The 72,089-nt window shown below is 38.3% G+C and overlaps 2 protein-coding genes across 5 annotated transcripts; one reads left to right on the plus strand and one right to left on the minus strand.

Moving 5' to 3' along the window:
* Positions 1 to 14,031: 14,031 nt before the first annotated feature.
* Positions 14,032 to 33,080, plus strand: GUF1 (GTP binding elongation factor GUF1). Of its 2 annotated transcripts, XM_027717698.2 has the most exons (17): positions 14,032 to 14,258; positions 14,892 to 15,003; positions 16,546 to 16,694; positions 16,930 to 17,010; positions 18,569 to 18,646; positions 19,477 to 19,560; positions 20,044 to 20,108; positions 21,254 to 21,457; positions 22,898 to 23,037; positions 24,142 to 24,265; positions 24,639 to 24,771; positions 25,495 to 25,638; positions 26,653 to 26,786; positions 28,558 to 28,659; positions 30,722 to 30,841; positions 31,755 to 31,791; positions 32,739 to 33,080. In XM_027717698.2, exons 1-17 carry the CDS (start codon positions 14,130 to 14,132, stop codon positions 32,874 to 32,876), a joined length of 1,974 nt encoding a protein of 657 aa, XP_027573499.1. In that variant the 5' UTR covers positions 14,032 to 14,129; the 3' UTR covers positions 32,877 to 33,080. The 2 variants fall into 2 exon arrangements, with proteins under 2 accessions (XP_027573499.1, XP_027573500.2); XM_027717699.2 differs by lacking the exons at positions 14,032 to 14,258; positions 14,892 to 15,003; positions 16,546 to 16,694; ... (3 more) ...; positions 20,044 to 20,108; positions 21,254 to 21,457 and adding an exon at positions 21,920 to 22,045.
* Positions 33,081 to 34,121: 1,041 nt separating this feature from the next.
* On the minus strand, positions 34,122 to 41,728 carry GNPDA2 (glucosamine-6-phosphate deaminase 2). Of its 3 annotated transcripts, none has more exons than XM_027717702.2 (6): positions 41,611 to 41,728; positions 40,063 to 40,226; positions 39,653 to 39,754; positions 39,015 to 39,197; positions 38,243 to 38,695; positions 34,122 to 35,156 (listed from the first exon to the last, which is right to left on the minus strand). In XM_027717702.2, exons 2-6 carry the CDS (start codon positions 40,184 to 40,186, stop codon positions 35,098 to 35,100), a joined length of 921 nt encoding a protein of 306 aa, XP_027573503.1. In that variant the 5' UTR covers positions 40,187 to 40,226; positions 41,611 to 41,728; the 3' UTR covers positions 34,122 to 35,097. The 3 variants fall into 3 exon arrangements, with proteins under 3 accessions (XP_027573503.1, XP_039240845.1, XP_027573502.1); XM_039384911.1 differs by lacking the exon at positions 41,611 to 41,728 and adding an exon at positions 41,273 to 41,602; XM_027717701.2 differs by lacking the exon at positions 41,611 to 41,728 and having other exon boundaries at positions 34,184 to 35,156; positions 38,243 to 38,417; positions 38,511 to 38,695; positions 40,063 to 41,602.
* Positions 41,729 to 72,089: the final 30,361 nt, after the last annotated feature.

Raw genomic sequence — 72,089 nt, forward strand, 5'->3', positions numbered from 1 at the left:
TGATTATTCCAAAATTGAACTGGGAACAGGAGATGCAGCAACATTTCAGAAAATATAGTTTTATTCTGTGTGATGGTCAAAAAGTTCCTGAGAACAAACTGTAATTATTTCTTTAGAACAAGCACATACAGGCTCTGTAAATTACAAAGGTTTCAAAAGAGCAGTTACAGCACTTTGTGTCAATAATCTATGGATCACAAGTTGCCTAAAGGGAATGTTAACTCCAGAAAGCGAGTTTTACTTTTTTTGGAAAAACACGTAAATGAATTTAGCATCCGTCAAGAGCTTCTCAAGCAAAATTTCAACTTCCTTACTGTGCCCTTAGTAATTAAGTACAGAGCATTGTAAACAGGCTTGAAGCCAGAAAAAGAGCAGAAAAGTGGTGTTTGTGACTTGCAAAACATAAAGTAGATCTCTGGAAATATTTGCTACTTTGCTTGTATGATTTTACATATATGGGGGTCTCATGGGAGAGAAATATTAAATTAAGAGAAAAGTATACAGTAAAAACCTTTGTTGGTTGTTGCTATTTCACTCTGACAGAATGGGAGGAAAGGGAAGAGTAAATAAATCCAAATCTTGGAAGTAGATCTAAACCACCAGAGAAAACATTTACTAATAAATAAACTGGGCCTCCTAATGAATTTCTATTTAGCTGAATAAATCTTGATGTTGCCAAATGTCAGACAGATGTCAGACATATCCCACCAGTTACTAATAGGAAGGAAGGGGACAGAGGCACAAGGTCTATTACCTTGAACAGCAACGTCTGCTGTTGCAGGAGAGGCCTTCCTGGGCCCAGCCTAACTGGAATGGGAAAAAGATATGTGAGCCACATCTGTCTAGAAGCAAATTCCACACACTGAAGGAATGCTGGATGCCAAAACGGAGCAACACGGATCTGTGAATCCAGGATTCATCCCAGCCAAGGTCATCCAGGGTGCAGGCTTGTTGTGACACAGAGTATATGTTCGGTTGTAATCCAAGCAATGGATTAGTGCCACAGTCCATGCTGTGATTAAAAACCTTATATAAAGAACTCGTTGCTTACAAATTTGAAAAGTCTTAAGTATTTGGGCTGAGATTCTCAATGCCTTTTATGTTCAAGGTTATGAAAATTCAGTGAAAAACATTCTTGCTGTTTTCTGAGAATCATTTTAGGAAAAAAAGATACAGTTTATAAAAAAAAAAGTATTTGATCAAGAAAGAAAATGAATGAGCAATATAATTCAAATCAAAGGATCTCACTCCCAATGTTTTCAAACTTTTCAGACTTCATAATTAGCATTTCCTTAGCTAGGTTTTATGTGTTGTTACTTTATATCACAGTAGGCATTATAAGCGATGGATACAGAAACAAGAAGAAATTTACAGGCTAAAAGCCAAGAAACAATGAGCCAAGGTTTTTTGGTTTTTTTCTCTCAACATAGAAAAGAAAAATAAAATATGTCAGAAAAATAAAAATGTCCGTAAAATAAATTAAAGAAAGTAAATACTACAACTATAGGTATAGAAATATCAGAGTCAAAATTCTAATAGGCAAATTGTTTTTGGAAATGCTTATTAAAATGATCACTGTTCACTGTTAAGGTTTTATCATTAGGCTAAGTAAAGAGAAAAAAATTTAAAACAATTTTGCTGGGATAACTAAGAAAGGAAAAAAATGTAAAGGTTTTCTGATGTTTTACTAGTGCTTGCTGTATACCAGTTTACTCCTTTTAAAACTCCTTTCTGAAAGATAAAAAAAAAAAACAAACAAAAAACCTGTCATGTAATGCACTATTAAGCAGTTCTTATTTATTGATACAGAATGAAGAAGTACCCAGAAATACATAATGTAATTTTCAAACAGAGACATTAATTTATCTGGCTAGACAAATCATACAACACAGATATTGCCAGCCCATAGGAAACTTACATAGACCAAAAAGTTAAGCACGATGGCACAGAAGTTGTGTATCCTTCTATTATAATTGAAAATAAAAAGCAGGGACACAACTATTATTCACATGATACTATGTTTTCAAAATCAAATCGTCAAAGCTATCCTTTCGAAATACCTTTAATACATATGTCCAGTGTGAACAATCCTTTCTCTTCTGCTCAGAAACATTTCCTATACTTGCAACTCTTTTTAGGCAATAACCATCAAAAAGATTTTATTGTCCCTTCTCCACAGCTGGATGGAGCTAGCTTTCTAACACAGTCAATTTAATGAGGAAGAAAAGCAATTAAAATTGGGATTAATGACCTTGGTCTGATCTATGTCTGAAGGGAACTGAATAATAGCAAGGAACGTGGATTCTGTTCCTCCAGACATGGTTCACATGCCCAGAGGAATACTTTTTTCATCCTCAGGACTGTCCCATATATTGGGACCTCATGTTCATACCATCATCATCATGGCTAGGCTTCGCAAACGAAGATTTGGGAAGGGCTCTACCCACGTTTGTTGCAATCATGTTCAAACAATAAAGTGCTAAATTGTCTTTTCTGCTTCCAAAGCTAAGACCCTAAGATGAGATGGTGAGCCAGTGGAGTTAAAGAGGATATAACCAATGTCAAGAAAAATTATGAAAGGGGTGGAGGCTGGAATTTCTCATGCTGGAGAAAAGGAAAGGGGAGACATGACTAAGGGCAAGGGAATGCACTGGAAGCCTTGGACAAGTCTTATGCTCCCAGTAAGTAGCACTCCTGCTACTGCTGCTGAAAGAAAAATACTCTTCTGGGCAAACCATTCATCTCACCCAATAAGGTGTTTCTTATGTTCTTACTGCTTTCAACTATACTTGTAAGTTATCCTAAATTATACATTTAATCAATGGAAAGATAGAGGTGAGTCAGGTCTATTGAGTTTTGTAAGGTTTTGTTCTCTAATATGCACGTGGAAGTGAGGCTATTTCTTTATAATAATTAAATTAGCCATATTAAGCTGTATATATCCTTATGATTTTCTCAACTTTTAGAAACACTAGTGTTCCCATCAATCTCCAGCTTCCTGCTACCGCTGTACATTGTATTGCAAAGTATGCATTGGTCTGCAAGATGCAACCAATGCTTTCTTGAGAGAAAAGCCTAGCAGCTCCCAGTTCACTAAAGTGTTGAGAAATGTCATATGGTTGTGAGGGCAGTTGAGATGGTGGGATGTTGTTGATGAAACAGATTTGCAGTACCCAAGCCCAGGAGATATGGGATCTGCATGGGCAACTGCATTGCTAAGTGCACAGGCCATGCAGTCAGAGGTTGGCTAGAAAACTAAAACTAGAAAACTTTCTTTTTATATTTTGGAAAACTTATTTTCTAAATCTCTTAGTTTTGTGGTTCCTATACTCTGGAGTTCCTACATTTAGTCAGAAACTTTTTGAAGATGGCTGCATCAAATCAAACACTAGTTTTAAGAAAATGTTATGTTTCTTTGCTAAGCCTGTCATGGGAGTCACGAGCCCCTGAGATATCCATACTAAGGGAAGCAGAATGACTGCAGTATCTCATTCCCACAAATATTCCTGGTTAATGCAATTGCGACTCTGGTTTTGTAACTACCAAAAGTGAAGAAATGGTTAACCTCAGGTAGTAGATGAGCAGGAGAATGGAATGGATCCAACCACAGAAGAGGAAAGACCTTAGATGGGGGAGAAATGGGAATGTCACAATATGACAAAGATGATGTTGTTACAGCACACAGTCAAGGAACCCCTGAAATGGGGACAGATAGCAGACATGTGTCTTGGAAGGAAGTCCAATGGACTACCAGTTGCAGCAGAGAGTGACTGACTTATTTACAACGACAACAAAGGAAATACCTATTTCCCCGAGGAGCTTAGTGACAGGATTTGCTTAGACTTCAAATGCAAATAGGGCCAAAAGGCCGATGTCTTAGAGAAAATTAAAAGATACCAAATGCTCAACAGGCTGGAGTTGTTCAGAAACTGTCTTTTGAAGGTGGAGCTGGATTAGGAGCACTTCACAGGATGGCTGTTGATCTTAACTATAAATACACAAGCTCAGGGAAGTTTCCCTGAGTAAGCTCCCCACCTGCTTTCAAACTTTATCTTGGGAATCGCTACTTTTGATAATGCAGCTGAAGCTTCTTATAAGAAGCTGGGATTGTCAAAAACCTTGATGAAGTTGAAAGTGAACTGCATCCTTTGATTTCTTTCTCCTATATTTATCAGGTCAAGTAGCCTGTGAAAAAATAACTTTCTGACTTGACATAATTTTTACCATTAATCCCTCTGTTTTTTCTTAATTTTATAGACATTATAAATGAAATAGGTAGCACTAATGTTTTCTAACTATCAAAATTAACGATTATTATGCTGCCTTCTCTCTGTTAGGTCTATCCTTCTCTAAGAAGGTTGTCTGTCTTCCATGATATCTCAAAGACAAACAATAGTGCAAATGAACTATCTTCTCTGCAGACTCACCCTTCATAACCTCATTATTTTAGTGCCATGGAAAAGGAGTTACAGGAATAGGTAAAAGGGATTGATCAACACATCAATGAGTAGACCTCTGGCATCCTAAAAATGCATCTCCAGGCCTTGCATATTACAGACATGGCATACAGCATAACAGTTTAGCGGCAATGTTTATTTTCACTAAAACAGAAGTAAGTAAAATTACCACATGTACAGAGGCACTTACAATTTTATATCAAAGGCAAACTTGGGACACATGCACCCGCCCCACACACACCCACCCTCCAGTTTTAACATGAAATAAAACAAAAACATGGAAATAATTATCACTTTGATGTTGCAGATGCTGTCCTATTCAAAACATCTATAACTAACAGGTCATTCTCACCTACTGCTGGTAGCTGAAAGATACTCCTGCTTCAGTGATTATCCACTCCATCTGACTGAGGCAGTATTTTTTAACAAAATTCTTTACTTATCTTTTCATACATAGAGCATTGTTTTGTTTGTTTGCTTAAACAATTCTCTCTTTTGCTGCTTTCTATTAATCATTGAATCACTTGATTTCCAGGCAACAATTGTGATGATATAAATGTAAAATAGGTTTCCTACAAAGAACTGAATTTCGTCCAAAAGTCAGTTTACACTGACTTATGTTGTTTGAATGCCCCTATGAAAAAGCAGAATCAGAGCCAGTAATTTGGAAAAAGTCAGGTCAAATTATAAGTAGTCTAAAAAAGTCATATACTTTCTCCACCTTGTTGGAAGGCAAGCAAAATAAGTGAAGTATGAAAAAGATAGCATTTTTTATGTTAATGGGGTCCCATTCTTAAAAGAGGTTGTTATTATTTTTTAAAAAGTTTAAGAAATATATTTATTAAATGGTTAAAAGAAACAGTTGTGGCAGACCAAAGCACACTTTTTTGTTCTCCAAGATAGTTATACAAGCACAGAAAATCAATGTTCTATAGTAACAAGCCAATCTGTTGCCTTTCCTAAATCTGTTTACTGATACCTAATTACAGATTTTCTCTTACAGTATTCATTTTAAATAGTAACCCAGATAAATTACTGCTGAATTATAGAAGGAGTAAACATCCACTGAAAGAGAACAGATTTAAGAAAGAGAAAGAGCAAAAATGGTTCTATACTAAATAAGCTACAATATTTTGGTCAATATAATATAAAAGGTGGAAAATACAAGGAAAATAGTATTCAATTTATTGTTTTGTGATTTACATATTCAAGGTCTCCTAAACCATAACAATCCCAAAATTACTCATCTGCCTGCTAGGCTTTTTAACTAGTTTTCTTTCTTTCTAACTGCAGTAACTCAATGTTATAGGTTATAAATCTGAGAGAGGAATTTTTCTTTCCCTGCTTCCCTGTAAGAGAAACAGAGTTCGAGTGGGGAGGGGAGAAGGGAATCAATTAGCCTTACAAAAGGAATGGCTGGCCAGGCTGCATTCCATGCTAATGGCCCATTCAAAGGCTGGAGTGAGGAGGGGAAGGTTTTGGAGATTTTGGAGAGCTGGCTGCCCAGACAGAGGACAGGTCAGACTGCAGAGTTCTCTCGCCGGGACGGAGACAGGGACTGTATCCGGGCATTTCTGGAGGAAAAGCCTGGGAGCCAGTTTTTCTAATTCTTTCATCCTGGTGAGGCCTGACCACCGGCCCTGCGCCGCCACTGCCTCGTGACTCCCTCCGGGATCTACTGGTTGTTTTTCTTCTTTTCATCGGAGAGGTCTGTGCTTGCTGGGAGAGGAGAGGAGAGCCTTGGAACACCATTTTTTTTTTTTGGAAAACAAATAGTCTTTTATACCTTTATTAGAAAGGATGGGGAAGTGAATAAATACAGGGTAGCATCCTACAGCTGGGATTCTTCGGAAAGTGGCTAAAGCTGGGCTGCCTTGATATGGCAATTTCATAAACTTGATTTGGTTTTGAGAGAATAAGACTACTCTTTTATTTTTAAGAGGAGTTAGAGGCACAGTTCTTTACAAGTTGCTTTGTTTTAAAATTTAAAGGACAAAAGTACGGACCTAGGATACAGAGCTCCGACTGCAATCTAGAACACTGGCAATAGTTAGTGCCCAAAGAGCCACCAGGGCAGTCAACAAAGAGAGAGGCCACACTAGTTCAACAAACCATTAGTCTTAGAAATGAAGAAAAAGTATAAGAAAAAAAATCCAGAAATGAAAGAAGGAGTAAGGTAATAATAATTACTCTAAATAAGGAGATGGGAACTACAGATACTGGGTGAGTTCTTTAGCAAATTTAAAGATGAGTCAGTGCTGATTCTTTAATGATTTCAGGGAATGAAATCCGTTCCTCGGGAGAAAAAAACTCTAATCATATTTATTCATTTAGTGATTCACTTTTTAGATGAAACATAGTATTTATTATAAAGAGCAGTTAACTTCTGTCAAAATCCAATCCAGCAATCTTTATATAGGTATGTCACAAAATAACGAGGGTTAAATTCTTTACATTATAAAAGCAATACCTGAAAATGTTCCAACGTTCACTTTTAAAATAACTGTATCCAGATAATATGCATACAAAACTTTTTATAGTGCTGCCTGACAAGCTCTGTGCACCATTAACATGGTTTTCCAGCAACTCTTAAAACACTGTCAGTTCCAGAACAGTGACAGAGAGGAAACGTGTTTCAGCTTTTAAAGACGGCAATTATAGACCTGTCATCTGGATGTCAATCATACTCAAAATAGTGGAATGGATGCTACAGGACTATAATTAAGAATTAAAGGAGGATAACATAATTAATGCCAGTCAACCTAGATTTGTGAAAAATGCATCAAAGTAATTTGATTTCTTATTTAGAATAAGGTAACAAGGTAAGCTGACAAAGGTGGTAGATAACACTCTCAAAATAAACCATGTAGATTTCTATATGGCATATGACTTAAATAACATGCTGGTTTTTATTATAAAATTGCAGCAAAACAACTTTTACATTGCACATCAAATGCACTGGTGTATTTGTTATGTCTCTACGGTATAGTGAGAGGAAATGATCATCAAGAACTTATGTTTCTAGAGGAAGTCTAGCAGAATGCTTGTACACATTTTAAAAATTCTGTTTATCATCTCTGGGAAAATAATTTCTAACAGAATTTAAAATAACACAAAGATTGAGGATTATTTAGATAATAAGAAGGACAAGTTACTGATGCAAAGCAATCTGAATTGTATTGTAAGTTGGGCATAATCAAACCTGGTATTTGTGATGGGGCCAAATGTAGTTACCCATCTAGGAATAAAGAAAGTGGTTTCTGCTTATATGGCGGCAGCATCAGCTTCAGAAATTTTGTGGCAACATAATTACCCTTGAACACATAAGTAGGTCAATAATGAAAAAGGGAAGGCCATGCTACTGGCTTTTTCTCATGGAAAACTTATTAGTAGAGAGCGATGCAAATATGATAGGAAAATCAACTAACTGGGAAATAAAGGAAAACAATAAAAAACCGTAATTCCTTCAATCAAAACCTTAGGGAACTTAATCTAACTTACAAAGAAGAGTTTAACAGGGAATTACTGATCAGGTAAGAACTTATGGAGGAGAGAAACTTTCCTGATGGTCTTTTCAGTCCTGGCAACAGGCAATTGATAATAGAGTAATGCAGAATAGATATAATTCCACTTTTTAAAATATTTAAAATTAGGCAGCTGTTAGACTAAGCATCCCATGTGACAGAGGATTCTGCATCACTGACAGCCTTCTAAATCAAGACTCCTTGGTTTTTATTAATAACTGTTTTCTAGTGCAAAGAAGAATTAAATCCAGAAAATGTTAGAAATTTTAATATGTACAGGTGAAACATAAAGGATTTTTTTTGGTCTTTTATCCAGATGCATATGATACTTTTTGAGTATTTTGAAATGCCTAGACTGAACTTTAGATTAGTTCAATTTACGCCATTAAATTTATACTTTATACTTTATCTATATTATAATATAGATATATTATATGTATCTATAATATATTCCTTACAAAGTATCCTCTGAGATTAAGAAGATTCCCTATGTCATAGGTTTGCCTGTTGTAATGAAAAATAAACAAAAAAACAACAAACAAACAAACAAAACCAGCTGGGAATTTTTTCCCTGTACCAATGTGAAAGAAAGGTGTTGAACGAGGGAAGGGAAGGGAGTGGCTGGAGTGATTCACACACACAGAAGCGCTAGCTGACAAGCCCCACATCCCAAGCTAATTGGCTCAGAAGACTTTGGGGGGAGGTGAGTTTTTCTCCTGGGGAAACCGCAACCTTTTAACTTCACTTTTACCAGGACTCAGGGAGCGTGCAGGGTGGAGAAGCAAGCTCTGGGTTCAGGGTTTTTTTCTCCTCGGCGGGGCTGCCACTTCTTCGGGCCCTGAGGGAAGTCCCAGTTTCGCCTCCGACCCCTCGCGTCCTGCTTTGCCCGAGGCCTGTGTGCCCCCCTCGGAGCTGCCAAGGACCGGGGAGCTCCGGTTCGCTTTCCAGTAAGAGTCCCTGCGGAGCCGCCCCCCACCTCTGCTGTCACGGAAACTGCCAGCATCTTGTGACCTTTTTCCCTTTCTTCCTGGGTTGCCCCCCTCCTGGCTGGACAGACCGGCTGGACAGACCGGCTGGACAGACCGGCACCCCGGCACCGCGGGGCTCGAACCCCCGTCCGCCACGTGCGGCTCGTCTGCAGCGCCCCCTGCCGGTCCTGGTTAGAACTGCGCCGAAAGGCGAAAAGAACTGGTTTTGGGGGGGAATTTGGGTGCAGGATTGTTGTTTGGTTTTTGTTCTTTTGTTGTGCTATCTATACACATATATCCTTTATAAAGGGCTGCTGGTTTTTTTTTTTTCCTTCTTTCTCCATATTTCCTCGATTTGAGCCTCTTAATTTCGGATTCACAATTCCTTAGAGGGGGAAGCTTGGTCTTCCTCATAACTCGCCCTCCTTAGCAAACACTTCTGTCTCATTAAACTGAGACACCCTATAAAGCTAACTAGATAATACAAGGGTGAAGATACATTTTTAAAAGCTGCATTTCTATGAAGAAGCAATTTCTTTAGATATAAAAAGCATCTTTCTCAAGACCCAGTTTATCAAAATAATGGAATTGTAGAATAGTTTGAGTTGCAAGGGAACTTTTAAAAGTCATCTTCTCCAAACCTCCTGCAATAAGCAGGGGCATGTTCAACTAGTTCGAGTTGCTCAGAGTCCTGTCCAAATTGACCTTGAATGTTCCTAAGGATGAGGGCATCTACCACCTCTCTGGGCAACCTATTGCAGTGTTTTGCCATCCTCATTGTAAAAAACTTCTTCTTTATGTCTAATCTAAATTGACCCTCCTTCAATTTAATACAATTACCCTGCTAAAAGTCCCTATCTTTGTTATAGATCCCCTTCAAGTACTGAAAGGCTGCAATGAGGTCTCCCCGGAGCCTTCTCTTCTCCAGGCTGAACAGCCCCAGCTTTCCCAGCCTTTCCTCATCAGAGAAGCACTCCAACCCTGTGATCATCTTTGTGGCCTTTCTCTGGACCTGCTCCAACAGGTCTATATCCTTCCTGTGCTGGGGACCCCAGAGCTGAATGCAGCACTGCAGGTGGACTCTCACCAGAGTGGAGTAGAGGGGCAGAATCACCTCCTCTGCCCTGCTGGCCACGCTGCTTTTGATGCAGCCCAGGACATGGCTGGCTTCCTGGGCTGCAAGTGCACGTTGGCAGATCGTGTCCAGCCTCTCATCTGCCAGCACCCCCAAGTCCTTCTTGGCAGGCCTGATCTCAAACTGTTCATCTCCTATCTTGTAGAGACACCAGGGATGAACTTATTAAATATGTTCAAACTATTTTGTAAACACAAATCAAGCTAATAGGAACCCATCTAATATTCATTAAACCTTCTCAAAAAAATCTTAAAATAGGCAATTTTCCATTAGACTGGTAAATTCATGCAAAGCACCTCACTCTGTATATTAAGAACATAATATAGGGGATAGGAAGGGGAAGAAACATTTTTAATCACTGCTTATTAAAATATGTTGGAATTATGAGCACAAGGAAGTAAACAGAATATAGTTCTACAATATTGTCTTTCTAGTAAGTAAAATATAAAAGATGAATGTCTTAACTGAAAAAGGTTTCCGTTATAAAGAAAAATAGTAATTATGCTGTTAAGTTATGTATTTCACTACATACTTTGTTTCCTCTATAGGCTATGGCCTAGAAACATGCAGTTTGGCATTATCTATAGAAAAAAGGAAAAATTCATTTTTTCTTTTTATTAAAAAGACTTCAGTAATATCAGATATTTCCTTTCAGGGACACTGGATTATTATATTAATTCTTGGCTCGGACCAACTCAAATGTATGTGTGGGGGAAGGGACAGCTCAAATTTCACAACTCCATACTCCAGCCCCTTAGAGCCTCCTTGGGCCACTCTGGAGCAGTTGTCAGTGACTGGACACTGGGAGCACTACCCCACACCACAATGGAGTCCCTAACTCAGCCCCAGATGAGCCTGGGAGCAGGGGGATGTGGCCACAGGGGGGTCAAAGCAAATAAAAGCAGCAACATGTGGTCTCCATGTGTTTGGACCTTGCCAACTGGACATTTGGAAACTGGATTTTCACAGGATTCTGGGCGGTAGCTAGAATTCTCACTTTTTATCTTTCTTTCTTTACTTCTTCTCCTTCTAATCTAATTTCTTAAAATTTTGGGTAACTTGCAGCCAAATAGTTTGGATTTTGCTAAGTTGTATGGGTTAGCATGTGCCAAGCTCCTTATTTTCTAAAGTTTGCCAGTAAAAGTGTGTTATTTTTGAACTTCTGGGAAACGTGTGCAGTGTCTTCTCCTTTACGCTCTCTCAAGGTATTAAAAGCACTGAAGGCCCTTTTAATAAATTTGGTGGGGGAATTTTTGGAGCCTTGTATATTTTTAAAGTAAAACACCTTCAATGAGTTTGTAGCTCGAGGTCTGTGGTCTTATATAAGTGTCAAGAAAAGATTCCAAAATGGAAATTTGCCTCAAGAGGCAAAATATTAACTTCAGTCACTGCTGTCCCTTTGTCCATCATAACTTTTGTTAACAAAGGTCTAGAGCAGATACAATGACAAGTGTGGACATTGCACATGACATTTTTTGATGACAAAAGAAAGGAAGAGATGAAGGAAAAGGATTTGCTAGTTTTTGTCCTCCCAAAACAACAAGGACCTGTCAAACTGAAATAAATACCCTAAGGAATACTGGGTGACTAATCTGGTTAAAAAACTGGCTTCCCAGGTTAGTTAATTCAAGTGTCTGTCCAGGCACCTCACTCTGACAAACAGACATGGATTTAGAAGACAAGTGTTAGTGACCTGTCTGGTAATTGTTTAGTTTAGGACTTCCAAGGCTGAAATTCATTAGCCTTGGGTTTTTGTTTTTGTTTGTTTGTTGGTTTTGGTTTTGTTTGCTTGTTTGTTTTGTTTTGTTTTGTTCAGTTCTTTTGTGTTGGTCTAGTGGGTTTTTTTGGGTAAACTTTGCCCTTTCAATTCAGTTAATTAGTGTGCAATATAAAGTCTTTGAATTTGGCTTAGGAGAACAGATTTTACAGACAGAAGAAATTTCTGCCAACGTTATCTTTAAAGAAGTAATTCCCTTTTAGCACCTGCTGGCAAGGAAGTGACAAGAAAGGCTTTTGTCACGGCTATTTCATTTGCACAGTAACTACTTGTGGAGAATAGAAATCTGTGAGTTCATTTAGCCAGCTTCTGCTACAGAAATCCTAACCATTGAAATAAAGTACTCTTTCTCTTTTTGTTGTTGTTGTTTTTTTTTACTCCCTTCACTACTGCCAGGGAATAATGTTCTGTTTTTATTTCTACATTTCCACAGTCTCATGGTACTACCAAAGATTGCTTCCAAAGGAGGTGGACTGCTGAGTGAGTAGTAAGTGGTGCATTCTCTGCTGTGTTTCATAGATACCACTGATTACAGATCTGCTTGGCCTTCTGCATGCACATATATATATATACATGTATATATATAGTACTAAGAAATCTTAGTTGCATTTTATCAGCTCATATTTTACTATCAAAGAATGCTTCTTTACCTTTTGTATTATTCAATGCATTACAGCATTACAGTACACTATTTCATCCTGTGTGATTGTCACACTTATGGAAATTTAGTAGATGACTGATACCTCACCGGGTAAATACTTAATTTTGCGATTTTGTCGCTTTAGGGGAAAACATACAACTGTTAAAACTCAGGCTATCATACTGTGTCAGCTAGGGAATATATTTGTTTCTATTGAACACAATCCAGGAAATAACATGTAACACTGATTGATTTGCAATTATGACAATCACATTTTTTCTTCAACTTAAATAATTATTGGTAGGACATTTAACACTGCATTTGTGTGTAGCTGTAATAAGACACTTGGGAATCAGACAAGAAATTCATGCTTATATTTTGGTTTTGCCTCGTTAGTCATTAATCTGTTAATATTTGAATTTACCATTTATATGGCTGGCTTCAATGTTAGTCAATATAGCTAGAGACAGGTACATTTACTTTATCTTCATTAAAACTAATGGCTTTTGAAGTTCAGGAAAGGTGTACATCCATCCATCACATTTTTTACATATAAATGGATCACTTGAAAATTCATCTTTCTTCTACTGGCTTGCTGTCCCATATATAGTTTAATATTTATTATTCTGCTGAACTCTACATTTTTGCATAATAGTAGTATGTTCTACAGCTCTACAGAACTCAGAGCAAATTGATCAAAAATCTTAATATTCGCTTCATATATTATCCAAGCTGAAAAGTGAAGCTAAAGACAGATGAACGCAATTTTTGTGCTCTATCCTGGCTTCAATCTGAAGCCAGGATCTGACCATCAATCTGAACTTCAATCTGAACATCAATCTGACCATCAATCTGAACTTCAAGTTAACAGTACATGTAATAATTTTGTTCATATAACTAGGAGTCATTCTGGAAATGCAGTTCCATTCCTGCTTTTCTTCATTTATTTCAGAACTCTAAAATACATGCACCTGCAAATAGCTTTGCATTAGGAACTGCTCTTTCTCTGGATAGACCAGCACTCACTCTGTAAATGTTCACTCCATGCCAACAGGACAAGAACAAGTTCTGGCATGAAGATGCAGCACATGAGCTCATTCAGTAACTACTCCAACACAGCTCCTTGGATCCTGGCTTTATTCAGCCAGCTTAGTGGGCATGGAGTGCAAATACAAGTCTTGATTCTCTAAGGAGTAGATATGGAGTGCAAATACAACCTTTAGTCATGCTATTTGGTTCGAATTATGGTTTTTTGAGTATTTTTGTGACTATGCAATTTTGTGCGGACATTTTGTTACACATCGTGAACAACGTGTGCTGCCAGTGTGAATGTGCAATTTAGCTACCCCTGCAATTGTCGTGGAACAGCCACATGCTGCCAAAGTGGCAGACGCTCAACCAAACGAATCCCTCTGCAATGCCATTAAAGAAGTCCCGCCCTGCCCCGGACGTGCGTGGGGAGGTGTTGGAGCTCCGACCGCTTCCGCTCCCGCTCCCGCTGGGGGCGCTTCCGGCGCGTAGCGCTGCGGCCGCCTCTGTTGTGGCCGCCTCTGTTCCCGCCGCCCCGTCTGTGCCGCGGCGCGGTCCCGCCGTGGGGCTGTGAGGGGGCAAGCCCGGCCCCGAGCGCGATGGCCCTCGCCGGCAGGACAGCGGCGTGGTGGGCGCGGCTGCGGAGCCCCTGCCCCGCCGCCACCCCGTTCTGCCTTGCGGCCCGGCTGCCCGCGGCGGGCCGGCGGCGGTACAGCTCCCGCGGCAAGGTGCGTCCGCAGGGACGGAGGGGAGGAGGGAGAGATGGGTCGGGGACGCGGTTTCGCCTGCCCGAAGTTGTCCTGCGGAGGGCCTGCGTGTGGCAGGCGGCCTTTCCAGGCACGCCGTGTTGATGTCCAGGTGTTGTTAGTAGAATTGCCTTGTTGAGGTTTAGGGCTTGACATGCTTCAATGGTCTCAGACCTAGGGGCGAGTTTGCGGGCCACACGGACATTCGGCAGAACTCCCAAGATAAGGAAGAAGCTAATAAAGCCAACTCAGCAAGTGTGCTGGGTGAAAGATAATTCTGGTAAGGGGAGATCACGACCACAGAGTCGTGACCACCCACCCATGAAATCCACCAACTCTAGAAAAAGACTGCGCCTGGGGACTAACTAGCATAAGTGAGGGAATCAGATCCCTATGTACATGAGAACATGTACACGTGTTCTTTCGCACACTTTCTGATTATTCAAAGTGATAAATTCATTTGTATGACTGAAGCATTTTAAACAATGGTGACAAGTTTTTGTATCTCTATTCAACCTGTGCCTACTCTAGAGAAAAGAAGTTTTTTAAAGGCCAGGTCATATTGTACATAGAGACTGTAATCATGATTTATGAAAAGAAATTTCTGTTTTTCAGGAAAAATTAGATATGTCAATATATCCGGTTGAAAGCATTAGAAACTTCAGTATTATAGCTCACGTAGATCATGGCAAAAGTACACTAGCAGACAGATTGTTGGAAATTACAGGTAGGTGTTCTTATTTTATACTACCTTTTCTTGATATGGAAGGTGATGTCTAAGTTTCTATATCTTTGATAGTTACTAAAATTTCTAATATCTTTCTTCTAATGCCAGGTTACTTATGCTTTTAGGCTCTCAGTTGTGTAGTGTTACACATATGATGGACTTTGTGATTGAGATCTGCCTACATGCAGGGGTAAGGAAGTGTGTAATTCACTCAAGGAAGTACGTATTTTGGAAAGAGACTGAAAAGGAGTGTACTTCCTTGTTCAAGATTTTACTCCTGTCATCCATTAAATCAGTACACAGCAAGTTTGTCATGTTTACTGCCAGTGGTAGGGGTGGACTGTGAGGGACTTCAGCTGCTTATACTTAGATGAAAGTAATGATGTGTCCTGTTGTGAGCAAACCATTCTTAACTGCCTTCCATGCTGCTGGAGTTCACTGATACCGCAGCTGATATGATGCTGAATTGTAAGTTTTAGAAATCATAGAATCAGCTGGGTTGGAAAGGGCCTCCAAGATCACCAAGTCCAATACTTCATCCACTACCGCCGTGTTTACTAGACCATATGGTGATGCAGCCCTATGTTGATTTAGATTCAGTGCGTACAATAGCTGCCAGTAACTGAATGTAAATCCCGGGGATTCTCAGCTCATGCACAGACTTGCTTTTTTTGTTCACTCTGAGTGTCGGTGAATTTGTGTTACATTAATCTTCAGAGTCATTTATTTTTGACTTCACCAGAGTGCTTCTTGGACTTCAGTGGTTTTATTGCTATGTTGTTGTTGAGGATAAGGAAAATGCCCCGTTTAAAAGAAAAGTGAGGAAAGAAGTGCTAAGGGATCTTCACAACTGACTCTGAAACTAGACTTTCCTTGGAAGAGGTAGACAGAGGTTGCCTTAGAGGGTTCTCTAAAGTAGGCTGTAAAGCAATTGCTCTATCTCTGAAGAGGATACTAATTTCAGAGCAGAGCTTAAATTAGCTGCTCAGAAATACTCTGGAAGAGTCTTGCTTTTCTCATTTAAAGGGTGAACAAAATCTGGGAGAGAAGCTTTTGATCAAAGTTATTTTTTTGTTATTACCTCCTATTTTTACCTGATGCCTGTGATAGAATGGAATTTTGAATTCAGGTCTGTCAGTCTCTATGATAAAGCTGTTCTTGCACTTGAGATTGGTGCTGGTTGGAACTGTGGGCCATGGAGCTGCTCTTCAGTGATGGGAGGTCAAGTTTACTTAAATATAAAAATTATTTAGCACTGAATGGAATTTTTGCTTCCTAATCTCTGATTTAGACTTGGATAATCTTGTGTATCCTGCTTATTCAGCACAGTATTTTATATAACTTAATACATAAAATTTGTTTATCAAATGTAAGGAGTGAAGCATAGTTTTATTTTTGATTAAAAATCTTAGTTTAGCTTAATCACATGGAAAAGCTTCATTTGCAGCTGCAAGTCTTGAGTTTTCTTGGTTAATGGCGTTTATTTTGAGAGCTAATGTAGTAAATAAGGTAACAAAGCTTTTTTTTCTTTCATTTTTGTAGGAACAATTTCCAAAACTGACCATAATAAACAAGTGCTAGATAAACTGCAAGTGGAACGTGAAAGAGGAATTACAGTCAAAGCACAATCTGCATCTCTCTTCTACAATCATGAAGGCATAAACTACCTCTTAAATCTTATTGACACGCCAGTAAGTTAAATATAAAGAGTGTTGAAATCACACAAAGCTAAATGTCTTTATATTTAAAAGCAGGAGATTTCTGGCTTTTTGTGTTTATTCAGTTCCTCTTTTCTTTTTCCAAAATGTGAACGTATATATGAAAACATATACAAATGAAAACACATACAAATGAAAACACAGTACAGAAGGCTTTGCAAAAGACTCTAGAAATACCTGAAATTGTAAACATTTGTTTCCTCCACAGGGCCACGTAGATTTCAGCTATGAAGTATCACGGTCACTGTCTGCCTGTCAGGGTGTCATACTGGTAGTGGATGCAAATGAGGTAGAGTTCTTAATTCTTGTTTCTTATTTAGAATTTCAATATTTCCTTAAATAAGCTACAGAGAAGATTAGTCGTGTTTTTTTGGTTTTTTTTTTTAATTTTTTCACCACTGTTTTTGCCCTTCATTTATCTCCATAGAAGTATTATGTTGCAGAAGAAGAGCAGTGGGAGTTTAGAAAAAATCTAGAGACATACCACAGATCCATGACATAGCAGTAATAGCACAGGATTAGTGAAGAATACAGATCCTGTTTTGTGGAGAGTATGAACTCAGCAAATGGCAGTCTGGAGAACTTCTAGCTATTGTACTAACACCCATTTGAGTACCTTCAGTTAACAGACTAGATTATGAGGATTATGGAATTGTGATTTTAAATATGGGCACATTATCAATGAAATAGTTTGTGAGAATTTTCTCTGTGGTGTATTTATGATTGTATTGTACAAGGGTCAAATGAATGCTAGTGTTTCCCACGTTTTATGAAAAAATCCAAGCCCAACTACCTACCTACCTATCAATGATTATGAACACTTGCTCCTTCTTAGCTTGATGGGCAAGTGGACTCTTTAAGGAAGCTTCAGTAATAAATATGTTCCCTACATGTGTTGATGTTTTTATATTTAATTTTTTTAATGTCACATTTAAATATTATGTGATTATTTGGTGTTCTGTATTTGTCTTTCAGGCAGAATGCTTACAAACTCAACTTACTAATTACATTTTTTTAATAAGCATTCTTTATTGCTTCTTTATATTGCCTAAAAAGTTAGGCCCATATATCCATAATGAATATCCCTACATAAGTAATCTTCCATTTGATCTGTTCTGAACAAAGGAAAGACAACAAGTAGATATTTTTTAACTCCTTCTCTTCCCCCCATCCCCACTTCTGCCCTCTCTGATCCAGTTGTGATAATATTGCTTTATATTCTCATTCATTAGCATTTCTGTCTTTTTGTTTCCCTGGTCTGGTACTTGGATCTGGAAGGGATCCTTTTCTTCTAATCAGAGCTGTTTTGCTATCCTTATGAAAGAAATATGAGGTATAAACTCTATCATTTGTTTTCTTTTATGAAAGTAACTGTAAGGTAAGTTGAAGATATGTTCCTGATGCGTGGTGTAATTAGAGTCTTATCACAATGATAAACATCCCTTTTCCTTTGTCAGAGTCCATTTGTAAATAGTTTGTTGAGAACAAAAAATGTGTTCTTTGAGATACCTGTTATTTATTTCTGAATAGCCAAGATCATAACATACACAAAAATATGTGCATAATGTATGTTATGTTATCTATAATAATTCTGTGGAAGTGGTCACACATACGGTATTATTAGTTTGTCTACTTCTATTCAGATTATGAAAAATTATAATTAAGAAAGTTGTTTTTTTTTCTCAGCAATTGTGTATAATCAATCACCTTTTACTTATTTTCCATCTCAGAAATAAAAAAGTGGATAGAATAGTGAACTAATCCGAAATTGTTTAGTAGGCCAAAACAAACACTCACCAAAACTCAGGAAGTTTCCGTGTTAAACTTTTATAATGCTTATTTTCTAGGGTATTCAGGCTCAGACAGTGGCAAACTTCTATCTTGCTTTTGAAGCACAGCTTTCAATAATTCCTGTCATAAATAAGGTAATAAAGGTTTTAGACTTTCCTCTTAAATAGTTGGGTTGTTTGAGTGTCTAGAAGACTGATAAGAAATGTATCCCGAAATAGTATATAATGAAAGTATACAATTAAGTATATAATGAAAAAAATTGTTATAATATTTATAATATATATAATACTACTACAATGTAATAAGAATTTTCTGTATTTGTTGTCTGCTTAACATTTTACAGTAATTGCTTGGATGCTAAGTTTTAATTTCATAAAATACATGTAGGTATTTAAAAAACGTAGCACTTAAACACATGGCGTAGTGGCGGACTTGGCAGTGTCAGGTTTACTGTTGGAATTGATGGAGTTAAAAGTCCATTGATACTAAGGAGGCTAAATGAGCAGAAACTCCATGTTTAAAAAGTGAGTTGTAGTTTTAAATGAAATCCAGGAGTTATGTTTTATACAATTTTGAGGCCTGTATTATTGGAATCACAAGATTAGTTACTGCTCAGCTTATGTTAATTGCTTTTTGTAGATGTATGTTGTACTTAATGTTTGGCTCTGTAAACAGTGTAGATAGCACTTAATGATTTCAAATTACTTTGTAAACTAAAGATTTTTACCAACTCTTGGACAGCATGTTTTACCTAATGAAACAAGCCAAAAATAGACTAGTTACAGGGAGGATCCTTCCTAAAGTCAAGGAAGGCAGACTTTCTGAAATTAATCTTGGTCATTTCTTGAAGACAGACATTATTTACTCATAAATACATAAAAGTTTCTTGTTGTACTTCTGAAAAAAAGTGCTGGATCAGGTGAAAGAGTGATTGCTTATATATTTAGCAGTTTGGTTTTTTCAGATTGACTTGAAGAATGCAGACCCTGAAAGAGTTGAAAAACAAATTGAGAAGCTGTTTGATATCCCTACAGATGAATGCATAAGGGTAAAATCTCTTAAGTTTTATAACATGGCTGATGGTATAACAGTATCTGCTTTGTAGCTAGTGAAAGAACATGTACATGTAGTAAATCGAAAGGGTGCCATCTGTCTGCATGTCTTTTTCTGACAGATGAATTTATTTAAAGTTTGTCTCCTGTAAAAGGGTGGAGAAAATACTTTTCAGTTAAAAATTCTAGTATGTTTTGATGAATAGCATCAGAGATTTAAAACTTTCTCATTGTCAGTCTATAAATTGTTTTCATTTCTATCATAACAATAATTGCTATTCACAAGAGAAAACATTTAAGAGTATAATCTATGAGAAAAGAAATGTTTCATAGTAATAGCATTCTAAAGTGTCCTTCTGACTGCTTTTATGGGTAGTATTATCTATGGCCACTAAAACTGTCTAAGTAAACGTGACACTATTTAATAGATATTGAATGAGTGTAAGTTGTGTCTTACAAAACTGTTGGATTTGTTTTAGATTTCTGCTAAAAAAGGAACAAATGTTGAAAAAGTTCTTCAAAAGGTCATTGAGAAGATCCCACCGTAAGTCTCTATTTAATTGTATATCTAATTAACATTGTAAGGCTTATTAGGAAACCGTGATCTGCATTTGTATGGTATTGGTAGTAGTTTTATACTTAATATGCATCTGATTTAAAGAAAATACTTTATAGAGAAATGTGAGAGTAATCTAATGCTTGAGCTGGTTAAGTCAATTTCAAATTTCAAATGAGAAAAAGTGACATTTCAGATTTGAGATGCCTTTAAAAAAATGAATGTGTGAATATCAGCAGAGAAGAATTCTTTATTCTTAAGAAGTGGGATAGGAAAATTAATTCAGCCTGAAGTGAAAGATGAGAGATGAGCCACTAAAGGTGATACTTTTGTGACTTTTTATAGCTTCCATGAAGTGTTTGCAGGTATGTGCTGTTATCACTTTTGAACATTACATTGTTAAAATGATAAAGGTAATTTAAATCTGTTGTGTTTAGAGTTTCATATCCTGAACCCGACCTTTAAAATAGACTTGTGAGAACTTGATGATAAAGCTGCTAACAGTTTCAGTCAGCATATTGCTTTTCATTCGTTTTTTCCTGCTATTAAGTAATAATGGTAAGAGAGGGTCTACAGAAGGGCCACAAAGATGATCAAAGGACTGGGCAGCCAGCCCTGTGAGAAAAGGCTGTGAGAACTGGGCTTGTTCAGCCTTGAGAAAAGAAGGCTTAGGGGAGACCTTATTGCCATATTCTGGTATTTAAATGGTGGCTACAAAGAGGATGGAGACTCCGTTTTTACTAGGAGTCACATGGAAAAGATGAGGGTTAATGGGTATAAGTTAGTCCTGAGGAGATTTCAGTTGAACACAGGAGGAAAATGTTTCACAATCAGCCATTAGAATAATCTTCCCAGAAAAGTGAGGAAGATTCCCCAGTATTGAACATTCTCAAGATTCGTCTGGACAGGGTGCTGGGCCATCTTGTCTAGACCATGCTTTTACCAAGAAGGGTTGGACCAGGTGATCGTTGAGATCCCTTACAACCTGGTATACTATGATTCTATGGAAGTTTTGGGGGTGGGTGTGCTTGCTCACTCAGTATTGAATGAAAACACAATGCATAATATATTGGGGTTTTTTAAATTGTTTTTATTGTTGTTTGTTTGTTTTGTTTGTTTGTTTTTTGTGACAGACCCCAGTGTAATACTGCTGATCCATTGAAAGCCTTAGTGTTTGACTCCACCTTTGACCACTACCGAGGCGTCGTAGCTAATGTTGCGCTCTTTGGTGGGGAGATTGCAAAAGGGAATAAAATTGTGTCTGCACACACAAAGAAAAGATACGAAGTCAGCGAAGTCGGAATTCTGACTCCAGATGAACAGCCAACACATAAGCTGTAAGTAAAATCTTCTTACAGTGGAACAAATCACAAGTTGGTGTAAGCTACAAAATCCTTCATTTTCTGTTTGATTTTTGCGTTGAGTGATAAAAGCTGGGAGATGTTTAGGGGTTTTTTTTTTTTGTTCTTTGGTGGTATTTTTTTATAATTATTATTTGTAATTTAATGCTCAGTGTCAATCTTTTTCATTTTGGGCATGCTGAGGCAGAAGATTTTGGGGACTGCTTTTTGGGCACTACTGGGGGAGGAAGCCATTCTGTCATCCGTATTTTCTTTAAATCAGATGCATATTAAGTATAAAACTACTACAAATACCATACAAATGCAGATCACAGTTTCCTAATAAGCCTTACAATGTTAATTAGATATACATGGAACATCTGGACAGCTACTTTTTTTAAGACTAGCATTTGATATTCAGCTGTCCAATTTATTTCTAGGAACTGCCTTGCTTGAGAGTGGAAGGGAATGGGGCTTCATCTTAGTTATTGCTGCAGCATATGTTAAGGGTGGAAAACTTAAAATCCATGAATACAACAGCTTCCAGAAACTGGCTTCTCATGGCAGCAGTGGGAAGAAAACCAGGTACTTAGAATTAGTGGAGAAGTTTTACCAGTTTGCATCCAAATATGTGTTAATTGCAATTGGGGGATTCTCAGTGAGACTACATTACTGTGTCTGGCGGGTTGAGCCCAGCCAGCAACTACGCACCCAATCACCCATTTGCTTCTTTTTTATTGTGAAGCATGAGGTTATATGTCATGGAATATCTCTTTGACCAGTTTGGGTCTGCTGTCCTGGCTCTGTCACCTCCTAGTCTCTTTCCCACCCCATTTGCTTGGGGAGGGGCAAAGTGAGAAACATAGAGGGCCTTCATGCTGTGCAAGCAGTGTTCAGTAATAGTTCTTGTTATGTTATCAAGACTGTTTAGTCACAAATCCCAAACACATCATCATACAGGGCTGCTCTGAAGATAGTTACCTCCATCCTAGCCAAAACCACTATTTTACTGGGTATTTTACTTGGTATCTACCATGGGTTCCCCTCCAGTTAGCATTATGTGCTGATGGAAGGTGTTTGTCTTGTTTCTTCCTCTTGGTATATGAAACTTGCTGTGTTGACATCTGGGAACTGTTCTGGCTTCTGTGTCTTAGAAGGAGCTTCTCAAGGGTCTAGCTCCATCTTTTAAACTGGGAATAATACAGAATTCAAAATCCAGGACCATAAATGTACTGTTCAGCTGTAACAAAAATAGAAGTGCTTGAGGCAGTTCACAACTTTGAGGTGAAACAACTGAAATCTGGCTTCTGGACTATGGATATGGGCTTTTAGTGGGATGACTTATTTGAATTTCTGTCTGGGCTAAATCAAGTAGGAAAATATTGGAAATACTACTAATGCCAAGAAGCATGCCTATATAACACCAATTTTATTTAGATATGCAGGACAGGTGGGCTACCTGATTGCTGGAATGAAAGAAGTAACAGAAGCCCAAATAGGAGACACACTCTTTTTGTATAAACAGCCAGTGGAGCCTTTGCCTGGCTTTAAGTCAGCGAAGCCAATGGTTTTTGCAGGTGAGGAGTAAACCAGTATAAAGTGGAATTACTTTTCTTTCCCAATTACAAGAGTAAGAGAGCTGTTAGAGCTTTTAAAAGAATACGTGTGTATTAAGAGTTGTGAGGATTAGAATTTCAGCAGAGAAGTGTGTCATTTATGTAGCTTTGTGTAATTTTCCCTGTAACTTAACAGACAGGATTAATAATAGTTGCTGACTGGTTTTATATGAGTACAAGACTAACGTGTATTTTTTGCCATGATTATTGTTTCTAATTCCAGTAAACTCTTAATAGCTGGAAAAGAAGGATTGAGACCTAGAAGAATAAAAAAAAAGTAATTTGGGGGGAATTCTTCATATTGATAATCAGGTTTCCATAATTATTGTACTAATACAAATGCTACAGAAGGTGGCTTTAGAAGGAAATAAATTCTGTATATCATTTTTGAGACTTGTGAAGCAATGCGTAAAAACTCACTTGAACTGTCTCATTGAGATTAGGCAGTCAGTCAGTGAATGTAGAAAAGTGTAATCTTCTAAATAATGTTTTTGTGGGCACATGTGTTGCTTCTTGGTGTAGAGTAATCTACATTTTCTGAAGATACAGTGATGTGAAAAGTGATAAAGTAGAACCTATTTTATGCAGTAATTATACAAACAGCTGTTTTTATTTATTTCAAAAAATATAGAAACATTTGCAACTTTCAAATGACACGTTTTATTTTCCATTCAGTCTTACCTTTGAAGAAACATCTCAGTGAAATCTGTCCACTTTTTCATGCATGCTTAAGCTATATGTTTACACTGCAGCCCTGTAAAACAGTGGTTATACTCAATTGGGCATCTTCCACAACTGTGAAGGATTAGATGAGTACAGTGATCCTACCATTATGCTTTAAGTGTTAATTCTGAGGTAATCTAAAACTTTATTATTATGTTTTGATTAATTTTTATGAGGAAAAAGAATCCTTTTATTTTTTTTCATGTTTAAAAACAACTGGAACACAAACTAAGCTATTTCTGATTTTATTACTGTGTTCACTGTCAGAGGCATATTTGGAAGCTAAGTACACTCTAGATAAAGCTCTCTATCACATCGCTTCTATCTAATATATTTTGACAGGAATGTATCCTGTAGATCAAACAGAATATAATAATCTCAAAAGTGCTTTGGAAAGGCTGACATTGAATGACTCCAGTGTAACTGTTCATCGTGACAGTAGTCTTGCCTTAGGAGCTGGATGGAGGTGAGGCTTTTATATTGCTTTAATTTTTGGAACTGTTCATAAATTGAGAATGCAGGTTTAAGTCAATTGAAGACAATTAAAATGAATTCAAAATTAGGAGCTTTGATTCAAATTAATGATAGCTAAAGATAAAAAGCATTTAATTTTCTTACATCCTCTGTTTGCACAGAGTGAAATTTGTTGTGATTGATTTTTTTTTTTTCCTCCAAGACACACAGTATTCAACTTTAGGATTATTTTGGTCCTTTGGAGGTTGTTTGCGATGCTTGATATTGCCACACTATCAGTGTAAATATGTTGGAGGGTGAAAAAAATCCACTGAAATTCTAGGAGATATACAAATACTTTTACCAACAGGTTATTTATTTTCCAGATTGGGTTTCCTTGGTCTTCTACACATGGAGGTTTTTAATCAACGTTTGGAACAAGAGTATAATATGTCTGTTATTTTGACTGCACCAACAGTTCCATATAAAGCTGTTCTTTCCTCAGCAAAGTTGATAAAGGTATGTTAAATTCATTACAAATTTATATAAATAGCAGATGAGAAGCCTCCTATAATAAACACCTACAGTCTGTGTTTAAATGTAAACTAGCACTGTATTTCATAGGAAATATTAGAAACACCAGTATTTAACTTACAACTTTTTTAAATTTTTTTTTTTTAAGGATGTTAACTATTCCTCCTCCATCCACTTCAAGCACTCTTTTTATGTCTTACACTTGTCCCTGAAAATGGGAATATAGGACACATATCTTGCTGTATTCTTCTAAGTACATACTGAGTGGTCTGTATTAAAAACAGGTGAAATAATCTTCCAGGCTTTATCAGGCAAAAAACATGAATGTTTTTAGGAAGAGCTTGTAATGCTATTGTAGGGTGGCAGGGTCTTAGTAACTTAGAGGATAAGGATGAAGTAAGATCCTCACTTTATAGGTGAGAGAGAGATGTGGAAAGATGGATAGAAAGGCTTTTTGTATTTCATTTCCCAAGTAAAAAGTAAATCCTGTAATATTTCTGTATAATAATATTTAAAGATATGCTGATAAGGGATTTCTATATGTGATGTAGAAATCTCTTCTGAAATTGTTCTAGTTTTAAACTTGGGTTGCAGAATGCACAAACGTTTTCAAGCAATTGAAACATTTTTTAGCATTTTTTCAATGCTGTATTTGTCTCCTTTGCTACTTGTAAAATTATGCTATCTGGTTTACTTGTTTCTTTTTAGGAGTATGGAAGAGATGAGATTACTATTATCAACCCTGCTCAGTTTCCTGATAAACTTTCAGTATCAGAGTATTTGGAGCCAACTATTCTTGGTACTATCGTAACACCTCATGAATATATTGGGAAAATTATTGCTTTGTGTCAGGTTGGTACATAGTTTTAGTTTTGTCTTTTGCATTTTTAAGCTCTTTACCTCATACTTAAAGTGAAGATACTAGATAGTATGATAATAGATATTAGTACTTAAATAGTATCTTTGACAGTAGTTATTAATTACTTTTGAAAGAAAAAATTATTTCTAACCTATTGTTTGTAACATTCTGAACTACAGAATGCATATATTGAAAATTAGTGATGAAGCTCAGACAATACAGTGCTTGGTCTGTACTAGACTAACTCATATCTTGTTCTGTTTCCTGAAAGAATGGAATCTGCAGCAGGGGAATAAGATGTACTGTTTTTTTAGAAGTATATGGAAGAAAATACAACTTCTGTCAACACTTTACTGTGCACTCATGTATTTTTTTCAGTACTTCACTGAAGTAAATTTACAATAGTGATGGCCAAACACATTTCTCCAAGTATATTTGGAATATGTTTAATTGAAAATGTTTTAACTACCATGCATATTGTCTTTATATTATTTTTTCACAATATTTTTCTTAGCTTTTAACATTGCAGAATACGTAATACAAAACAGTACAATACTTGTATGTCAGTACAGTGAAGAATAAAATCTATTAAAAAGAATTCCTAAAGTAACTTTAAGAACACCCTCCTGGGAGGAAAAAAGATGAGCCTGCAAGCCCAACTGTGTAATACTCCAGTTTGTGTGAAAATCTAATTTCCGTGAGACTTTATGGACAAATAATTATACATTTAAAAGGCAGCAGGAAGCAGAAGTTGTTAAGAATTTCAGCAGTTCAGCATTTAGAGGGGATAGGCTTGAATCATGTGTCCAGATAAGTTACAACCACGTCATTTATTACAATGCTGCCATTTGTCCTGGGACTTCAGTGAACTACCAATACGGTTACTTTGGGGCTTGCCATACAGGAAATCTCTTTTGTAGCTGGATAGCTGTTAATTTTAATTTGCTTTATATTTTTTTGTAGAAAATTTCTTTCAAGGGGAACTGAAACAATTTTTATTTGTCTAGGATCGCAGGGCAGTCCAAAAGGATATGTTGTACATTGATGAAAACAGGGTTATGCTAAAATACCTCTTTCCTCTGAATGAAATTGTGTTGGATTTTTATGATGCTCTTAAGTCTCTGTCTTCTGGCTATGCAAGGTAACTACCTCCCCTGTTCCCCCTTCCTCCCTCAAGGGGGGTGTGGTGAAAAAAGATCTGAGGAACAGATACGGAAGGGCATGAGTGAAGAATATTCCTTTACGATGGAAAATCTGTCTCTCTTCACCTTTAGTGGATTAGGTTCATTGTGAAAATGGATGGAAATAAGTATGGAAAACATCAAAAGTGCATCACTACCTAATAATCACTGTCTTTGGTCATGTGTGTATTTTTCAAGTGCACCTCTGGAGTGGCACTGGCTCATCTATATGAGTTAGGTGGTGCTTACTTGTCTGAAGTGACACAGGGCATTTTCTGTGAGAGGAATCACTGAAACTGTACTACTTATTGTATTACCTGTCTCTTGGTGGAAAAGAGAAAATAACCAAATTGGGTATTTAAAGCTAGTAAAAACACCATGAGATACTTAAACAATACTTACTTTACATATGTGCTTTATTATGGGAAAAAAGTAAATAATCTGTATTTTGAGACAAAATTTTCTGTTGTGTGTGGCTTCTATGAATTCAGAGGCCAGTACAACACTCAGATGTTTGTGAAGAGCCTTTGTGAGTTTAATGGAAGGGAAAATGTTGCATGGCACACGGCCTTGTGCCCAAGGAAGTGCAATAGCTCTCACAAACCTAGTATGTCAAGATATTAGTAAGATATATTACACAGTAGGAACTGGTATGCCTAATTACATTCTTCATTTTCTAAACATAAAAATGAATTTTATTGAAGGACTGAATTTGCTTTGAGTGTGTATTTTCTTAAATATGCCTTATAAATGTCAGTAAGACATGTTTTGCCCAGGTTTGTAATATTTGCAGTAGAAGCATAAGCAAAAGTGGAGTGGCAGGGTAGAAGAAACAAGGGGTTGAAGATTTTGAATTTTCCTTTGATTCAGACATGATTGCAAACAATGTCGCATTATCTTATTTTTTTAATTCCTAGTTGACAACTCAATATAGCTTGTTTATCATTCTTCTGTTATATAAATATGTTCACATGACTATGATTTATTAAGCCAACTACGACAGAAGAACTTTGAAATAATCTCAAAAGATTTTTCCCCTTTCTGTTCTGATATTTCAGATTTGACCAAATTATATTGGTATTGGTGATCCTCCACATTTATACTTACACACAAGATCGATCTATCTGTCGATCTATCTATATCTTGCATACATTACCTCTGTAACTCTTGCATTTTAAGAATTTTTGCAAACTGCCACACAGACAGCAAGTCTCATACCTACCAAAGGAGAGTTTGGCAATTAAGTGGAAAACTTAGTTGTCAGAATAAATGAGAGGATGAAAAGAAAGCAGTCCAGGATTAGTGTATGATTCCTTTGTTATTCAGGACATGTACTGTTCAGAAGCTGTGTTGGAGGGTTCTGTTTTTTGGAGCTTGAAGAAGCCTCCACCTGATAGAAAATAAGTGTTTGAATAAACCCTTTAAAATAAACTGTATTAAGCATGTTGATTTCTGCTTGATTTATCTTGCGTAGTAGATTGGAAGGATATCCTGGAAGTCAGGATGACATCTTCTGCTGCATTGGAGAGGACATTATGTGCAGTATGTTTCTAGTCTGGTTTTGCACTGGAGAGCTATACTGAGAGACTACTAAAAACTGTACTCCAATTTTACTAAAAAGTTCAAATGTTTTATTAAGAATTGTGTCTATAATTTAAAATTTATGGAACAAAGAACACAGAATATAATTTTACAATATCATCACTAACTTCTGCACTGTCTTTTTTTTAGTTTTGATTATGAAGATGCAGGATACCAAGCAGCAGACCTAATCAAAATGGATATTCTTCTAAATGGAAATCCAGTTGAAGAACTGTCTACTATCATACACAAGTAGGTTGACTAGATTCTTTATGCCAAAGAAATAAGACTTCCTATTAACTTCAATGAAAACATTGTCTATTAATAGGACTTGATGATCTTAAGGGACTTTCCTGACCTAAACAAATGTATGATTCCAAGTGATTCCAGGTGTAGGTATTACTCTTATATAAGACAAATATGTATGAGCATCGAGGATTCACCACATCACCACTTTCATCACCACTGAAAAAGAGAGGCATTTTGTAATATGAAAATTAGGGAATACATACCATAATTAAAAGCAATTTCTACTTCTCTTTCTCAGTTTAAGTGCTGGATATCATATTTTTTGTGGCAAATGTAGGGCACAGAGGTGAAGGAAAATGCATAATGCCAGTCTTCTAAGGGGCTGGAAAAATTTTAAGTGCAGACCAGTCAAGGAGATGCCAGATGAATCATTTATGGTACTTCATACTGAAAGAAAGTTGGTTTTATTCTCCTAATAATTCCTGTTCTATAGAAGTTTGTTGTTATCTTGTCTCCAGCCTTAGTACCAGGAAAACGTAAATATTTACTGGATGCAATTACCTCAGAAATTTTTTTGATAAAATGATTCAATTTCCACGACTGTCTCACGAATTACGGGTGAGGATAATGCCTTTCCCATTCCCAGCCTCTTCTGACAGTTTTTACAAGGTTCCCTTCTGTAACTTCAGCATCCCTTTCCAGTAATCTCGAGATCAATCCCTTTTCAGTAATCCCGAGATCAACTTTTTGTGGGTTGTTTGTTTTTGCATTCTCAAAATACTAATTTATAGTTACTAAATACTGGTATATTTTCATATTTTTTTACATAAGCGCAATATTGAAATCTTTGGAATTCTGTAACTCCAGAAGGTTGACAAAGGAAAAGGAAACCCTTGCCTTGTTCAGATGGGTTATGGGGCTGGAGTGATATAACTCTGTTGCATAAGATTGTTAAACACTGCATATTTATGAAAAACACATTAAGTAGCAATCTACCTGCATCTCTTACTCTGAAAAGATGCAAAGTGGAGCGGCTCACTTTGCAAAAGTTAGTTATTTAACATGTATTTCTTGATCAATGTAACTTGCACCTCTGAACTGTTTCACTCACTAAAACTGATAGTCTTTCTTTTAGCTTTAGATTGCTAATGACTGTTTTTTTAACTTGTAGTCAGCATTCATTCTGCTCCTGCTGCAGGTATTCTCAGTCTTCCCACTGTAAAAATTGCATCTGTCTATATATAAAGCATTATGCTGAATTACATTTACAGAGATTACTGTAAGCTAGTATTAAGCTAGCAATTATTTGTTCTAATTATAAAAATAAATATCTGTATCTCCTAAAAGTGTAATGCTTAATGAACGTTACTTAAGTACTTCATGCTTAAATCGTTTGCTCTGTACAGGTAGTAAGAAGTCACATTGTTGCTACCTGAAAATATGTAAAACTGATTTCAGCTGTATGTTGGTAAAAAATGTCTGCTAAATAAGGATATTTTTAGAGGGAACAGAGACCCATTTCTTTCCAATGGCTTATGAAAGTATGTTAGTAGCTTCTTTAGATCTTTTTGTTTTTTTCTCTTTCCAGAATCTGTAGCACCTGCAGATGCTGAATATAGTTGGATAATTTTTATTAGCAGATGACAAGAGTACATGATTATTTTTGTTGTTATATAAAGCCAGATCTTTTAAAGTATTTCTGTAATATGTAGATATTTTGACCTTTTGGGCCTACAATCAATGAAAATTCTCCTTGACCTAGTTTAAAATTTCATTTGAAGCTGTAACAGTATTCAAAATGGCTTCAGTGTGATGGATAATCAGGATGTTTATTATAAATATTTTAAGGCCTGCTGTTAATGCAGTCTTATCAGCTGTTAGTATGAAACAGGTGACATACAGAGATCACTCCTTAGATGCAAAATTATGATCTGATTACCTTATCTTTTGAGCTAAAAAGAGGAAAACTTATACTGAAATCCTTTTATCAAACAGTTTCGTCTATGGACATATTTTTGATGTTGCATCACTCTTTCTGAAAACACTGGTTGACTTCCTTTTTCAGTGATAAGGCATATGCCACTGGTAAACTCCTGTGTGAACGTTTAAAAGAGGCTATACCTAGACAGTTGTTTGAAATAGCCATCCAGGCTGCTATTGGCAAGAAAATCATTGCAAGAGAAACGTAAGTGAAGACCATCTGTTCCCTTTTTTCCCCTCCATAATTTAAGCTATGTAAAGTACAGATTTTTAATGTCTCACCAAGTTTTATACATTACAGTACTTTGATTTTAGTTCAAAGTTGTATTTTTCTTGAATATGCTACCAGATATCTTGAAGAAAAGGAAAAAAAAACTAAACCAAATTTGGGCTGTGACTGTGATTAAAGACTTTGAATTATAATTATACAAAGAAAATGTATTTCTTATTTTAAATTGCTTGTGGTCAGCATTGCACTTAGTGGATAAAGCATAATGTCCAACACCTGTGTGTCCATTTCCTCTTTGGCAGTGGAAAAAGTTTCTTCCTACTGAAAAAAATTAGCTAGTTGTGGAATAGTTAAATCTATGGGAGAGTCGGCAAAAAAAGAACTGATTTTTGCTGTTCCAAAGGAAATATGTTGCAAGCTGAACAACAACTTTTTCTTAAGCAGCATGCACTTCTTTAGAACAGTTTCCTTGATGCTGTGTTTCTTGTCACATTTTTCTGTTGCTGTTTAAATAGGATTTAAATTGTGGTAAAATGATTATAGGTAGGAATTTAAGCCAAGGCGCTGTAAGAATTTGTGTTTATATCTATACACACATGGATGTAACACTTCCTATGAGCTATAGCAGAAGTCCTAGATAAAAAGGCAAGATTGTAATTTTTTTATGTACACATTATACAGCCTATGGGGTATTTCTAGAATTAAGAACTGTGAATTGCATCTTCTGCTTAAAACTTCATCTCTTGTATACAAAACATGACAATGTTATGATGCCGATGCATCTTACAAAACTAGTAGAAAAACAATTAGCATTTTGACAACTCAGTATTTAGCTTCATATATAGATGTTCTAATGCGTTAAAGGTATATATGTTATTTCATTTTACAGGCTGAAAGCTTACAGGAAAAACGTTGTGGCAAAATGTGTAGGTATTTTTTTTTCTTTTTTTTTTAAATGTTTCTGACATTTGTAAACCTGCTAAGATGATAGGCCCATGTTTTCCTAGAAACCCAGCAAAGACTTGTTCTGCTTGCACTCCTAAGTATCCGTGGAATTTTAACAGATACTTTTAAGCTTTTATTTTAAAATTCAACTCTTACAGTGTCTAGCTGCAACTGGCAGTAAGAAGGGATCAGAAAAAGTAATGGCTTTTTCAAAGTTACATGCTTGAGTGAACTCACCATGTTCTACTAGTTGAAGACAGAGTAAATGTATGTGTGTACACAAGCATATGTGTAACTTCACATTTCCTAAATTGTTTTTCAGATGATAAAGTATAAATGTGCTTCGTAATAAAGCTTTTAAATATTGAATAGTTGGCTGTTGACAAGACTCAACAAAGCTAGAGGAAAAATGTGATACCTCTTAGCTTATATTTAGTTCTCTGAAGCAAATGTTGGAAATTATTGACCAAGTGTCCCTTTCTCACAACTCTAACAGAATTCTTCTGCTATGCACGTGTGTGGGATGGTGTTTGTTCAGTGTTGTACAAGGGTTTAGTTTATTTTCCTAGATAAAAGCACCTAGTGCTAGTCAAGATGCCTCAGTGTGCCTGAGCTGGCATTCTGCTGCTGTTCCAAGGGGATATGGATCTGATGTATTGTCTAGTGTCAGCCAGGCTTATGTGACTTGTGTATATTTAGGTAACAGAATTCAACCTTCAGGTGAAGGTTCCAAATGAACATGCTTACCTTGCTCCCTTGTTTTTAATGAGTGTTCTTTAGGCATAACTATTTGGAGTATAAAATAATCTTTTGTCTTAATATAACCAACCTTCCTGGCTTTTTTTAAGCCCTTGAATTTAGTGTTGCTGAAGTGTACTGTAGCTGCATTTGTCGTTTAAGCTTACTAAAATATTTTTCCTTTTCACAGTATGGTGGAGACATTACAAGAAGAATGAAGCTTTTAAAGAGGCAGGCAGAAGGCAAGAGGTTGATGAGAAAAATTGGCAATGTGGAAGTACCAAGAGATGCCTTTATACGTGTTCTAAAGAGAGAAACTGACAAGTAGAGATCAGCGACATGATCATTCTCTCAGCTTTTTGCAGACAGGAACATAGTGAGCTAATACATGATTTATCACTGTGAGAGGGGACGTACTTGACTTTTAATGGTGTAAATTAAGTATATCTGGGAAGATGAACTGAAAGGACTGCGTACTTAAAACGTACAGATACTTGTAGATTATTATGAAATTAAAGTTCACTTGACTGAATTTTCATTGTATAGTTTTCATTGTATTTCACTGTTTTCATATTTTTAATACTTAAAAAATGTTTTATTTTTGCATTGCAAGTCTACATATGAAAGAACAGGAACCACATGGCAAAAAGGTTATAAAAATAATTGAAAGGTGTGTATAGACAAACAATGCTGTGTTGGTTTGGTTTTTTTCTTGTAAAGTTTTAGCTGTTGCCATAACAATATCAAGCTGCTTCCTGTTTTACTACTTCTAAAGTTGCTGTTGTCAGGAAATCATCACGATGCTGGGAAATCACATTGGGGGAGAAAAAAAATCAAAACTTTTTTAATGTACCACCCTGTGTATTTTAAACTTGTTGAAGTGTATAAGTTTGCCATTAGTACAGCCTAGCTATACTCAGCTCCAGAGAAATCATAAGTTTTAATATATTAAACCACAGGATATGTAACTGCTCCACCAAAAGACCAATTCAAGACTTAAAGAATTCCCTTGGCATGAAGGTTTGGTTAGAACATGTCTTTGTGTACTTGAAGATATATTTCTATTGTTAGCGAGTCCTCAGTTGAAAGCTACAGTGCAGTGAGCTTAACATCCAGTGTAAACAAGGCAATCATAAATGCAAGTTAATGACCCTGCTATATACTGTGTTTACAACTGCTTGCCCACCTCCAAAAGCTTTTAAGACAGACTCTTCCATGCTTTTGTAATTTCACAGAACCATAGAACAGTCCAGGTTTGAAGGGATGTTAAAAGACCACCTGGTCCAACCCTTTATGCAAAAGGTGAGCCTAGATGAGACTCTACCACATCCTGAGGAGAAAATGTGATTTGTAATTAAGGCTACCTGCCTGTCATCTAGGTGAAGAGTTAAATTCTTTAAGTTCTGCTTTGTTGCACTTTCTCTCAGTGAGTATTTTACACAAGGACATGATCCCACTGTTCCCCCCCAAAAAGTCTAAATCAGTGAACTCTCATCTTCCTCCTTTGGTGCCTGATCACTCCCTGAAGCCCTGAAGTATTTATGCATGACAATTTATATTAGAAATGAAACAATTTTGAAATTAAGAGATTTATATTTAAGTTTTACTTATATTCAAAGTAGGAAATAACATTCCTTGAAACAGCTCAATGTTTATAATGATACAATGAGAAAGTGATTAACAGTTGGCTTTAAATGACCATTAAATTTGCAGACATTATGTTCCTGTAATTTAACATCTTTTCAGGCATTTAATAGTAACATCAATTATATAATTGAACAGGTACCTCCAGAAAGGAACATTTAGATTTTTCCTTACGTATAAAGCTTGATTACCAAAAATATAAAAATCCTAAAGTAACTTGAAATACATGAGAGGAAAAAGTGCTATGGCAGAAGTTTAATATTTTTATCCGTGAAGTTATAACTTGCAAGAATTTGGTGCATTTTTAGGCACTGTTCTTGTATTTTCATTTGTCTGAACTATACAGCAGGTCTTGAGATGCCCAAAAACTGTTTAAGATAAATTTAAGGCAACCAAGTGCAAAAGCTCAGTGTAGATTAGATACATGTAAACAGAACGTTTCATAGTAGAAATTGTACAACTATTACAAGTCCATAGTATTGACAAAGGCCAAAACCATTCTGCCTAGAGACACAAATGCAAAATGTAGTTACACTAATCAAGCCAAAAATTACAAATTCCAGGAAATAAAGTATCATCTTTAACACAAGGCAGATGCATTACACTGCTGTGCTAGAGTAAGTGCTCTGCTTTTCCCCTCTCTACATAACGTGCAGTCTCTCACAGGTTTATTCTGTTCCATTTAGTGATGTACAACCCAACAGCAAAGCTCCAAATGTTAAAGCAAAATGCACAACACAGCAAACAGATGGAATGTGAATGTACAGATATTGGACCTTTTAAAAAATACAGTACCTAGGATTCCCCCTTTTAAACGGTTTTCAGCATATTGCATAGCAGTGAACTCATCTGCTACCTAAAACGGTTGCTGTTGACCCACATGGAGTTCCTCTTCAATTCTTCTTTCAGTTTTCTTTCATACTGTACAGTGGGTCCACAAGCTTATTGTGCACATGCATTAAACCTTGGGGGGAAAGCAACAATGCCAGCTTTACGTTACTTATAATTTTTCAACATGTCCTTCTATCCACATTTTTATTTGGAGTTTGCTTCAAAGTATACATTTTAAATAGTTCACTGAAGAGAACAATAATATCTGTTTAAAGCAATTTAAAATCGGAGACAGCATATATATATATTCCTGTATCACTTGCGTACTAATGATATCTGCAGTATAAACTGAGCAGGGATCAGACATTTCTCTGATAACAGACCCAAAAAGCAGATCTGGAATGCTTCCAAATTCACTGAATACATCTTTTGTTCTGTATTAAAAACTGCATAACAGCAACATAATTCCCTCACACCATAATTTGTCATAAAAATCAGATATACACATAGTGATACTTTTACAGCTTGAATTCTTCAACTGCAATGTTCTAGCATTGTGGTATCACTGTCTGGTCCTAGACAGGCAAAAGCAAACTAAAACTATCCAGACTGTTAATGCAGATTCAGAATTTCAGTAGTTCAACTGAAATTCAAACTGTTCTAACTGGGCTTTTTTTTTTTTCCTCATACAAGTCATCCATAGCTATGACTGGGGGTGTTATTTTTTTCCTACTCAACTACTTCAATTCTGGAAAAACCTGAAGAGCATTTAACAAAAAAAGATGCTTCCCTCTTTACTTTGTTATTACTTAGTAAAAATGTTACCTATATCTACCTATGTATGACACTGGGTCACTGGCAGGTTTTTAAACTTCATTTCACCTTAAGGACTAATAGCAGTAACTGATCAACATTCACAATCTGCAAAGTAAAAGTCCATTTTAGCATCAAACTAAAGACTAACTTCTAAAATTAAAATACGCAACATTACGAGTCATTTTCTTAAATACCATGAAATAAATATGCAAGTAGTACATAAATACCTTTGCTAGATGATGCACCTGGTGGCAACCTTAGTGTCTCTGCAGCAACATGCAATAACTATACAATTTTAAGGTCATTACTGTAGTGACCACAACAAAAGGCATTTTATGCAGCATCTATTACTAATCATTGTGTCATCATTTAATATAAAATGCAGATATTAGATCAAGTATAATATTTTTCAGTTTAACAGTGAGAAAAATTAAGTATACATTTGCTATAAAGTCATTTGTACTGAAAGAGTAACAGCTGCACACACTGCTCAAACTAGAAACATGTTTTGAGCTTCCTACCAGTGTTTTCCTCTTCTAAAAAGGGGAAATGAAAAGGAGATAATTACTCACTTCCTAGACGCATGAAAAATGCTTACTAAGTATTGCCTCTGCCATACTTAATGAAGAATATTTAAATCCTATTAGTGAAATTGTTACAGGAAAATCAGTAAGAAACAAAAGGGTTTTTTTAAGGTATGCGTCCCACTGTATATTCAAGTATGTTTTGGATAAACAGATTTCTGCATACAGTTTTAAAAGGAGCATGCACAAGTATGCAAAAAACCATCCTAAACTAACTTATCTGCAGAAAAATCAGTAAATTCAAAATTCATTTTGTTTCACTCTTCAAGAAAGTTATCTTCCCTTTTGCCATAAGGACATTTAAGTACACTTCATACTTTTAGCCTATAACAGGTTTTCAGAAAGTTAGAAAAAAGTGGAGTAAGTTATTCTATTTACCAGCCAGCATGGTACTTGATTATAAAAAAAAAATAAAATTGCAGTTTCATATAGTACCTTGAGAATTTTTAAGTAGTGAAAAATCCCAGTAAATCACTACCGTAAATAGCAGTATTGAAGAACTATCTAGCTTCCTTAAGAAATCTAACCTAAAGATCAAGATTCAGAAATAATTCCAAATTTGACCCACATTGACCTCTCCTTCATCTTTAAAAGGGAAAATCTCACTGATTTGAGAGTAGGTAAAATTAAGCAAGTTTACGCTAAACAGTCTTTTTAAGCATTCTATTGCTGTATATTGTGGGGTTATTCAATACAGTGTGACACAACAGCACACATTCATAAATTGTAGCCCTTGATGTTTTTAAAGCAATGTTCAGTGTCATTCATACCTAGTAATTCTACATTATGTTTATCTTTCCCAAGTATAGCCTCTGTTTATATGAAATATAGGATAATGTTTAAAATTTATCCAAGCAGTTAAAGAAGCTTATCTTTGAAAACAACAATATCTAGCAGTGCGATACAGCTAAAGACTAACCCTCCCCCCTACCCTGCAAATACACAGCGGAGGACAGCATACTGAAAAAATCCAAAATTAACAAATTGGCCACAAGGATAAAAATCACAGTAATGTCCGAATTGCAGTCTAATACATATATGAGCACTGCTGATACAATGCTTTAAAAAAGAATTTAATAAATTACAATCTTGATCTCTGATACCTCAACTACTACAGGTACCCATGCTAGTGAGAAAGACGATCATTTCACACAATTCCATGTGCTGTGCTAATACAGTCAGGAGAAAACTACTTTTCTTAGCTTCTAACAGTCTCAATGAAACAATTCAAATTAGGAAGTCTCAATGACTATCAAATATCCTGACTTCAATTTTGCCCCAATATACCTACTACAAATATGAAAAGCACAGTACAAGTGTGCAATGTGTTCAAAGTCAGTATAGATTGTTATGCTAATTGCACTGAATGAAAAATGTCCTCGTGTGGCTTCCAAGTCTGTATCATACATTTCCAGTTTACTAGACAGCATGTTACAGCACACAGCAAAGGCAGCATGAAAATATATCAGGAGTAATAAATGTACTGAGTTTTTTTAAGTGAAACTTTCCATTATAGTTATGACCTGTATTCTGGAACACTGCTGCTGTTTGATGTGAAAGATTACTAAATTATTGTTTCAAACTAGAAGCAAAGGAAATGTTTCTCCCAAGTAGATTTGTCAGGAATATAAGCAGCACAAGTTATGCCTCCTAGCAATTTTCCATACACAAGAAATAAGTTAACAGTTAGTATTTTGAACATATAACATTATGCATTAGGTACTGTAAAGTGTTGAAGGCTCAGACTTAAATCAATATAATTTTAAATCTGTTGGGTTTGCATTTTTTGAACACATGTAACCTCCGATTCAGTGCTCACCTTTAAAGTACTTCACAGTTTTGACTCTTAGTTCTAAAGTAGCATCTTCATCACACACAAAGATAGTGCGAGGGTGTTGCTGGAAAGCAGAAACTGTCCACATATGATTGACTCCTTCTTCAATTGCTTTGTACAGTGCAAAAGCCTTATGTGCACCTGTTATAAGAATCATCACCTGCAAAACAAAGGTCTCTTTACTTTCAATCCCAGTATCAATACCAACTAGTCTTGAAAACACACATGCAACTAGAACTAAATGAGTTCTTACTTCTCTAGCATCCATCACTGTACCCACACCAACTGTAAGCGCCATAGTTGGTACTTTAGATAAGTCTCCATCAAAGTATTTAGCATTTGCCAAAATGGTGTCCATTGCTAAAGTCTTTAATCTTGTTCTTGAAGACAAACTTGATCCGGGTTCATTGAATGCAATGTGGCCATCTGGACCAATGCCTTTTCAAAGTTAAAAAAAGTAAATCATTCCAGACCTGAGTCAACAAATATCCTCAAACATCTTAAATGAATAAACAATTTTAAGAACTCATTCTTTCCCCATTTTCAATAAAAAACATTCTAAACTTAATTTAATTAAGTCATTAGAAACTTGGACACCAACCATTCTGTTTTGGTATTCATACTGATTTTTTGTTAGTTACAGAACTTTCTTGCACCATAACTGAAAAGTCTAGGTTTGGCCAAGTCATGAAAATAATGATTAAAGAATCAGTGTACATGCTTGAATAGAAACTAACCATAAAGCATTTCCTCATACCTCCAACAAACAGATCAATCCCTCCCGCTTCTTCAATTTTCTTTTCAAATGCATCACATTCCGCCTGTAAGTCTGGAGCGTTCCCATCAAGGATATGAGCATTATTTGGATCTATGTCAATATGCTTAAAGAAGTTATTCCACATATAGGAATGATAACTCTCTGGATGATTTCTAGGGAGCCCTGAAATCATTTAGAGTGAAATTAACATAAGACAAGATTTAACCAAACAGCCTTAATTCTAGTTTATTTGTAACCGATGTAGGGCATGCAAGGCAAACCTAACTGAGTCAGATAAAGCAAGTTTGGAAATAACATTGAGAAGAAAGTTTTCCTGTTGGCATGCACAAGGTAATTGGTTTGCATTCACTTCACATATGTCTTATCACAAAGAGTATTAAGTCTTTAACAGACATGCAGTCACAATATTACATTACAATGTCCTTTCTGCACTGTTTATTTTTGCATTTTTGTAGATAAATAGAGAAAAATGCTTAAGATGACCCCATGGACAGAAATTTAACATAAGAGTACAAACATACTAGACTGATCTCATTCTTTGACAAAGTATTTAATAGTTTTTATAAGGAGGAAAAAAATAACAGTACAGTGTGTTCTCAAATAATAGCGCATCTTACCTACATACTCATCCATGTTGAAAGTCTTTACATATTTGAAAGAGAGATCTCCATTTTTGTGATATTCTATCAGCTTTTTGTAGCATCCCAAAGGCGTACTACCTGTTAAATAAAATTTTTCTACTATTCTATGTATCTGCACAACATTTTCAGTATATTTAAATCTCTTTGTAGTCAAATTTTGCTACAATACTTTTAAACATAAAAGCAATCTGCTATTTCTCATTTAGTATTTCTAAGCTTCTCAAACATTAAAACTTTTCACACAAAGCAAATCCATATTTTAAAAAAATTATGTTGGAGTATTACCAAAAATAACACTTATGTTCTTTTAAATACTGTATCTACTAGCAATGATACAAACATTGTTCTAGGTTTACTTATTTACACAGACTTTGAATAAAACTTGCCTGTTGGTAGACCAAGCGTGAAATATCTTCCTTGACTTGGCTTGAACTGGATTATACGATTACAGATGTATTTTGCTGCCCATTCACTAGCCTGATCATAATCTTCAAGAATTACTAGCCTCATTGTGGCAGTGAGGAACTTGTATTATAAAACAAACTTAAACCTGGAGAAAATGTCAAAGTTTTAAAAATAAGCACCCTATGAATAGTTGTAAAACTCTTAGATAACAGTGGAGATAAAAAATAACCTTTCATGCCGATCACTTGCATAAGCATAACACATTCTTGCAGTCCTAGTTCAAGCTGGACAATCAAAAGCAAAGCTACAGAATCCAAATGAAAGATTCCAGTCAAAATATTTATTAAAATTCACAGACTAATTTAAAGTAACTTATAGGAAAAAGCTAAACCAAAATATGAATAAGCCATTTTGAACTTCAACATTTTAGTCAAGTTAGAAAAGAGGAAATATTCAAACGCTGAGATTAACTCCTGTTTCTTATGACCAACTGAAGGCCTAGAATTTCAAAAACAAGGCCCAAAATAGCCCCATGTTTCTCTATTTAAAATACCTAATTGGAAGTAAATAATTAAAATTCTTTTCACTGCCATTCTAGCTCCATAAAATGCTTCAGTATGTTTATTAATCTGCAAAAAAAAGTTAAAGCATTAGATATTCGAAATGTGACCTCATATTATCTTTCCCTGCGAATTGTAAACCTTTTTTCTTTTCAACGTAACTTTAAACAGAAGTTTAGAAAGCTTTATTTTGAGCGCAATGGTATCAATTTCTAAGATGAATATCCAGAAAAGAAGCTTGCTCGCTAGATGTATACAAGCATCTCTTGCATTTAAGTGAAACTCATTTTACCATGAGAGTTTAACAGAGTCAGGTAATTACCAGAAAGACTGGGGCTCTTGAGCCAGTTTGTGATGTATTATTCTTCTCTTCCCAGGTCTGAATGTGCTTGGTATTAGCCATAAAACAACACAGCTGCCAGAAGCCCAAGGCCAACTAAGTGCCAAACCACCTGTAGTGCACACTACTCTTAGCTGACCCAAAACGAGAGTCTGGTTTTAAGCACAAATATGAATTAAAATACATTTGTGTTTCACAGGGTGACATCTGTTTGTCCCACTAGAAGAAGAAAGAAACGCCGTGTGCTGCTTCCTCTCCACGGGCAGTTGAGCCGTGACAAGTCAAACTCACCTTTGCAGAGGAAACGCTATTACACAGACACCAAAAGGAGCTCACATACATCCCCGAGGAGCACAGAAAAGCAGGCCAGCAGGAAGAGACCCCGCGGCTTTAAGGGCGGCCTCATAAACCTCCAGCGATTTTTCCCTGGAAACACGGGGATGCTCTTCGACAGCAGCGACCCGCGGACCGCACCAGAACGACCGCGGATTTTCGGCTGAGGGCACTTTCTTGGGGGTGTTGGTAAACCCACACTGCTGGAGAAAGAAACCCACAGCCGGACCGCAGCCGGCGCAGCCCGGGGCCCGCGGCCTCCCCTCCCCACGGCCCGCGGGCCCCGCCCCGCTCACCCCCGGAGAGCCCGCGGCGGCCACGAGCGGCACCAGCACGGGGAGGACGAGGAGGAGCAGGATGAGGAGCAGGATGAGGAGCGGGAGGAGGACGGAGAGCGCCGCCCGCCCGCAGCTCCCGCCCCGCCGCCTCCAGGAGAGCCCAGCGCGACCCGGAAGCGCCTGGTCAAGACGGGAAAAGGGTTTGTTTTCCTGCTTCCATTTCCGGGCGCTGTGGCTGGTGCAGGGTGGGGGTGAGAGGGTGCCGGTCCGCCAGCACCCGGGGGGTCGGGAGCTGCTGGGGGCTTTGACAAAACACCGGCGTGCTTCCCACTCCACTTGTTGTAAAATGTGGAATACGTAAAATTTTCTTAAGAAAGGATGTTCTTTGATTTTTATATACTTTCAAGCCTAAACAACGAGAAAGGAGATTTAATCCGTGAAACAGAGAGCAGCCAACAAGCTCTAAGTGATGTCCAGGTGTTAGAAAGACAAATTACTTGTTGGTAGAATTGCCTTTTTAAGGTTTAGGACTTGACGTGTTTCAATGATCTCAAACCTAGGGGGAGGTTAACAAAGCTTGGGAAGAAGGATGAACTACTGAGAGTGGACACAAAGATGCAGAATTTACAGGCCACAAGAACATTTGGCAGAACTCCCAAGATAAGGAAGAAATTCATAAAGCCAACTCAGCAACTGTGCTGAATCAGCTCCCACTGGGTAAAAGATAATTCTGGCAGGGGGAAATCGTGACCACTAACTCATGGACCACTTACCCAAGAAACCCACCAACTCAAGAGAACGACCGAGCACGCAGACTAATCAGGATGAGAAGCGAGAGAGTCATTAACCAGCAGAAGATAGAATACTAATTAATAAGAGAACTATGTAACTTGTAGCCAATGGACACTAATTCCTGTGTTTGCTAAAATGTATAAATAGTGAAAAGTTTTGATAGTTGTGTGCTAGCTTTGTGGATTTGCCACCCAGCACCCCTTTCTAAGCAGATTTGTAAATTAACACCTTGACTCTGTGTGGGGATTTGCCTCTTGCACAGGTGACAGAACATTTTGGCAACACAAGCTGGAGCAGTGCATAAGCCCTTCTCTTGGATTCTCTGTTATATGAGAAGTAGGTGACACTAAGATTCTAATGGAAAAAGTTCTCTCTTCCTCTAACTTAAATGTTTACATGAAGCAGTAACAAAAAGGCTGTTTGTAGTTACTGAAAAAGAAAAATAGGTAAAGCATCAGCTTTTTGGTGGATGACAAATTGACCATGAGCTGGCAGCGTGCCCTTGTGGCCAGGAGGGCCAATGGTATCCTGGGGTGCACTGGGAAGAGTGTAGCCAGCAGGTTGAGGGAGGTGATCCTGCCCCTTGACCCTAGCGAGGCCACACCTGTGGCCAGTTCTGGGCTCAGTACAAGAGAGAGAAAGAACTATTGGAGAGGGCTCAGCAAAGAGCCACAAAGATGATTAGCAGTTAGGAGCATCTCTCTTATGAGGAAAGGCTGTGGGAGCTGGGCCTTTTTACTCTAGAGAAAAGAAGACTGAAAGGGGATCTCATTAATGCATGTAAATATCTCAAAGGTAGATGCCAAGAGGATGATGCCAGACTCTTTTTGGCAGTGCTGAGTAACAGGACCAGGCGTGATGGCCGTAAACTAACAAAAGTTCCACCTCAGCATGAGGAAGAACTTTACATTGAGGGTGTCAGAGCACTGGAACAGGCTGCCCATGTAGGTCATGGACTCTCCCTGTCTGGAGACATTCAAAACCCACCTGGACTCATTCTTGTGTCACTTGCTCTAGCTGACCCTGCCTTGATGGGTGAAGGTGAGATCTGGATGATCTCCAGAGGTCCCTTCCAACCCTAACGATTGTGTGGTTCTCTGATTCTGTGATTCTATCTCTTTTTGCTTTTAAAGCAGTCAAGTAATTTCATAGTCATAGCAAGCTATAAATAAATAGCTGTGGTTTGATAGGTCTTGGTGGCAGGGAAAGGGCTAACAGTCTGAAAGGGTGGTGCTTCAGAAAGTAGTGGGAAAACTGTAGTGGAGGGGTGAGCAAGTAACATAATTCTGAATATATGTGTATGCACATACTGTAGGCTTCACTGAGGCCTTACCATATTAGAAGACCAGAATAAATCTGTTTACTGACCAGGAGCATAACTGGTTGTGGAAAAACATCATGATTGATAGGTAAAGGAAGAGAAGCTAATAAAGGGGAGTGTGTGTTTCAAAAAAAAAAAAAAAAAGAAATCTGGGGTCATACATGAGTACAACGATACATTTTCTGATAACCTGTCTAGCAAGATTTCAAAATATTGAGAAATACTTTGCCAAGGGCATGAAATATGTGTTTGCAAGCTTGTGAGGAAAAATATATCTTACTGAAGTCTTGGGCTTAGCATGCAACAATTAAAAATACCCTTTGTTTCAAAATCTGCCTTTCATTTGAATTCAACTTTCTAATATAAGCAACTTGATTTTAGCTCATGCATGTTCTTCTGATAAAGTCTTTATCTCAGAAATTTTGCCAGGTCCTAAAAAATATTTTCTCTTACACCATTTCCTGAGTCATGCTCTGAGCCTCTGATGCTCTCATTGTTCCAGAGTACGTTTGCAATGGAAGTTATTTTCAGATATGTAATTAAGACTAGTTAACACATTTCTTTGTTATTGCTACACACCTAGGTGCCTATAGGCCTGATATCACACCCCTCCCCTGAACAGTAGGGGAGATTTTTTCCTTGCCTTAGTGAACTCTTATTCTCTGATATGTAAGCTTAATTTAAGAGATTACATAATTATTTTGCATGGTCAGGTATCCAGTTGTCCTTCTCTCTCCAACAGCTCCCTATTATCCTGCTAGGACTGTCTGTTCACTTTCTTTGCATCCTTAGTGTTGCCAGCTTCTAAGAGACTCTGCTTTACAGTGCTCCTGAAGGTAGCAACAATGGGCTCTACCTTGCTAAAATCTTTACTAGCTACCTTGATCTCGAGATGGTCAATTGTTTCTGAGGATTTTTACTCTAGTGTACACTTGCTACCTGCTACCTTGACATGGTTGGAATGGAGCATGCCCAAATGGATGGTACAGCAAGAATTGCTAGTTTGGGTTATCCCTGTTTTTCTTGGCAGAAAGGCATCATTCAGCTTTCAGGCTTCCCATATCTGACTCCATTTTTAGATATACTCTGTAGATATGACCCTACCATATATTTCTTATCCTGCCATAGTCCATTGGCTTTGCTCATCACTCTGCTTGTGAAGTTGTTATGGGAAACTTGAGATCTTTCACACAAGTTCTGTTGGTTTCTACAACTTGAAAATACTTTTTTTTTTCATCACTACAGAAGACTCTTAAAATTCACTTAATAGGATCCTCCATATTGCATATTCTCCAGGAGGTCACAGAATATGTGATGTACTGCTCTGCACTCAGTAGAACTTGCCCTTTGTCCTGCTGCCTCTAAATTCTGAACAACTTGTCTGTTGCCTTTGTAGAAAACTTGGCAATGTTATCAAGTATTTCTATTAGACAGACAAATTGCCTGTCTTTTGTGAGCATATTCAATTCTGACTCTCCTTGTTAGTATGCTAATGCCTAGGGTATGATTTTTCCAAGTCATTCTTCAGATTTTCCTTTCTAATTAGAAGCAGATGGAAAATGCTCTATATGCACTGAATGTTGTTGCTAACAATTACTAATTAAGATTTTGCTAATTAAAAACAAATCTTAATTACTTACTAGTTTTCATTGAGTAGCATGACTAGAGATTTCCTAAAATCTGACAGTTATAGCATTTAAAATCCCAGTATCTTTCTCTTGCTTCTGGAAGCAGTCTTTCTGTGATAATTTTTTCCTTTTATTTTCTTAATGGCCCCTTCTGTTAAGTATTAATTCATTTACTCTCTTGATGGTGATCTAATTTTTATACATTTGCTATGATCAGGTGGCTTTTGTGCTTTTTTTTTTAAGCCTGCGTTTAAGTGACTCTGAATTTAAACTAGGGGTACTGCAATAGTAACCAAGCTACACTGAATTTTACCTGAGGAGGGCCACCTCAACTTCAGCTGAATCCAGTCTTTTAACAAGGTAGATATTCCTTCAGATTCACTCCTTTTTAGTTGGAAGAACAAAGGGTCCTGCCCAAAGCTGGGACCTATGAAGGAAAATTACTAAAATGGATGCTGACATGCAGGAAAGACTCTGAGAAGAAAACAAAAAGGTTGCAGTAAAGATATTTGCCAAGACATTAAATGTAGAGGTTGAGAGACAAGTGAAAAGACTTTAAATTCACCTTGGTGAATTAAACTCCTATACTGAGTCTGACTGAGGTGGAGTTAATCTTCCCCAGAGCAGCCCTCACAATGCTGTGCTTTGCATCGGTAGCTAGAAAGGTGTGGTTAACACCCCACTGTTCTGGCTACTGCTGAGCAGCCCTCCCCAGCATCAGCGTTGTCTCTCCAACATTCCCCATGGCCAGGAAGCTGAGAGTCGGCAAGATCTTGGGAGGGGACACAGCCAGGACACCTGACCCAAACTGACCAAGGGGATATTCCATAATATATGACATCTGCTCAGATATAAAAGTTAAGAGAAAGGGGGAGGGAGGGGCATGCATTTTTACAATGTTTGTCTTCCACAGCAACTGCTATCTGTACTGAAGTCCCACTTCCCAGGAAGTGGCTGGACATTGCCTGCTGATGGGAAGTAGAAAATAGATCTTGTGGTTTACTTTGCTTCCATGTGCAGCCTTTTCTTTATCAAACTGCCTTTATCTTGGTCTGTGAGGGATTTGTGTCCATCTTATTTTCTCTCGTGCTGTCCTGCTGAGGAGGGAAGTGATAGAGCAGCTTGGTCAGCACCTGGTGTCCAGCTGGGGTCAACCCACCACAACTCTGCTGTGTAACAGGTGTGCAATCAAGAATAAGGATGCAAAATAACATAGCAGCTGAGACCTATAAAAGGGTAATAACTGTATGGGGAGAAGGAAGAAACATGCAGGGAAGATTTTTTTTTTTTTCCAGAACTCTGAAAGAATGTGAAGATAGTGGTTGTTACCCCTAGTATTCCATTTAATGTCACGGGGTCAATAGCCTTCTGTTTTCCTGTGGCGAAAGCATACTGAATTTCTGGTAACTTAATTTGTCTTCTGGACATAAGCCTGAGGAGACCAAATCCACTTGGCAGCTTTGCTTACTTCTCACAATGACTGAAGATAGTTTCACATGTGCATTGCGTCCCTGTATTTGTCACAGCTTTCTCCAAAACTTCTTTGCTTAGATCTCACCACATTTCTATCAAGTGGGAAGTAATGGCATGTGACATTCCTGTGAGTTTATGTTTTATGCAACAATCTTGTTGCATAAAACCATTTTCCAGTGCAATAGAAAACATCAGATTCTATGATGCCAGGAGTATGTCAACAGAGACACAAATGAATATCTAGCTAATATTTAGAATCATCTACATTTTCATAGGCAAGGCTTTGAGTCAGTTTGTGAAGCTTTATGCAGTAACAGATAAGCACCCTATGCTTTTGCTTTCCATTTCTGTTCTTGCTGTGTTGGTGCTTCCTGCATGGGTCCTGGTAGTCTGTACCAAAAGAGTTACTCAGTACCAGCTGGCTCTGAATGTAAGAGCCATTCGCTACAGAGTAAGCAATAAAGGTGATGAACGGAGAGGTGTGTGACTTAAGTATTTATTGCACCAGCACCCTGTTACCTTTTTGCTGGTGAACTCTTTAGTTCTTCAGAGTAGGGATTCACTGTGGGTTCAGTGTAATCGTTACTACTTCATTTTGCCACGTAGAGGGAGCTGATGCTGATCATTTTCCTGTGTGTGCCTGAAGTGCCAGGATATTTCTCTGCAAGTACCTCTGCCAGAATAAACAGGTGGAGGTGCCTGCTACATTCCCTTTAGATCAGATCTTTCCCTTGTTACTGATGTGAGTGTCAGCTGCCTTGTAGGTGTGGTGCATGAGTTGCTGCTTGGCTGTGCCCCTGCACTGTGGGACATTCTTGATATATGTAGGGATATTGAGAGAAATTTTTGACAGTGCTCTCGTCTGCTGTTAAAGCCTGTTCCTTTCAGAGTGCACAGTTTCGATGTTTACCATTCCTGTCCTTTCTTATCTCTCTCCCCTTTCCTAATCCACTCCTCCCCTGAGCTGAATGAGTGAGCCTTTCCAGCCCTTCCAGGAATATGACTGGGCTGAAACGTGTATAACAGGTAGTCCACTTGACTCATCTGGTGTCTTTGGTGAAGTGAAGATGCTTCTAAAGGTAGAAATAAAGCATGAGGTCCTTTGCAGGCTTAAGACAAAAGTTGTCCCTCTACTCAAGTGCTGTGTGATGAGGAGCCTTTTTTTTCCCCTTTACAGGGAACCCCTCTCTGGTCCAGTGCTTCATGGAAGTGTTATCAGTGAAGAATCGTTTCTGAGGTTTTTTTGCACAGGGTACTGTGGTAGCTGTTAAGGAGCAAGAGTGTATGACAAGGGATTTGGATATTCACTCATTATGCTGACTCTTGTCTGCCCTGTTAGGCAGTCTGATTAAAATATGGGTGGGCTGATTCACATCATCTGCAGGACCATCACCAGTGCTGAGCGATGGGGGGAATAAGACATCTGTCCTGGGTGGTTGAATTCTAGCTAATCTTAAGCATCTCCTTCAGAAAAAAGTGAATAGCCTGAATATGAAGGTTTTATACAGAATGAGTGAGTATAGAGTGAATATATGAATATGGAGTCAAATGAATTCCAGACCAAGTGGCAATATTTCAAAATTTAGCTAGCATAGGTCTTTTCATTTCAGATTTATACACGGATAGACTTTCAGTTTTAACCGCACATGTGATGGGAAGATAAATATTATTTTTTCTCAGGATGTCACAATGCAGGTACCCAGTATATCTGTAGCCCTGTGTCACAATATACTGTCAGCCAAATGACTGCTTGCATTTCTCTGCCTCCTCTACCATCATATTTTGAGAGGACAGGGAGAGCACGGTAAAGCACAGAAGGGGAGGGACTGACCCTGATGTGACTGCTGCATCTAGAATGACATGTTGCCATGTGCTGCTCAAAGGCAGTGAGAAAGAATTGGAGGTAGTAGGTCTTTTTGTAGAGATATTATTGAGATTGGGTGCAGAAATATACTGGATGTGTTTAGTACTCCATCCTGTTCCAGCCACACAAATGGGAAATAGTTTCTGAGGTTTTGCAGCCAGCAAACCTTTTACAACCTTATCCATAGGCAGCCAGCTGAGTGCTTCTGCGTGTTTCTGGGTATACATTATTTATGAGTATCAAGAAACCAAGTCCCTAGTACTCATGAGAATATTCTCATTTCACAGTGTTTGTGGAAAACTAAACCAGGATTTGAAGTTTCACGCTAGGTATTCGAAGGTGACGGGAGATAACCGGAAGAGTCATGCTCAGTGTTTTTATTAGCACTGGAAAAGGAAATAATGTTGCATCTCGTTTAATATTGCTGCTTTTTAGGAAACGGGCAGTGCGGTAGTTCGGGCAGTCTGACGGTGCGTGGGACCTGCCCGGCGGGGCCGCCAGGTGGCAGCAGGGGCCGGGCTGAGGTGTGGCTTGGGAGGGTCGGAAGCGCTTTTACAGCCTCGTCTGCAGGATGTGCCCGAACTGCTGATGCGTGCTTGTCTGGGCTCACTTGGTATTTTGTGTGCTATCATTTTAACTAGAGGCTTTCCCAATCTACTCACACTTGGCTGCAGCAGCCCACTATCAGTAGAGCTTAGAAAATGGTTATCGTGCAGCGCAGCTGCTGAAGTGTGGGTCCTACCTGGGACCCACTGTTTCCTGAAAGGGAAGATAATGGTTCTTGCCTGATGTGGGGATGTTACAAAAGAACTGAGAAAACAAAAGTCTTAAATTCTTCTCCCAGGGGAATTCCGTTTCTGTAATCCTTACAAACAAGAACATCCTGACACCAGAGGGTGAGCTGACTGTACCATTTGTGGTTGTATATGTACCTGTTCCAGAGACAAAACAGCTGATCTATATGTGAGCTCCTTTTACAACCCCTTTTTCTCTCTTAATGCATAATTGACTTTTTTTTGGTAGAATTTTTGTTCTCATGTGAGGACCCATGGATCTCCTATGGGAATGCAGGTGTGTGGCTGTTCCCACCCATTCTACTCCTGTCCTGGGACCAGTCAAAACTTCACACAGACTGTGGCACTGGAAAGTACTGATCATTCTCATCAACTTGTTAGTATAATTTTGAACTTTGAGAGATATAAATTATAACAAAGTTAAATATTGCCTTTAGAAATCTATTTATATGTCTTACAACTATCTTAGGTTTATGGTGGTCATGTGAGAAAACATGAGATGAGAGAATATTTGGACATGACAAAGCTTCCAGAAAGTATATTTAATTGTACCAAACTGATGGTGTGGTGTATATATACATATATATATATATATATATAGTCTGATGATGTGTATATATGTATTTATATATAATAGTTCATTATTTCATTCAACTTTTTGGATTTCTGTTGCCATGTCTCAAGCTAAGGGGGTGGTGATCAGCAGGCAGAGGAGTTGAAAGACCTGAGGCCAGGATTGTCCCTTGCTCTCTAACACTGCATCCTTTATTTCTTTAACAAAGTCCTTGTAGAGCCAGACTTTCCGAATACATACTCTTTTTTTAAGATCTAAAAATATACAGAATGCAACCCATTTACTTCAAAACCTATAAAATCTATTCATACTCTAGAGGTGGGATAATACTGGTACGGAATTTGAAAAAATGTGCATGTCTTAATTCACCTCGAGGTTAGCACAGTTTGTGAAAGAAAATACATTTGTGGTTGACATTACCTTGGGCTTTAAGTGCTTTTAGCAGGCACTAGGGGAAGCTTGAAACTATACCAGGATCTGGCTTAGGTAGACTGAGCATGCAGAAAGAATCTGCCATTCCAGAATCTCCTGCATCTTCTAGGAGCAGAGGGAGACAAATCACAGTCATAAAGTAAGAAAAGCAGGAAAGCATGGGCAAATGTTTAGGATGGCTACTGTTTGCTAAACTCTTGGAGTTGCACCTGGAGACAATTTGTCAAAAAGTTTAGTCTCTCTCCCTGTGGGCATGGATATAAGGGTGGCATAGGCCAAATGACTTACTTGAACAGCGAGTTATGGTATGTCACTGGTCTTTGGTTAAGAGTTTGCTCATAAGACTGAGTGTGCCTCGCCATGATCAGTGTGCTTTCCTTAAAGATCACACTCATTCTTTTTCCACCTTCCTCTCATAGTCTTTCCCTGCCATACTAGATATCCTTCGCTGGCAGGAAGGATAGGGCCTCTCCTAGGCTTACTTTGAACAATGTAGACAATGGGTAAAGACACTTTTCAGTGAATAATTTGTCTAGCTACATATAAAAATAGTCGCAGACTTCTAGAGTTGTCACACTGCTTGTTGGCTCGAATTGGCCTTTTTAGCCGCCAGCGTGCTTGTGACAAACGTGGGTAGAGACCTTTCCCAAATCTTCGTTTGCGAAGCCCAGCCATGATGATTTTCATTCTCTTAGGCAATGCTTATGACAATGCCCCATTTCACTTAATTTGCATGTTATCAGGGATAGGAATGTTTTGTCTGTTAGTCGAAAACATGTACTTTGTGCTGAACTCCTTTCAAAAGTTTCAGGTTGGTTGCTGTCCACATGTAGTGGGACAACAGCTAGTACGCTGGGAGATGTTTCTTCAGGCTGCTCTAGCAGTCCCCCAGGATGTTTAGATAATACAGAAAACAGGCTTCATGTTACCTTCTGTGGCTTTTGCTGAGGTACAAGGCATACTTTGAGAGATTCTAGGACATACTCTGGGAGCTGGGATGACCTTTGCGTTTGTGAAATGTTTGAAGAATTTGTAGATCCTGGCCCTGACTTGTGCTGCAATCTCTTCTGTGTTGATCCTGCTCCCACCTTAGGGTTTTTATCTTGCAAGGACAGGGGCCTCTGCTTGTGGCAGTAAGATTGTGAATAGAAAACTAGGTAGGGCAGGCTCAGGCCAGATCTTAATAGGAGACGTACTGGCCCATATTAATTATTTGGATTAGCATATACAGCATTTTTAAAATTATTTCCTCTTTTCACCTGTGCAGAGCAGAGATATGAATTAGAATGGGGACAGATTTGTGAGTGATGATAGCAAAAGCTTGCAGAAACATTTCTTAAATAGATTTTAAAATAAGTTTACCAGTATAATTAATCTCTAAATTTTATTAGCCTTATCCCTAGAATGACTGTCCTCCTATAATAGCAATGAGCCTGTGTTTCTAATTGCTTGTTGTCACATCTCCCCCTCTCTATTTTTCATACCTCTGGTAAGGTTATAAAGTCTTACTAGGAAATAAAAAAGCATTTCTGCCGTATGTATGTGATTCCATGAGACAGATGAACGATGGTTGCAAATTGTGATTTTTAGCTGTTGGTCTGATTCGTGGCTTGAATTGCTGGAACATTTTCATGGCGTGTCAGGCTGCTTGCACTCTGAAATTCAGTCTCATGCCTGTGTTGCTACAACTGACATCTGTTTCGGTAACCTGCAGCCAGTGTTCCCCATGAGTTTCTGTAATTGCTGTTGGCAAGTGACACAGCCAGATTATGTCTAGGAGTAGATGATCCTGCTGATTTCAATTTAGGCAAGGCATGAATCCACAAACAAGAAGCCACGAACAGTTGGAACGAGTCAGCTCTTAACTGATTCATTGATGTATAGTAGAGGTGTACTGAGAACAAATCACATGGACTGTTTTTAGCATACAGATGGCCACGTGCTTAAAGAAGATCTTCTCTGTTCATTTTGGGGATATGTCAAATGCTCTTTGACTAAGAATAAGGGATAGTTGCCTCCATCCTTTCAGCTGCTTCCAGTTCAAAACCAAGAAGCACTCACAAGGCTAAATTCCTTTCTCCATCATAGAATCTGCAGGGCTAAATGGACCTTTGGTTTGATCCATTACAGCTGTTAATAATATAAATTAATAAAAATAAATTAAAATTTGGTCACTTGCATATTTATCTCAGATGGGGAACTTTCCTCACACAGCAGAAGCCAGCTGAGAAGAACATGCTGTTGGTCAATGCTGTAGAAAAACAGTGTAAGCTGGAAATGCAAAGAAAAGCTGAGAGAACCCAAGAGAAAAGTGAAGACGGGCTTGTGGGAGAGAACAGCTAGAAAGAGGAGGTGATATAGAGAAGTATGGTCGTACTGCCTCCCATCCTGCATGAGCTGGGTGTCATTTCTGTGCACAGTGGTCCAAAAAAAATTTTGTGTCAGGGTTTAGGTTACATGGTGGCCTCTTACAGGTTTTCAGTCATGCACATGAATTTAATTTGCAAAGCCTTTTTCCTGTACAAGTTTAATTGTGCTTCTTGTACTACACCATCTCATCTAATGAACTTCCCCAAAAGACCTCTTCTTTTTCCAACTCACTTTCTGTGAGTCCAAATGCAGTGGTTTCCTTTCCTTCTCCAATTCTCAGCTTAAATGTCTCCTACCTCCACCTCTCTCCCAGTTCATAGGGCAGCTGGTCTGCATGACCACGTTGGTTTGCAGGGTGATGGGTGTACACAACAAGCTGTGTATGTCCCATGGGCTGGGCAAGAGACCCTCCGAATCTGAAACTCCTCACTTGAGTTCCAGCTACTGACACTGGTAAAGCAATGTACTGAGGGCAAGCAGCAGTTACATATTTCACTGCAGAGTCCCCATAATCCCAGAGGTTTTTCTGAAAGGCATGACAATTCATTGAAGTGTTTGTCTTTCCTGCATGTCTCCTAAGTAGGAGACACCAAACTTTTGGCTTGGAAATTCCTCTGATGGTCCTCCAGTGCATAGGATCACAAAGAAATGTTATACTTTGCTATTTAAGCCTGAAAGTTTAATTTGGAGAGTAATTGTGAAGTACAATTCCGTTTCAGAGAAAGGATTGGTGAATCATTTGTAATATACCTTTCCTAGTCTACATTTTTAATTTATCCATGTTGTTTATATGGAAATAAGCAGAAAAAATGAAGATATTGTTCTTGCTGGTTTTTACCCTTTTTTTTTTCTTTTCCCTTTGGTCTAGTTTTTGTTATCTAGGAAAAATATGCATTTTTCTTTCTAGTGAAAATAAAAATTGCTTGTGCATCTCATTTTTCCGATTTCCTAATTCTGGCACTTGATAACTTGAAATATATTCCAGGAAAGACCATTTTGTTTCATAGAATCATAGAATTGTTTTGGTTGGAAAAGACCTCTAAGATCATCAAGTCTAACCATTAACCTGACACTCTCAAGTCCACCACTAAACCGTGTCTTTAAGCACCACATCTACATGCTTTTTGAATACTTCCAGGGATAGTGGTTCTACCACATCCCTGGGCAGCCTGTTCCAATGCTTAACTTCATTTTCGGTGAAGAAAATTTTCCTGATATCCAATCTGAATCTCCCCTGACACAACTTGAGCGTGTTTTCTCTTGTCTATCACTTGTTACCTGGGAGAAACCTCCTTTCAGGTAGTTGTGGAAAGTGGTAAGATCCCCTCTGAGCCTACTTTTCTCCAGGCTAAACACCCCCAGCTCCCTCAGCAGTTCCTTGTAAGACTTGTGCTCCAGACCCCTCACCAACTTTGTTGCCCTTCTCTGGACATGCTCCAGCACCTCAATGTCTTTCTTGTCACGAGGGGCCCAAAACTGAACACTGGCTTCGAGGTGGGACCTCACCAGTGCCAAGTACAGGGGGATGATCTCTGCTGGAATGGTCCTGCTGGCCACACTATTTCTGATACAAGCCAGGATGCCACTGGCCTTTGTGGCCACCTAGGCATACTGCAGGCTCATGTTCAGCTGCTGTTGACCAGCACCCGCAGGTCCTTTTCCACTGGGCAGCTTTCCAGCCATTCTTCTGCAACCCTGTAGCACTGCAGGGCATTATTGTGACCCCAGTGTAGGACCCAGCACTTCACCTGGATGAACCTCATAACATTGGCCTCAGCCCACTCAATCCGTCCTGTCCAGATCCCTCTGCAAAGCCTTCCTACCCTCCAGCAGATCAACACTTCCACCCAACTTGGTGTCATCAGTGAACTGGCAGAGGGTGCACTCGATCCCCTGATCCAGATCATAAATAAAGATATTGAATGGGATTGGTCCTAGTACTGAGCCCTGGGGAACACCACTCATGACTGGCTCCCAGCTGGATGTAACTCCATTCACCATCACTCTCTGGGCCCGGCCATCCAGACAGTTATTTACCGAGTGAACAGTGCTCCCATCCAAGCCATGAGCAGACAGTTTCCCTTGGAGAATGCTGTGGGAAATGATGCTAAAACTTTACTAAAGTCCAGGTAGACAGCATCACCAAACCTTTCTACTAAGCGTGTCATTTTGTAATAGAAGGAGATCAGGTTGGTCAAACAGAATCTTCCTTTCACAAACCTGTGCTGGTTGGGTCTCATCCCCTGATTGTCCTGTATGTGCCATGTTGTCTGCTGTAGCCTCTTACAGCAGTCAGCTGCTGTGCCTTGAAAGTTGCATGGAAGGAACTTTTTGACAACTTCTCCTCAAAATCTGTTATTTTCTTTCTCTTTCTTTCCCTCTTCCTGTCTAGCTTTTCACGTACTAAGGTGCTATTTTGTGTAATATATATCATGCCAAAAATGTTTTATTGACCATTTGAGGGTGCATGGTATTTTTTGCAGCTGAAACACCTCCATCATAGCTTTAGGAGTTCGAAAGCTTCAGGGAGCACGTTGCTTTGCATACATGAGGGAAACATTCTTCGGCATTCTACACTGTCAAGAACTAGGGTTAAAGGGTTTGCCCTGCAGTCTGTCAGGCTGTAATTTTCAATAAACGCTATATCACTGTGATATTATTATGGCAAAGATACTGGCCAAAAATGGAATGCACACATTATCCTAGGAGGATATTTCTGAAGTAAAAAAAAAGGTCAAAAAAGTGTGGCATTAAAAAAAAAAGAATGTTTTTGGTTGGTTTGTTTTGTTTTTTCACAGTTGTGGGAGAGAAAAATGGCCAGAACCTCAGAGCTTCTGTGGAAACCAAATACTGACCAATGAGGAAAAAGACTCTCTTCTTGTCCCAGTTACATGTCACAGTCATTTGAGACCATCAGCATATTGACACAAGCTTTGGCCTTTTGTCTGTGTTTACCTGTGCTCCAAGCTGTGAAGCCACAGTCCAGTTAAAACAGTCACATAATCACACACCTCTGTTCCTGCTGCTTTGCAGGTAGGAAGACAAAAGCATACCAGATATTCTGTTGCTGAAGGGTTATTTCTTATGGGAGCTTAGTCAGACTCCTTGAAGTTACAGGCAAGTTCATATTGGTGTTTTTGACTGTGTGTTGAAGATGCAGCAGAAATTCTAAGATAGGAGCTTTAATTGATAAACTCACCTTTTTTCCTTGGAATTTGTCGAAAAGGAAATTGCAAAGGCTGCTGTGGGCAGTTCCTCTCAAACTGGTAAGTGATTCGAGCAAGGCAGTTTAGAGTTTTCACTAAGAGTTGACCTGCTGTGCCCAAATTCCTTTGTCTCCCAGTAACACAAAGGGATAATCTATGAGTAATATCCTATGCTCCTTTCTACAGCTGGGTAAAATTATAGAACCTTTATCACAGATAATCACTTTGTCCTGAGTCTCAAAAGTGGTCAGATGGGCTTTTTCTGTGTGTGTTAATGCTGGTCAAGAGTCCCTAAGAAATGCAAGGTGCACCTGTGTGCCCAGCAGATTGGGCACTTAGGAGATACAGCTTCTCAGTGCTGACGTTCTGGCTTGCAAACAGCTCCAGCCATAAAATGAACACAAGTCATTAGAAAGCTGTTCTTAGCAGTTCCCGAGAACCAAGGCAAGAATTCCAGAGATTTGCGTGTTGTTCTTGTGAATGTAGGGGGTTTTGTTCTCCTAAAATGCTTTTTTTGCCTGCAAATTTTGATGTGACATTTATGTGTAACTCAGTTTATAAAAGCTGTGCATCTCTCTTTCAGAGTGCTTTTTTAGTCCACTGTTTTCTGCTGCCAGTGGTGGCTTACGTAACTTGCAGTATGATAAGGATCCCTTCAGAGACAACAGCAACCCAACCATGAAATCAATATCTTTTGATCATGTTTCAAAGAAGAGCTTGTTTTTCTTCTTTTGCCATTGTATTTTGCTGCCCTTTCTCTTCTGGCATCATTGAAGTTAGGCTGTCATAAGTAGAGTTGCATAATATATGAGATAAAACTTTCATATAGTTATTAATAAAATGGCTAAATTGTTGTCCATTGTCAACAATTGTCTCTACCAATTACCTCATGTTCTGTACTAGGAACAAATTTGGACCACTTTGGGCTAAATGCGACCTTCTGGAAAATGTGGTGTTAAGTCTTTGTGCCAAAAAAATGCAACAGACTGTAGCACACTGCACGTGCTACAAATGAGCAACAGGGGGAAGGGTATTTTCTGTAAGACCCCAGGCTCCAACCTACAAACTCATTGAATGGGTTTTACTGTAAAAATATACAAGGCTCCAAAAATTCGCCCACTGAATTTATTAAAAGGACCTTCAGTTCTTTTAATACCTTGAGATAGCACAAGGGAGAAGACACTGCACATATTTTCTCAGGAGGTACTTTTACTGGTAAACTTTAAAAAATAAGGGAACTTGGCAAAAATTTAAAGGGCATCATTTAACCAAAATAAAGCATCCCACAAAACATTGGCTTAGAATCTTAGAATCATAGAATCAACTAGGTTGGAAAAGACCTCCGAGATCATCAAGTCCAACCCTTGATCCAACACTGCTGTGGTTACTAGACCATGGCACATCCAGTCTCATCTTAAAAACCTCCAGGGATGGTGAATCCTAACCCATACAACTTAGCAAAATCCAATCCATCCGGTTTTAAGTTACCCAAAACATTAAAAAAGGAGATTAGAAGAAGAAGAAATAGTAAAGAAAGAAAAGAAAAGAGAGAATTATAGCTACCACTCCTAGATCCAGCATAGATCCAGCTACCAGAAGCCCAGAAGTTGGCAGGGTCTGAGCACATGGAGAACACGTCTTTGTTTTTGTCTGCTCTGGCCCCCTGTGGCCCCTTTTCCCCCCTCCCCCAGGTGGGCTGCTGCTAAGCCAGCCATTCTGGGGTTGGGTTAGGGGCTCCAGGGGCTGTGGTGTAGAACAGGACATCACCTCACCTTAGTGGAATTCTCCCTGTCCCTTCTCTCCCCACCTCCCTTCACACACTTGAGTGGGTCCAAGCCAATAATTAATGTAATAATCCAGTGTCTCACACTTGCTGGTACCTCCAGGTGCAAAACACATGGATCGAGGTTTCCCACTCATGTTTTTCATCAGGAGGAAAAATTGCAGTATGTGTTGTTTTATTATAAAATATAGATTAATTAATTCTGGGTGTTTAGTTTTACTTCCAGGGAATAATCCAGGGCTTGAGTAGGCCATAAGTTTACATGGAATTTCAAAGTAATTAAAAAGGATTGAACTCAAGAGAGACCTTAAGAGACCATTAAGTCCATTACTCGGTTTCAGTTGTAGCCATATCTTTCCAGACTGTTTCTCGTCTGGCCTGTTTTTTAAAACCTTCTCTGGTGATTGTTTCATAGTCTCCTCCAGTGCTCAATTAACCTTGCTATTGTAATGTCTGCTCTGATGTCTAACCTAAATTTCCAGTTTGTGTAATTTGGTACAATTACGTTTGCTTCTTACACAAGGGTCATGGCATCAATGATTCCTTTTGTCATTGCAGAAACCTTTCTTCTCTTTGAAGATCACTGTGATGTTTCCTCTCAGTTCTCCCATCCCTAGACAAAACAGCCTGGAGTCTTTTAGTCTTGATAAGTTTTTTTTCTCCTTGCTTCTGTGTAAGAGAAGAAAACAGCTTGCTTTTTCTGTTTCTCTGGCTAACTGCATGTTCAGAATATTAAGCATGTTTCACCTTTTCTGTTCAATGACCATTTGGTACAGTTTTCTGAGTGGGTCTGAAACCCATCTGACTGCTCCTACAAAGTAAGTAGGACATACCAGCTTGTGTGTAGGGTTTAGTTTAATGTCTAAGAAGGAGTTATGTGTGAAGTGAAAAGAAGTGCATGGGATGCCTCAGAGGGAGGTAACTTCAGCCTCAGTACTAAAATGGTTCTCTTTCTCGTCCCTATCCTGTCTTCTGTGGAAACTATTGCGGTTTTTGCAACACTTCTGCAAGAGAGTTATGAGTAAACTACAGAAAGCTACAGTCACAAAAAGTTACTTGTAAATCTGTTATAAAGAATAAGAGAAAAATAGTGCTTTTGACCTTGTGGTGAAAAAACACAATGTTTTTTCTTCCTCTCAAACTGTTGAAGACTTAATAAGTGTATGCCAGAAAGACAACAAAGCTTGAGCAGGGCAGAAGGAAGAGAAGGAAACCTTAGTGCCACTTCCTGACACAAAGAATTTTCTGTGAGTGCCAAATAGATAGGAGAGTTGTTTTTCTAAGCTTTGTAACAGTAAGCATCGATGCAAGTGTATTTAAGTCTGATTCTTCAAAGCGTTTCAATTTCTCTAATTTTGGTGAAAGCACAGAGCAGAAGGAAATTATTCAGGATAGCTACAAAGCTAGGGAAAGTTATGGGTGATGCTCAGATAAGATGAAATCGCTCATTTGCACCATCAGAAAGGAGGCAGAACACATTTCCAGGTCTTTCCACTTCAGTAGCATTGAAGATGAAGATGATCATGATTAAGTACTGAAAAGATGGGACGAATGTTTTATTTCTACAGGGATATATCAAAGAATGCCTTTTCATCAACTGTGTTGCTCTGAAGAGGAGACAGCTGAGGTTTCTGATGGAAGTCTTTGCTATTTAGTTAAATCCTTTGCTAACAGAAACTGCATTGAACTGAGTTTGATATCTATTTGGAAATAAGAAAATAATGTTATTTCTAGTATGTCAATAGAAATGAATCATCATTGAAAAATTAAAATATGAATTACCCTCATGTATTGGAGAACTGATCGGGGATTTGTTCTAAAATACAAAATTAGTAGACCACTGACAACTGAAAAAAAAAAAAAAAGAATATGTAAAAGTTCTTTGTTCTACAAGAAATCTACCAATCCTTTACACTCAGCGTACGTATCTAAATGAAGAAGTTGAAGAATGAACTTTTCTGTGCCCTAGAAATGATGGATGCATGCAAGCTGCACTGGATGAAACTTGTGTTCCTTCTGATGTATGTACATGTAGTGGAGTCCTTTCTGTTTAAAAACAATCCAAAAATCCAATGTTTAAAGTAAGAGTAGTGTACCAAACTGTACATCTGGCTGTGTATCACAGAGGGTACCAATACATTAGGCAATGGAGTGACCTGTGCTCAATTATATCAGAACTGTTTTAAACTGAGGACTTCATGTTCTGCTTACACAGTTTTCATCAGTGAAATGTGTGCCAGCAGCTGCCATGGTGCACACCATGTGTTTCCACATACCAAGCAATGCAAAGCAGTCATCTGTGTGCCTCGCTTAGAGGCAGTCAGCCTCTGACTCACATCTCTCTAGCCAAAGCTTTCGTTCCTTTTGGTCTGTTCTGCAGTCTGTTCAGTCACTTGAGAATTAGGAAAGCTCACCTTTGCTGTCTTCCCCACTTTGATCTTACTATGCAGATATTTAATTGCTCCCATGTGCTCAGGACAGTGCTGTGGTTTCAGAGTTCAATGATCTGATTGATCCTTATCCTCGAGACTCACAATTCTGTTTTAGGAAAACTGGCAAAAGTTTTCAAACAAGTTTTCAATCAAGTATTATGAATAATATGATGGCTTTATGCAAGCTTATGTCTTGGAGCAAGGGCTCCATATGGTTTGATAATGTGGCCATACAGCTTGCTTAATTTCATGTGAACAGCAAAATCTGGGCCAGACCTGCCAGTCTGTGCAGTGCTTAGGGCAGGAGGTGGGGAGCACCAGCTCCAGAATTCAGAATGAGAGGGCAATACATATTGTCATCATGATAGTCTGCTTCATGGCAAAAGCTGCATGTCCTCTTCCATGGTGGATAATGAGGTTTTATCTGGAAAGTGGCAGATTGTTGACGACAATTTGACAGTGTCTTTTCATCATGATGATGCAAGGAGGAGCATTCACTTCTCAAGCTATCAGCAGCAGGGAGTTACCTAAAGATCATTGAGATGTGAACACTGAAAATGTATTTTGAAGACTTATGTTCTATACAAAGAAGCCAGTAAAAGGTTTCAGCTAGGCTGGGGAACTGCCATCTTCTTCAGGGGTTGTAGCTAACTGCTACAGTTTGGTCATGGTTCCCATGAGGGTCTACCAGTACGTGCCATGATACACAGATTTCTCAGAAGGGGAAAGAAAGGCTTCACTCTTGTGCCACCTTTCCAGTGCAACAGGGTTGTTCTAAAGCTAAAACCAGATTCACTAACATGTTGAGGTCTTCTTTAAATTAATCACATCTCTGTGATTTCTCTACAAGAAAGACGGAGAGGGACTTTTTACAAGGGTAATGGATAGAACAAGGGGTAATGGCTTTAAACTGAAAGAGAGTAGGTTTAGATTGGATATCAGGAAAAAACTCTGCTGTGAGGTTGGTGAGTCACTGTAACAGGTTGCCCAGAGTAGTTGTGGGTACCCCATTCCTGGAAATGTTCAAGGCCAGGTTGGAAGGAGCTCTGAGTAACCTAAGTCCTCTAGTGCAAGATGTCCCTGCCATGGAAGGGGGGTTGGAACAACATGATCTTTAAGGTCCCTTCCAACCCAAGCTATTCTATGAGTCTGTTTGGGTTTATGAGGTCAATGAGCTGCTACCTGATCATGACCAAGGATGAGACATTTTATCGGTCTCTTTGTTGCAAGTCAAAACCATTAAATAAATAGCTGAACAACATTAAAGCCTGAAATAGGAACCAGAAATCTTTATTAGGGCACTATTTTTATTACATTTTTATGAGGCAAAAAAAGTGCGCTGAAAGAAACAATCAAAACAAAGTAAATCGAAAGCTCCTGAGGTCAGTGTATAATCACCTCTAGATATGGGCGTCGTACTGATGTGTTGAACAGAGATTTCTTCAGGAATGGCCACCCCATGGTAATGATTCAGTGCCAGCTCTGGGTCTGGCTGGAGGAAATCCATTCTGAGTACACCATTTTGCACACCATTGCTGTGCAAAAGCACACACTACTTGGCTACTGATGTCGACAAAGTTGTGTGTGAAAAGAATCCCACTGTATGGTGTATCACTAATGCAGATAGCAAGGTAATCCAGGGTAAACCAGCAGAGTTGAGGGACTTGACCTATCTTGAGTCCCACTCAGTGAATATCTCTGGTACCTAGGGACTAAGTAATTTACACTTCTCAGCATTTTAAATGCTAATTTTTATTTTCAAAAGCTTAAATAAGAATCAGACAATGACAGTGTACGCCAGCAGCTTTACTCTTAGTCTCTACTGAAATCCGGTTGTGACCTTTTAATAGGAGCTGAGAGCACTGTACTGAATCAGCTTCTCGTTCAATATGCATCAATTCTACCTTTATGCTAATGAAGTTCCAGGGATGGATCAAGAATGAAAAATCTATTACAAAGGGCTACAGTATAGAAGTATTAAGTTTTAGAAACATGCAGGATGAAGATATCTCACTAGGGAGAGGGCAAAACTGAAGAATGGAATAATATATAATGTGGACAGTGGTTTGAATAAAGCAGGAAAGAGAGCAAAGAACAAATGGGACCAAGAATGTAAGAAACAACTTTGAAAGTCTGGTCCCAGTGCAGCACCTACATAGCAACAGCATTTTAAAAGGATTGAAAGGGTAGCAAGATAAGACCTCTGAAATTTTTTGAGAAAGAGAATGAAATGATCAAGAAAGGAGATAAATCTGATGACTTTTTTTACTTATGGAAACTGCATACAATTGAGAAGCTAAGAAAAATGTTGTATAGCTGCTGTTATGCCTTCTGATCCTGCTTATCATCTACACCTATTGCTAAATTATAGTTCAATTAGCATTGAGAAGCACTATATGCACTCATATGCACTCATGCTCCTCTCCCCACATTCAAATTAAATCTTGACTTCAGGCCTGAATAACTACCTCTCACCTTCTGGAGAGATCATACTGTAGACACCATTGCATATTACTTAGTTTGAGGCTTCACTACAAAAAGATTTATGCAGTTACTGGGATTCTTCCTCTGTAGACTTCACGGATTTTCTGACACTTGTACGAAGTGTATTTCTGAGCCAGACGCCTGAGTTCAACTCACATGCATTTCTACACTGTTTCATCACATGCTGATGAAGAGAACTGTTTAGAAATATGTTGTATTATAAAACACCTTTTGAGAGCATCTTACTATGTTATGTGGTCTTTTAGGATTGTTGCTCTGTAAAGGTCATGCTTTTACAGGGTAAATGGTCATGTGCCACATCCAGAACTAGGCTTTCTGAGCTCTTTTGGTAGCTAAGTTGTGACCAGGCCTCATCTAAAAATAATGGCCTGTAAACAGTAACGTCAGGAATGAAAATGGCTGGGCACTGTTAATCAGAGATTAGACACATAACGTGCATGTTGTGTGGGTGAAGAAGGGAATTGTGAAATATGGTCAGAAAGAACTTACACTTCTAGGTACAGGTCCTAAGAGGGCAGCAGTAATGTGAGGGAAAGGACATTCGAACCAGCTCTAGCTGGTGATGTTAGGCAGCTGTATCTTCGGCACTTGGGGGTGCAGAGGGGCAAATCCACACCAATAAGTATTGCTAACTCTGACCTTTAGCAGGAAATAAGAGCATTTTAGTGTTTTTATGGGATTGTTCAAGTTAATCCCGTGGTATACACAGCACAATAAATAGAAGATATTCTCAGACTTTGGAAAAAGATGTCATTCTCCTACATGAATATGTGCAGTTAAATCTCAAAATAGCAACTTTCAGTTTGTTTTTTGCAGCTCTCAGCAACAGCAAACTAACACATTATCTTTGCATGTAGGGGTGGGTAATATTACAGTTAAAAAGTAATGATTTCTTTAGTAATAGCTTCCTTACTTGCTTCACCTAATGCCATCTGTAAACTGCCCTACTAGTTCCCCTCAGAGAGCCTGTTTGCATGCCCAACTGCTTTTTGAAATGTAATTTCTAGGGATCAGTGAGTGACTGACACACATCTATAGAGACATAATGAAACCCTATGAATATAAATTACTGTTTTATTCATGATTTTTGTCTGAGGCACTGTTTCTTTCTATATATTAAAAAGCATGAAAGAAACTGGAGATCCATGTTATGACTCTTTTGGTGACCAACCTAGTTTAAGAAGTTCCAATGCCTTTTTGTCATCAATTTTGAGATGTTATTGGTTCCCTCAGTTGGGCTGATTCAACCATTTGACAGTACCCAGGTTGCTAAATGATCAATTTAGAAAGGAAACCAGAACTCCTTACTGGTTCACCCAACTTGTTTATTTGACTCTTTTAACAGATTTCATTAACAGTATTGCCACAGAATCATTCCCACAAAAATGCTAAATTTGCTGCTAAACTCAGGAACAAATGATGGGGATGAAAGGTCTTACTACGGGTCTACTGCTGAGAAAATATTGACATGGAGCTTGAGTTTCAGTGTGAAAATTAAATTTTACCTGAAAAGGCAAAACTTCAGGCATATATTTTTTAGGCCTTTGCTTCAGAAAACAGCTCTAGTACTCTGCATATATATGTTACATCAGTACAGATGGCAGACCTTCAACACTTAGAAAATAGGTAATCCCAAGAGGGTCACTGGAAAGAATTTCCTGTCAAGGAAAGACAAGTTGATCACTATACACTTGAAGTCTTTTAAAAGTGGGAGGAATATAGATTTGTGTGCAGGCAGTGGGAGATCTTTTTCAGCTATAATTTGGATAACCTTAGCAAGTACATACAACTGCACTAAAAACACACTGTAATTGCACTATGGTTTTAACTTCTTAAAAATGTAAGCATTGAGATAAATCAGGTCTAAAGAGAAATGGTTGATACAGAAAGCTCTTATGCCTTTTCATATTATCTCTGGATCTAAGAAAGATGCATTTTCTTATCAGCACTTTTACACTAATCCAGCTGTAGAAACAGTGGAACATCCTCTTCCTAAATGAATTGGACATCGGGAAATTCACTGTTGGGTTTTCATATGTCAAGAGCCTTGAGTTGGAAGTCCTCCACAGATTGAAGACAGACAGGATTGCATCATATCGCTTGTCTGCCATATGCTTCCTCCAGTTCTCTGCTCCATGTTCCCTGGCTTAATTTCATCACCCACTTTCCAGGTTTATCCAGGAGAAGATTTACACTCACCTTTCCCACTTCCCAGCAATTTATCTTGTGTCAGTACACCTGGAAGCCCCAGTAATGAAATAAGGTCTGTAAAGTGGTGCACATCAGGGTCCCTTCATCTATTGCCTTTTCTCCCTTGTTACTGGATCCTTGTTCTTCCCTTGGACTCCAGAGAGGTGTCAGAGATCCATATCCCAGCTCTCTCTGAAAACAAGGTAAAATGACTGTTGATTGTGGTATTGCTTGGTCACCAAAATGGGACACAAAGAATGTAAACCAGACAAAGGTGTGGATAGTTATTTTTAAGCCAGTTTGTAGAAAGGTGAACTGAGTGTCATTAAGCTGTTTGACCTGATATTTACAGAAATATCTTTGAAAAACAGTAGGAAAGAACTTTGGCATATAAGGAGGGGAAATCTGTTCTTTCTTAGAGTCTGAATTATTGAAAGAAAATAAAAAGAAAGCAGGTGTTGGTGTATCCATTACCCTCTAAGGAAATACTGTGTTGTGCACAGCCTTATCTGCTTCTTTTTCAAAGAATTTCCTGAATTACTAAACTCTGCTTTGACCTACAGTTACAGTTTTCATGTTAAACAGTCATCCTGACTCTTAGTATCTACTGTTAAAGAAAAACCTGTCTTTCAAGTTTTAAGGCATGCCAACAAAGTACTTAAAAGCAAACTAATCTGTAGTAAACTCGACGTTGCTCTTAAAATTTAAGAAGTGATTTGAGTTAGTGTAGCGGTCTTTCATTGCAGGCCAAACTAATTCAAAGCACCTGTCCCTTGAAATTTCCTAAGTGAGGGGAGAAGCTGTATGCATATATGGACATTCAGCTCCTCAAGTGATTGAGAAAAACTGCAGGAGGGAGATACATGGCATGTGTTGGAAGTAAGAAAAACATCTATATCTTTTTTTTACATCTTTTGAAATAATAATGTTTTTGTGGGCATTGATTTCAGAGTGCGGTCAAAAGGTATGAGACATCAAATACTTAAGATTATACTACCTGAGATAAATGGCTTAATTTTGTATTCATTTTTAGTATTGAGTATTGAGTTTTCATTTTCTCTGCCTAGACTAAATTTTAAAGTGATTCTTAAGGTTAATAACTGAATATACAAGAATATACTTTTAAAAGTCCTGTAGCTCAATGCAGGTACTAGAACAGCATATCAAAACCTGGACCATTAAAAAGGGATTCTTCACTTATGCAGCAAAAGTTATTTTAAAGCATTCTGAGCTTACTACAGTTAAATATGTAAGTAAAAATAAAGTAATTGTGTCCTGGGGAAGAGGTTCTTAAGGGTTTCTTGATTCCTTGAGTCAGTATAGAAGAATGTCAGATATTCCCCCCAAATAATATTTGCAGACTGATAGGAAGAGACTAAGAATCAATCCTGCAGAAAACAAACAAACTGACCACAAAATCCAAACAAAATGTATCTTGATTATATATAAGGGAGAGATTAAGATGTTAAAGGCAATGAAATAGTAGATTATTCTACCACTACAGCTACTGGGGATGAAAAGAGAATCTGCTTTGAAGATATACTAAGGGAAAGTTTTAAATCTTTATAAACTAACTGAATTGATGGGAAAGAGCCCCAAGGAAAGGTAGGTGTGACATAGCTGGATCATCATGGCTAGGCTTTGCAAACGAAGATTTGGGGAGGGCTCTACCCACGTTTGTTACAAGCGCACTGGTGGCTAAAAAGGCCAATATGAGATAGGCATGTCCAATTGCAAAAGGCACAGCAGAAAGACTCCTTAGGTGGTATATTCTGCAAGACATGATTCTTTCTGCGTTATCTTTTCTCCTCGAGAGTGATCCTGCGTGCTTTCTCAAAAGCATCAGCAGCGTTATAGATGGTGTGTCTCCAGACCTCCCGATTGGAGGCCAGAGTAGACCAGTTATGTTGATCAATATGGCCAAGGCTGAGATGTTGTTTCAGGGAGTCCTTGAATCTTCTCTTCGGGGCTCCTCTCTTGCGGCAGCCGGTGGCAAGTTCACCATAAAGCAAGATCTTAGGGAGGCGGTGATTTTTCATCCTTGAGACATGCCCTGCCCAACGCAGCTGTGTTCTCAGCAACATGGCCTCAATACTTGTGACTGCTGCTTGTTCTAGAACAGAAGTATTAGTCATGTATTAGTAGCTGGATATGCTTGTAGCATTCTGTACTGTTTTGAAATTAGAGCTCTAAATAATGTTGCCTAGGGCTAGGTTAAAAGAGGTGGGACTAGAACAGTTTGAAATTATTCTAGAGAGGTAGTGTATCCCAGCAAATTGAGTCAAGGCAGATACCCAAAGCCAGAAGCAGTGCTCTGACTTAACAAATGTCATACAATTTGCTTTATAATCTTGCTCCTCTCGCAAGAGGTAGAAATATTTTCCCATGGTGGGAAGACAGATTCTGCTTTTGTTCTGGTGCATAAGGAAATTTAGGAGCAGCTATATACTAATGCAAACCTGAGGCACCTGTGTACTGTATAACATTGAAGATGGATCTTTGCTTCTGTGCATGTCTTGGTGCAATATATGGTGCAATTTGCTTCACTGAACAAAGTGGAAGAACTTTTTTTGTGAAAAAAAACCCCAAACCCAACCAACCAAAATCAAACAAATAAACAAAAAAACCCCCAACAACCAAACTACCAAAAATTAACAAAAAAACCCACGAAACAAACAAACAAACCAACCAAAACAAACAACACCCCACCACCACCCCCAAATAAAAAAACCAACCAAAACAAAAATCCTCCACCCCTGGAGGTTGTCGAGGTCTCTGTGCAAGGCTGCCCTGCCTTTGAATGAGTCAACAGCTCCTCCAACTTGTGTCAGGCTATTATTGATCACCACAGAGAAATGCTTCAGAAATTGATACTCTTTAATAATCTATTGTTTTCAATGCAAAACTGGTTTCTTTTTTCTTAAGTTCGTACAAGATATACATTTCTGCATAGATTGGTTATATATAACCAATCCAGAATATCAATTCAGTTATTTAGAGAAGTTCAGACACTGTCTAAAAGAAGGCAGCATGTCTTTCCTCAGTCTTTCAGTGCCAATATTTTTATTGTCATTCATAGTCCAGCAATGTGTGCTTTTAATTAAGCTAATAAATATGTGACAGCCTGTGAAATAAGAAATTACTTGGCCCATTAGAGGATCTGAAAAATGAAGCATTGGGAACCATTAACTTTCAATGCCACTGATTCACTTCCTGGATTTCCATCTTAACAGATTTGATTTATCAAGGCAGAACAATGAATATTTTTTTAATGTGATGGCCTGAATAAATGATGTGGCATAACATGATTCACCTACTAACAGCAACAGTTAAGCAAGGCTGATGCTGTCTCCTATGCAGTGCTTGGAACAGATGCACATGGTGTCTGTTTCTGACTGTTGGCTAGACAAAATGAGACAGTAGTTGGTTGGCAGCACTTAGAATTTGTTTGACAGAGAATGAATAGTAAGAATTTGGTCTCTGTAGAGTGCGAGGGCTTGGAGGTTATCCCTGCTATCAAATTACTGCAGGCTTTAAAAAAGCTTGCTACAGCAAATCATTTAGCCTTTCCACACAATAAAAAAGAGATGGGTGAAGAAGTGGAAAGAGATTTACTTGCACTAAATGTGATCCCATTAAGATGTATTCAGATTGCTAAATTTTCAAGATCTTTGCAAAGGACAAATCATTGCAAAAGATCTCACACTCTTCCTATGTTTGGAAGCATTACATTTTAAATTATGTAGGTTCTACTGCTTTTTCCTAAATCACAGATGAAAATAATGGACAGCTCAGTTCTACTTGAGTACCTAAATTGAAATTTGCTTGAATGACCTTGCTAATTTTTCAAAAAGCAAACAAAAAACCAGCCCCCAAAGCTCATGTTTTGACATGAATAATTACACTGTTTGCATTAAATTAAAAGTTACAACTTTCTTGGACTGTAAAGGGGCAGTTTACCATAGACTATAAGTCTTAGAAGACCCATATAGAAATGGTCATGGGATTACATACAGATGTACTAGTATTTATCTGTCTTTATTTCAGCTGTTGCTGAGCACACTTGTGAGCCTGGCAGTCCTGGGCTTTTTATCTAGTCTACCAATATAGGAGAACCAACAATCTGGAAAAAGGGGGATGAACAGGATGTAACACCAGGATCTTGCAAAGGCAGACTGTAGCCCCTGCTGGGATTCCAGTCCTGACCAGCGCTCTTGAGGTGAGGTGGGAATGTCTCCCTTCCCAGTCTTGTTAGAATATTTTGTACACTGAAAAAAAAACAACAGAAAACATCCTTTGTCATTAAGGTTGTTTTGGTGGTGCATAAGTATTTTTAAACTAGTATTGCAGCTGAGCTTGTGAGTCTGAATGCCTCAGCCTTGAATGATGGCTGCCGGAGAACTGAAAAATATGTCAGCTCAGGGTCATCCAAACCTGATTTTACTGCAGAGTATTCACAAGTCTCTCTCACAGCCACATCCAACAGGGAAACTGTTCTTACCTCTCAAGTATGTGGCTGAATTGAGGTAATGTGGGTAATGCAGCTCTGCCCTTGAAAAACCAGGCTGCAGTCTGCTCTCAAAAGATGGTTTGGACATTCAGAACCTTGCTACTGACTAGTTGGGACCAACTTTCTGCATCATAACTGTCATCTTGCAAACAGGTAAAAAACCCCAAAAAACAACTGCACACAGTGATGGCACTGCTACATGTCTACAGAAATGGTTAAAGAAAAACTAAGCAATCGTCACTCAACCAGCTCAGAGAGTAGCACATAAAACTACACAAGGGCACAGTTCAGATTATGAAAGAGACAGGTCAGTGTCTGGAAGAGAGAACGACCTTGTTTGTTTAGGAATTTATAACATACCTCAAATGCTTGAGACCTCTTCTGCAACACAGGACAGCTCACAATGCTGACATATTTCTTCTAGGACTAGAGAATTAACTGCACAATCATACTTGTTCTCAGGAACGAAAAATGTTCTGGAGGAGCCACTTCATAAAGATTGGCTTTTTTTCTGTAAAGGAATGCCAGCTTCAGTCTGAAGAGCACCTTTGATCTTAGTGTTACCAGCACTAACCAGAAGAAACAAAACTTCTAAACATGCTCATCTGAAGATGCTGATGCTTCTGAGAGGATCATCTAGACACACGTTCTGTTCTTCACTGTATGACAAGACATTGCAGCATATGGAAATGCATCATCAGACAACTAGCTCAAATGCCAACCTCCTTCTTTCCTCCTTCATAAGGCATGAGTTCCAAAAAACTAACAAAAACCTGAGAATTATCCAGGAAACTGTTAAGTCTGAAACTATCTGGATGTACCCCCTCTTTGATCTCTGACACATGAACAGTCTGATTACAATGAAGGAAAAAAGATTCATGCCATTTATGCATAACTTGGAGGATGCATGGGGCCTGTTGTTAGACTGATCACTGCCTTTTGAAATATAGCCTATATGTCATCCTATCTCCACATGCCCAGACCACCATCTGTCAGCAAATTCAAGAAAGATGGTATTATATAGCATAACTTTGAGTGTGGCGTTAGTGAGAAACTGGGCAAAAGGTTTTGCTCCATCTGATTCTGCAGTTGTGCCCTAAACACTGAAACTGATCCATTACCAATAAAGAATAGGTCAAATATATCTTTTACACACTTACCCTTAATATTGTAGTCAACACTGTATTTTTCACTGCTCCATTAAAAACCCATGAGGAGAATTTTGCAAGACTTTGTGTACTGTGGTTTCATAAGGCTTCAGAAAGAGGATGTGACTAAAGAGAGTCAAATGCATCCAAGAAAAATCCTCATATTTTCCTATATTTCTAACTTCCTGTCCTTAAAAATCCCTTTGCTGTGCTTGTAGTTACACTTCTGTTATTGTGTCCTCAGTGCAGAATTACTCAAGCATTCCTCATGCACTCAGAAGATGTTATCATTAATGCAGCTGAGCAGAAACCCTTCTCAGCCACGGTGGTCCCTGTGCAGCTAAGGAAACTGCAAGAGAAAGTCTGTCTGTAAAGGAGAAGTGATGTTTCCAGTGCTTTTATTTTTTTTCATTGTTTACCCAAACTTCTGGTAAATTACAAGACTCTCCACTTTCTGATGTTTCTACTGCACCCATGTATAAGATAAAAGTCACATTTCACATGATAACCATTATGCATCTTGTTTATCTGCACGTAGAAACAGGAAGGCTCAGATCAGACTATGTTATGCTGTCTAAACATTTATTTTGCAGACAGGGGAGTTATGATAGCTATAAGAGCTCCCAACCTCCACTGAAAACAGGCCAACCCTCTACCAGTAACTAGAAGAAGGCTTTAGATAGAGATATTAGCAGGCAAATCTATTAGAGAGCACTGTACACTTTAAGAAGCAAGCAGGGAGAAAAGGTAACTCAACAAAGCTTGGTAAACCTCATGTAACCATTAGAAATTTTTGTATTTGGATAAGTAAGATGTAAAGCTAACACTGAACTTACTCCGATGTGCCATCTTTTCCACCACAGATATGCCTGCACACAATAAATAGAGCCCTTATTCTCATGTTGGGACTGAGGAAAACCCCTCGCCCCAGACCCAGGGAGTGGCAGCACTCAGCAGATTTGGGAAGCTATGAAACTATTACCACCACCACTGGTCACTGCTGCAGCTGGTTGAGCACCAAAGCCATGTTGGGGATTGTGGTGTTCAGGGCAGTGTCAGGCTGTTTCTGTCCTTACTGTAAGGCAACCTTCTATCTGAGCTCTGGAGTAAGCAATGAAGGATGGGAGAGGGGAGAGGGAGTGGATGGGGAGGATAGTCCTTCTGATCTGTTGGCAAAAGCAACGGCCCAGTTATCAGAAGCAAGTCCTGCTTTTTTTTTGAGGTCAGTCTGTTCTCATGTGCTGGAGTGCACAGCTAGCAGAAGTCATTATCAATATTCATCAGAAGAAATGACCTTTCAATGAGATGAGAACCATATTTGAATAAGGAGTATCTGGATTATTTCCTCCAAACTATAATGCTTTATAATCAGATGGAGAGAGAAATCAAAAAAAAAGTCAGATGTTGAAGTCAAATATGTTATAGTCAGTTGGTATCTGTTTCAACAGGGGCATGTTCTCAAGTTGGTCTTCTAA

Source organism: Pipra filicauda, unplaced genomic scaffold (assembly GCF_003945595.2).
Source record: "Pipra filicauda isolate LSUMZ 115617 unplaced genomic scaffold, ASM394559v2 scaffold116_size3395265_pilon, whole genome shotgun sequence".
NCBI classification, from domain to species: domain Eukaryota; kingdom Metazoa; phylum Chordata; class Aves; order Passeriformes; family Pipridae; genus Pipra; species Pipra filicauda.

Bases quoted from the DNA above. Each gene is read 5' to 3' on its own strand.
- GNPDA2 (XM_027717702.2), bottom strand. From the start codon at position 40,186: ATGAGGCTAGTAATTCTTGAAGATTATGATCAGGCTAGTGAATGGGCA. The intron at 39,755-40,062 runs GCAAGTTTTATT...TTTATTTAACAG, and splicing joins CACGCTTGGTCTACCAACAG to GTAGTACGCCTTTGGGATGC. The intron at 35,157-38,242 runs GTGAGCACTGAA...TTTCCCCCCAAG, and splicing joins AACTGTGAAGTACTTTAAAG to GTTTAATGCATGTGCACAAT.
- GUF1 (XM_027717698.2), top strand. From the start codon at position 14,130: ATGGCCCTCGCCGGCAGGACAGCGGCGTGGTGGGCGCGGCTGCGGAGC. The intron at 20,109-21,253 runs GTAAGTCTCTAT...TTTTTGTGACAG, and splicing joins GTCATTGAGAAGATCCCACC to ACCCCAGTGTAATACTGCTG. The intron at 24,266-24,638 runs GTGAGGCTTTTA...TTTATTTTCCAG, and splicing joins GCCTTAGGAGCTGGATGGAG to ATTGGGTTTCCTTGGTCTTC.